The sequence below is a fragment of the Glycine soja genome, chromosome 4 (genome assembly GCF_004193775.1).
Source record: "Glycine soja cultivar W05 chromosome 4, ASM419377v2, whole genome shotgun sequence".
NCBI lineage: Eukaryota > Viridiplantae > Streptophyta > Magnoliopsida > Fabales > Fabaceae > Glycine > Glycine soja.
In genome coordinates this window covers 1,488,757-1,541,840 of record NC_041005.1, presented here as the reverse complement: position 1 = coordinate 1,541,840, position 53,084 = coordinate 1,488,757, and the positions used below count along the sequence as shown (strand labels likewise).

General features: G+C 33.0%; 9 protein-coding genes across 14 annotated transcripts; 3 read left to right on the top strand and 6 right to left on the bottom strand.

Annotated features, from left to right (window-relative positions):
- Window positions 1-356: 356 nt before the first annotated feature.
- LOC114408530 (enoyl-CoA hydratase 2, peroxisomal-like) lies at window positions 357-4,706 on the bottom strand. 3 transcript variants are annotated; one of them, XM_028371610.1, is made up of 12 exons: window positions 4,409-4,706; window positions 4,280-4,302; window positions 4,064-4,169; window positions 3,541-3,611; window positions 3,273-3,345; window positions 2,631-2,670; window positions 2,386-2,458; window positions 2,169-2,319; window positions 1,227-1,297; window positions 1,117-1,134; window positions 720-893; window positions 357-601 (listed from the first exon to the last, which is right to left on the bottom strand). In XM_028371610.1, the coding sequence occupies exons 1-12, from the start codon at window positions 4,463-4,465 to the stop codon at window positions 514-516; spliced, it is 945 nt and encodes a 314-aa protein (XP_028227411.1). In that variant the 5' UTR covers window positions 4,466-4,706; the 3' UTR covers window positions 357-513. The 3 variants fall into 3 exon arrangements, with proteins under 3 accessions (XP_028227411.1, XP_028227412.1, XP_028227413.1); XM_028371611.1 differs by having other exon boundaries at window positions 1,117-1,131; XM_028371612.1 differs by lacking the exon at window positions 1,117-1,134.
- An 803-nt stretch (window positions 4,707-5,509) lies between these two features.
- On the bottom strand, window positions 5,510-13,586 carry LOC114408529 (L-ascorbate oxidase homolog). Its single transcript, XM_028371609.1, has 8 exons — window positions 13,306-13,586; window positions 13,031-13,140; window positions 10,710-10,980; window positions 8,809-8,911; window positions 8,350-8,695; window positions 6,957-7,322; window positions 6,290-6,368; window positions 5,510-6,135 (listed from the first exon to the last, which is right to left on the bottom strand). Exons 1-8 carry the CDS (start codon window positions 13,459-13,461, stop codon window positions 5,923-5,925), a joined length of 1,644 nt encoding a protein of 547 aa, XP_028227410.1. The 5' UTR covers window positions 13,462-13,586; the 3' UTR covers window positions 5,510-5,922.
- A 3,412-nt stretch (window positions 13,587-16,998) lies between these two features.
- Window positions 16,999-19,542, bottom strand: LOC114408527. Its single transcript, XM_028371608.1, has 2 exons — window positions 19,054-19,542; window positions 16,999-17,444 (listed from the first exon to the last, which is right to left on the bottom strand). Exon 1 carries the CDS (start codon window positions 19,397-19,399, stop codon window positions 19,070-19,072), a length of 330 nt encoding a protein of 109 aa, XP_028227409.1. The 5' UTR covers window positions 19,400-19,542; the 3' UTR covers window positions 16,999-17,444; window positions 19,054-19,069.
- A 1,150-nt stretch (window positions 19,543-20,692) lies between these two features.
- LOC114408526 lies at window positions 20,693-24,036 on the top strand. Its single transcript, XM_028371607.1, has 2 exons — window positions 20,693-20,899; window positions 23,238-24,036. The coding sequence occupies exons 1-2, from the start codon at window positions 20,784-20,786 to the stop codon at window positions 23,443-23,445; spliced, it is 324 nt and encodes a 107-aa protein (XP_028227408.1). The 5' UTR covers window positions 20,693-20,783; the 3' UTR covers window positions 23,446-24,036.
- A 77-nt stretch (window positions 24,037-24,113) lies between these two features.
- Window positions 24,114-29,402, bottom strand: LOC114408525 (lysine histidine transporter-like 8). Its single transcript, XM_028371606.1, has 5 exons — window positions 29,003-29,402; window positions 28,563-28,696; window positions 25,382-25,800; window positions 24,939-25,070; window positions 24,114-24,837 (listed from the first exon to the last, which is right to left on the bottom strand). The coding sequence occupies exons 1-3, from the start codon at window positions 29,320-29,322 to the stop codon at window positions 25,391-25,393; spliced, it is 864 nt and encodes a 287-aa protein (XP_028227407.1). The 5' UTR covers window positions 29,323-29,402; the 3' UTR covers window positions 24,114-24,837; window positions 24,939-25,070; window positions 25,382-25,390.
- Window positions 24,349-25,064, bottom strand: LOC114408286 (lysine histidine transporter-like 8). The gene is made up of 2 exons (XM_028371324.1): window positions 24,939-25,064; window positions 24,349-24,837 (listed from the first exon to the last, which is right to left on the bottom strand). Exons 1-2 carry the CDS (start codon window positions 25,062-25,064, stop codon window positions 24,349-24,351), a joined length of 615 nt encoding a protein of 204 aa, XP_028227125.1.
- A 6,503-nt stretch (window positions 29,403-35,905) lies between the features above and the next one.
- On the top strand, window positions 35,906-39,400 carry LOC114408524 (ATP-dependent zinc metalloprotease FTSH, chloroplastic). Its single transcript, XM_028371605.1, has 5 exons — window positions 35,906-37,313; window positions 37,972-38,218; window positions 38,306-38,489; window positions 38,749-38,920; window positions 39,021-39,400. The coding sequence occupies exons 1-5, from the start codon at window positions 36,054-36,056 to the stop codon at window positions 39,240-39,242; spliced, it is 2,085 nt and encodes a 694-aa protein (XP_028227406.1). The 5' UTR covers window positions 35,906-36,053; the 3' UTR covers window positions 39,243-39,400.
- A 1,684-nt stretch (window positions 39,401-41,084) lies between these two features.
- Window positions 41,085-44,794, top strand: LOC114408518 (pentatricopeptide repeat-containing protein At2g06000-like). 4 transcript variants are annotated; one of them, XM_028371597.1, is made up of 5 exons: window positions 41,085-43,332; window positions 44,017-44,058; window positions 44,148-44,228; window positions 44,359-44,437; window positions 44,590-44,794. In XM_028371597.1, exon 1 carries the CDS (start codon window positions 41,591-41,593, stop codon window positions 43,121-43,123), a length of 1,533 nt encoding a protein of 510 aa, XP_028227398.1. In that variant the 5' UTR covers window positions 41,085-41,590; the 3' UTR covers window positions 43,124-43,332; window positions 44,017-44,058; window positions 44,148-44,228; window positions 44,359-44,437; window positions 44,590-44,794. The 4 variants fall into 4 exon arrangements, with proteins under 4 accessions (XP_028227398.1, XP_028227396.1, XP_028227395.1 ...); XM_028371595.1 differs by having other exon boundaries at window positions 44,359-44,493; XM_028371594.1 differs by lacking the exon at window positions 44,590-44,794 and having other exon boundaries at window positions 44,359-44,571.
- A 3,949-nt stretch (window positions 44,795-48,743) lies between these two features.
- Window positions 48,744-51,972, bottom strand: LOC114408516 (nitrate regulatory gene2 protein-like). The gene is made up of 4 exons (XM_028371591.1): window positions 50,926-51,972; window positions 50,636-50,820; window positions 50,018-50,241; window positions 48,744-49,629 (listed from the first exon to the last, which is right to left on the bottom strand). The coding sequence occupies exons 1-4, from the start codon at window positions 51,752-51,754 to the stop codon at window positions 48,879-48,881; spliced, it is 1,989 nt and encodes a 662-aa protein (XP_028227392.1). The 5' UTR covers window positions 51,755-51,972; the 3' UTR covers window positions 48,744-48,878.
- Window positions 51,973-53,084: the final 1,112 nt, after the last annotated feature.

The window sequence follows — 53,084 nt, the reverse complement described above, 5'->3', positions numbered from 1 at the left end:
CATGAATCGGAATATGTCAAAACAGAAGTATACTTTTTTCTTCTTCTGGTGATTGGTGAATAACAAAAATATATCATTTATCAAATTTAATTTTTAAGTCTAATTTGAGTGTCCTATTTCAATAAATTTATCTATAAGTACTTATTGAAAAAAAAGATAAATAAATTGTTTTTTTTATAAATTAAAATTAACTAATACACCTCAATTTTTGAATAAGTTAAATTTTTATTAAAGAAAAAATGCATAAGTTAATTTTAATTGATAAAAGAAGTTTAGTTCATTTTATCTTATTTTTTTATCCTCTGAGTATTAGAAGTTTATCTAAATAACAGCTTACTATTCTACATACATGCCCATTTTGTAAAATTTAGTCATCTATCACACACTTAATTACGTTTTAAAATTATCTCCAGATCATATAGGCATTATTGATTTATTGAAATTGAACACATAATTAATGGTAAGCCCTCTGCAAATATTATCGACCTACAGCCTACATGTAATTGAATTCTTTCACAGTGACGAAGTCAAACCACGCAGACCAACGTAGCCAGAAAGAACTGTCCGCTTTCGCTCTTTCACCTTAGTCCGATATATTACCCTGCACAACATCAACTTTCAATCACTATCATAATTCCCCAAGCTTTTGAATATGTTGGAAGTGGATAGTGCAAGATAATTAATATTTTTTTAATCAATGAGCCAAACAGTAATTCTACCTTGAGCCTTCAAGCCACATCTCAGTAACTAGAGTTTCACCGGGGTAGACATGTAGAAGAAATCTGCCCGCTACGCTTTTTATCAAGTCTGGATCTCCTCTGCATATGCATTTGATGATTGCCCTAACTGCAAATCCTAATGTGCACAGACCATGCAATATTGGCTGCGAGAATCTTTTGCAACAAGTTAAAAATCAAAATTAGTTTAGCCGAACAATCGAATACAATCCATGATAGAAAATGACCACAAAAAGAATAATACAACACAAACTGACAGCATTATATCTTAAAATGCGACATTACCACTATTTCTATAACTCTATCTATGTATTTAATTCACATGACCAATCCAAATAAAAAGCTCCATGGCTGAAAAGGAAGGAAAATTCACATTCACCTTAGCACACCCCAACTTCTACCGCGGAAGAGCGAGAGGTACAATCTAATTAGAAATTTCAAGTATTTAACAATCTGTTGGCATTCAGAAGACAGGACGAGAGTACTAACCCAGCAACCTTTGCAACCATGGGATCTGAATGCAGAGGATTGTAATCACCAGATAGCCTATAGAGCAATGCCTGCCAAAATGAACATCATTCAGAATCTGTGTAGAATTTATAAAGAGGCATATCAAAAGTTTTCAAAGATGTGTTAGGCTTCCGTGGCTTCAAGAATCTCAACAGAGTTCCAGAACAGTGAAAATGTGTAGAGAGATAAGAATGGGTTCTGTTATTAGATAAACACATGAACATGGAAAACTCTATTTGTATTTGGGTGTTGGGCTTGAGTGGTTGAGCTTGATTCTGATCATTGGTGTGCTGGTAACTACCATGCTGTGTCTTCCACATCTAAGAGATAAAAAATTGTGGCTGCTCAAGTTGTGGAAATGGGAGGCGACAATTCTGGTTCTAATCTGTGGCAGGTTGGTTTCTGCTTTGGGATATTAGGGTTGCTTTATTGTTTATTGAAAGGAATTCCCTTTTGAGGAAGAGGGTGCTCCTGTTTTATGTATGGTATTTTGAATGCAGTTCAAAGTATCTTAAAAGGACATAACTTAGATCAAGTTCCTTGTATTCTTGACATTACACGCCACATACTTAATGAAAAGTTTCTGAAGAAAACACATTTCATGAATGACTAATGTGGTCAAAGACAGTTGACAACTAAATATCTAAGGCATATGACTAGAATCTGATAAGCTGAATCCATGTAAATGTTCAGAGAGGGGAAAACATATATCATGACATTTATGCTTAAGATGTTATTATATGCAGGTAAGCTGGTTCCGAACTGAAGATATATATCCTACATTGCTTTCCAAATATGTCACAAAGAAAGTAATAGGGCACAGACAAATTAATGAGGGTAGGGCAAAAAAAAGAAAGAGATGCAGTGACGTTAACAAAAAATCCAATTTATTCCAACCAATATTGCATAGTTATAACATGCCTGAGATGGTTGGGTACGATCCTCAAACACTGAAAAAGGTTTACTTTCAGGAATTTTCACAGCTGGATTCTGATTCATAGGGTAATTTGTATAAGAAAATGGCTTAGATGATTTTGAGAAGCCACCAGCACCACGGAGAAAGACAGTTGTCCTGCAAGCAACTAGATAGTTGAGTGTGATGATAACAATGGATTAAAGGGAATGTCTTCAGCATTACCTGTTCATGCACAATAAATCACCAGATTCTTTCTCGTAGCTTTTTGTTTCAATCTCCAAAATTGCTGCTTTACCTGAAATTAAAGAAAAGACAGCCAATCTTTAAGGAGCAGAAAAAAGGAATATAAAATAAATAAATATGTATGCATAAAGATATTCATTTTCCAAAGAAGATGTGAAAGTGAAACTGTAGAGTATACACATGCATAACAGATCATCAAGTAGAAACTGTTTTTGCAATTCAACCTTTATCATGTAATCCGGCAAGGCTTACTATATTGTGTATCTGCAACAAGAATAATAAATCATGAGTCTATTTACAAAGAATTAGAGAGAAGATCATGATATAAAGTTAACCTTAGCATGCTGAAGAAAATCACAATTGTAAAGTCCTGTGGGGGATGGGGAGAAATTACAAGGATGTTCATGTTATGATTAACTCAGATAGATATTAGATTTAACTATATAGAACTCATTCTTCATCAATAACTCACAAATGAACTTTCTTTCCCCAATTAAATTCAAACCAAAATCAAAAGGCCACTCTCCTCAAGTAAATGTGTTTTGCTACAATTGTTCTCACTGTAAGTTACATTGGGATGAAAATGCACCAAGAAAACATGGCTATTACACGTGTAAAAAAGATGATGTGTAACTGCCAGATGCTTGAAGTTCATAGTATGCCTAAAGGCTAAAGATGGAACCCTCTAATAATTAATTGAGTAAAATTTAATTCATGTCTACCATAAGTTTGAAAAGTTTGATTTTCCAGCAAATATCATCTGACATGTTGGTGTATTGAGCTAAAATTGGACCAATAAATCATTAGTTTCACAATTAGATCTAAATGTCCAGTATGCCAATTTTTCATATAAAAAAAAAACTTACATGACAGCTTGAAGGAAGTGGTTTGTATAATTCTATGTACTGTTGTCCATGAAGTAGAAGGCGTGGATCATATCTAGTATACATAAAGTTTTTACTTTTGGTTAGGCATCAGAAGGGGGAAAAAAGGTAAATAACACATGACAGAAGATGAAGCAAAAAGTGAAGGAATTATACATTCACCAACAACATAAATGCTATAGAGATTATATATTAAAACAATACATGAAGTATAAGTATAAACATATCGAAAGTATTAAGCAGCACTCACTCCAAACCTGGGAGATTATAACCACTCGCCCCAGATCTAAGTACAAGTAGAGTAGCAAACGTAGGCAAGACCTATATATAAAGCAGAAAATGATGCATAAGTCAGAAATATTTTGAAATTATATGTCAAGAGAGACTGCCTAAACAGAAATGAATTATTAGCAATATCATAGCATTAGTTAATAGTTATGGTTGAAGCAAATTGTGTTACATTGAGCATTTACGAAGAGTACTCCAAAATAGCAATATTCTAATCATTTTCCAAAATAACCACGCATACGCCAATATATATATATATATAACCACTGGAATTGGGACTTTTGGCCTTCTAGTTTCTAGCGAGACTCTAAGATATCCTTACGAGCTTCGGTCCTTTCATACAGCTATAAAAGTAAGTAATCCTAAGTCTGGGAGTTAATAACACTTAAAGCTTTGCTAAAATTGAACTCAGACCAGATGTTCCTCACAAGCTCAGTATGTATTACCAATTGAGAAAAGTTAAAAAAAAAGAAGAAAAAACTTACCTTGATAGACCCCTGACCATTTTCATGGTAGACATATTTAAGCTCAACACCGTCAACAGCGTCTGACAAACACACCCCAACGCCTAGGGCATAAAGTGCTGCATCCCTGTTCATTTTTCAACACGCATGTTTGCTCATGCTACCTTTTAAATGAAATTAAACACGAGAGAATGTGCGCATTTCATAGTTGAAAGTTTGACTTACGGAATGCCTCACCTTTCGGTATAAGAGTACGTAGTCTGCAGAGCATCTCGCGCGATCAAAATGATAAGAGAAATTCAGAATTGAGTTCATTGTAAATTAGGAAACCTACTAAAAAGAAAAAAGAAATACGCAGAATATTACATCAGGGAATTTGTGAGAAAGCGCAAGCGCTGGGTCGAACTCTGATGCACTCGCCATCTAGCCTTCAATTATTGCAATTGAAACACAACGGTGAGCTTAGGGTTATTTGGATATGATTAAATTAAATGAAAGATAAATAATTTATCGGTGTTTGCGTGCTCTCGCGGATCGGGATAAGGCTCCTCCAGAGTCTCGACCGACTCGAGACAAGCGCATGAGATGAATAAATTTGTTTCCTTCGTTTGATACAATGTATTATTAAGACTCTTATTTCACAATTAGAGACACTATAACACTTGGTTTACTAAGACGTGGGTGAGTTATTTTAAAGAATTTAACATTTATAAAAATATAATTACATCAATTAAATTCTTTTGATCTTTAGATACTTTATTTAGATAAAATAATTCAATTTTTTTTGTTTGAATAGAATAATATAAATTCTATTTATTTCAAATTATTTATTTGAATAAAGAAATTCAACTTTTTTGTATTTTAATTTTTTTTCTTTTATACTACCTTAAAATACTTTTAAGATACTTTATCTAAACACACAACAATTTCATATACTAGCTAGAAGAAATAGAGGTGAGTATAAAATTCTTTAATTTCTGCTTTTATTCTTATTCATAAAAAAAATTGAATATAAAATAATTCAATAATAATGAAGTCCAATATCATATATTGCCTATATGGTTACTAATAGTGTTGTCAACGAGACACGTCAGGAAACAGATTAGGAAGAGTTTGCATTATTCTTTTCTGGTTCAAAATTTAGATAGAATGAGTCAATTCGATACAATATTAAACTTATTACGAACATTCTAAATTGTTTTTTTATCAATTAATTTTAATTATTAATTTTTATTAGAATATTAATAAAAGATTCAAACTCCCCACATCATTCTCTTCCTCTCTTCAATCCTTAAACCGTCCTTTCCAACCACAAATCAACCTTATAATTCTTAAACACCCTTAATTGCCAATGCAAATTTATTTCACTCTTCGTTAAAGCAGATTTTGTTCACACTATTGTGGATAATGCTTAAGCTTCAGAATAATAAATATTTCAGATCTTGCGTCGTTTCTGCTGTCAATATTGAAAAAAGATATAGGCATATAGCAATTGAAATTAAAAAGTTCTGCACTGCTACAACAATTAAATGAATCACAGACCCTGCTTATAGCCAGGTTCCAAACGCCAACTTTCGCAATCCGATTCACCCTTCTTCTTGATAACAATACTAGTAAAATCCGAGATAATACAAAGGGAATATAATATATATTCTCTCTCACACACACTCTCTATCTCTCTCTGGGAAATAATTAATGTGACCTCGAGCTGGGGTCATTTAGGGATACAACCTACATATTCATCATCCCACTGGAGCATAGCATAAAATAAAAAAACCAAAGCACTCAACTATAAAATTAGAAGTAGATAAGTTAACTACTTTTCGTATTCTAAAGCTAGAATGCCTCTTCAAGCGTGGAACCTTTAAACTCTTGCTAGCTCAAAGGGGTCGCGTGTGTCTCCCACTAGCCCTACCACAAAGAATTGCATTCTTTGGAACAGGGAACTCGTCTCTGATTGAGGTTGATGCTGTATAAACGCGTAAATATAACTGTTGCCCAAGGTATTGTCGTGCCCAAAACTCAGACCTCAAGTTCCACATTCCCACATTGTCAAGGGCAATATAAATAGCAGTCCATGAAAAGGGGTATACCTGAACAAAATCAAGAATCAAAGCTTCCCTTAATTAGTTCTATTCTAAACCAGCAAGCAAGTAATCAGAAATAAATCAAAGAACAAACAATATAATATTGTTACTTGTTAGGACACACAAAAGAACATGGCCAAGAATCATGGCTGATTCTCACCTGTGTGGTGCAACGTGCAACTGCATCTCGGAGATTGTACTGGTTCCTGCTAGCAGGTGTCCACTGTCCCCCGTCCATACTGCATATATAATTCACACATTTTAGACCAACAATTACATATACAATTGAAATAATTTTTACGCCAATTCAGAAAGCCAAACACAAACTATTAGTAATGCTATATGAGACTTTTATAAGAAAATAGGCTATAAAAGTCGATGTGAGACAACAATAAAATTTCTTTAGAATTTTGGTTTGGATCTAATTCAATTTTTTGGTTTGGATTAATTCAATTTCAAAAACTAGTTCATGAGGTGAAATTTATTTTCTATTTATTGACGTCGAGCACTTGACATCTCAAGCGTGATATTTACAAGACTAAACATATAGGGATGATCCAACAAACACTAATATAAGCTTAGTATCATTTTAGAAGTTGAGTTTAGACCAAATATAATATTAAAAGTTAACTCATGAGATGAGGAATGTCCATACTTATATACATTATTTTGGTCACGTGAGTATCACCGGTTAAATAGGAATCTCTAACACTTTATTTAGTAAAATATATTTTGAGAAGGCATTTGTATCATTGTGGTGCTTTCCAATCAAATCATATGTATATACTGGTAGTTGAATTTAAGTATGGAAAGTAGTAAGTGGTTACCCAACGACAAAGAAAGAGTAGCCATCAAGATGGTAGCTCTGAACGATTTTCTCGTTGTTTTGGAAGACAATCTCAACAAAAGTTCTGTAGTCAGCTTGTAACACAGAAGTGTCAAGGTAAATGCCGCCACCAGTGGGTCTGTCAGATATGCTTCCGGGGCGGAAAACACCGGAGATTTTGAAGTAATCGGCGAGCTTAAGAGGGGTGTCTGGGGCAACATAAGACACGCTGTTAATTGCGTATCTTTGCTTCCCATTTACTTGACCAGCCGAACTCGCCAATATGATCGTCTTTGTCGTGTTTATCATACCGTAATGGTACGATCCTTGCGGGTTTGGCCTCGGTCCACTTGCTGTAAGGTTTGTCCTGAAATTATGTATTAAAACGTAATTAATTATTCCATACATGTATAAAATAAGAGCAAAAATGTTATGCATTGAATCATCCAATCAAAAATCATCATATCATCATGCATCAAAAGTTTATTGATTTCTATCCTAAAAATTACAAAATAAGATAAACAAATAATTTTGCATTCTCGTTAAATCACAGAATCATTGATGAAAAAAATTATTTTACAAGTATTTGTAATTATTTTATAAAATAATAAATTAAAAAGTTGAAAGAAAAATAAATAAAACTGAAATGAATAAATGGATTGTAATCAAATCCCGTTGATCCTGCAAGTTATGCCACCAAAATTGAAACAATAATTACTCTCCGCAAATTTCAACTATGGACGTGCTGCTTATGAGTTTAAAGTGCTACGTGTTACTCATTAGCAATTGACAGTTACTCCTATTGCTTAGTGTTGGACAAGGCTTCGTGAAACACTGAATAGAATGTGCTTATTCATCATTGTTGTTTCGATATTATCCATCGTCCATTGAGAAAGGGATTTTTGAATTAAGGCCGTAAAAGATGAAGATTGCAGCTGGGCCTGAAGTAAAATGTCAAACGCTTAATAGGGTTTTATTTGGAATTAAAATTACACAAGAAAAGAAGTAAACGTGATTCGTGTGTTTAGTATGAAAATTTATTCGTACTAAACAGCATTTTCCAATCCTTAAACTCGTAAAATAATAATACTAGCAGTCTAGCAATAGCAACTTAAATATTATGATTGACAGTATAAAATTTTCTATACTAGTAGCATATAGAAATGAAACTTTTTTTTCTCTCTCTCATATACCAGAAAATATTATAACTTTAATGCAAAAATTCTTACAAAATTAATTTTGATTGATCATATCCTTTTAAAATATACTACTATCAAATAAAGATTTTGGGTAAAATTCGAATTTGAGCTTAATTAAAAGACGTTTCTACTTGGACTCTTTATGTTTGTCTTGGGGACCAGATATGAAGTAGAAAGCAGATTAAGATAAAATACCTAATGGAGCGGGCCTGGTTCAAAGACCAGTCAATTTGGATTGTAGGTCCACCAGGGGGTGGGCCTGATACCGGGCCTGCGGAGTTGCTATAGCGAAGCACTCCAGTGGTGGTGAGGACCTTGTAGGAGAATCGTGAGGAAAACACAATATAATAATCCTGAGCAGGTTGATCCGCAGTTACCAGCACTGAATAAGATTGGCCTACATGAACATCAAGAGAGGAGTACGTTGTCTGAAGGGTGTGCGTTCCTTCCACTTCTACCAGCTTCATTTTGTGGTTTTGGATTCTAAAGTTAAGGGAGTGTTGCAGCCCCACATTTGATATTCTAAGCCTATAAGTCTTTCCTGTTGTGGACATGATAGCAAAAAATATCATGTATCAAAATTATTTTTAGTTTTAAATTTTTTTATTGTTCAACGTTTAAAAGATCATGTAGCAAATTAGATGGGCTGAATACCTTGTTCAACGTTTAAAGACACTCCATTAGGTCCGCGACCATTGATAAGTATTCCATCGGGAAAAGGCAGCTTCTTGCCCCTATCAAGACGGGCTTTCAAAGTCTGCATATAATCCACACATTATTTACCTTTTCTTTTTAATAAAATTCCAGCTAAAAGTATTATTGTTCAAGTCTAAACCCCAAATAATTTTACTTAGGCAACTACTTAACCAATTCCTAGATTTCTTTGAAAGAAGATACCTATCAAGTAGTAAGGTTTTAATTGACTCGACCATATTCAAATTTAGTTTTTTTTTTTAATCCTTAATCATTTATACTACTAATTACTTATAAAAAGGTAAGTGCGTATGTCTATTTGTTTAAACAAGTACTATCACTTAGTAGCCAAAAAAGAGTATCACTTTAATTAAAGTAGGCTAATATATATAGAGGTGCATACTATTAAAATCAATATCTAATATAAGAAACATGCTAAAATGAACATTTTAGCGATATTCATTTAACACCACCACGTGTATTATAAATATTCTCGATTATTTTTTGGACTACAAATGTTTACTCACACCAAGTTGCAAATGCATTTCCAGCTTGCCAAAGACTGTAAGAGATATAAGTAGTTGAGAAATAATTGTTGGCATGCTGATATTTAGTTACTGTTTTTTTTATATAAAAAAAACTCAGCATATTTCATATTAGGAATTAAAAATTAATTTTTTAAGTACCATTCAAAATTCATTTAAAAAATTAATTTCTTCCAAAAAAAAGTATTTTCTTCATACACATAAACTTAGAGTCGAACCTCATATCATATACTGTATTTAATATAAAAAAAATATTTGTCAACCATGTCACAGCGTAATAATAATTTGTTGTTAGGTAGTCTAAACCATTTTATATATAAACCTAAAAATAACTAGAGGTACTTACGTCACTCAAAATATCAATAACAGTTTTACCTAATCTAAGCCATATTTTCTGACAATTTGTAAATAAAAAATGCTGCAACAAATACTTTAACAAACATTCAAATATACTCTCTATCATGAAATTAATTAAGCTTGTAAAATGATATGTATTCTATCAACCACCAGGCTCTCACTCGTATTTTTGTTTTTTCGGTAGAGAATGTATTAAAAAAATTATTACATAATGTGTTTTACCCCTTCTCTTTTTATATAATAATTTTTAACATTTTTATAGCCCCTTAACTTTATATATATATATATATATATATATGATCCCTTAACTTTAGTACTGTACATAGAATTAAAAAAACAGTTAAACACTTATAACTGTCTTAATTATTTTTAAAACATACTTGAACTAATTAGATAAAAAAAAAAGTTGATCACAGGAATTAGGCTATTCTATATGATAATTTGCATAGAACGTGGATGCTGTTGAGATAGTCAGATCACCAGCAGCCAATTTGCCAATAGATGATGCAGTCACCGATAGAAGAAGCTTATCTTTACATAAAAAAAAACAAGAAGCTTATCTCTTGGCACACAAAGCAAAAAATGCAATGCCGACTGCCAAGTTTGCTATTTCCTACGCATTTCTGATAAATGAGTAAGTGAATATTTATTGACACGCAATGCTTGGGAAGCCTAGGGGATTGCCACCGAACCAAGTCATTGCAGTCTTGCAGAAGAAATATGAATCTTCACAAGATTTGTCTCAGAGTAGTATATTACTACTATAATAAATACTCAAAGAAAATTTTCCTTGCCAGTTACTCAAAGAAGACACATATAATAAATGATAATGAAAATTTTCCTTGCCATTTACTCAAAGAAAGACAGAGAAAGCGGTAACGTGGGGACTTGGCACATAGAGAGAAAGAAAAAGTAGGTAGGATGATGGATTTTTTGGTTTTTTTAGGTTGGGATAATTACCGTGTGGTTGGACTTGTACCAATCTCCAATGAGGACAGTGTAATCACCAGCTGGATCAGGGAATGGGACGGGAATTCTTGGTCTGCTGAGAATCCTAATGCCTCCAAAACCGCCAGCGGCTTTGTGGAATGCAAGGGATGGGAAATAGTAAAAACTCCCAATTTGATCTTTGACTTGAAGGATGTAAGTAAAATTCTTCCCTGGTGGGATGGGGCACGTTGTTCCAAAAACACCATCTTCGAATGAGTTCCTTCTCTGCTGGATCCCATTCCTGTATCATTAAATTCATATTTTAGTTCTTGGGCTTCATATTAGTAATTCGTTTCATACTTTAAATTCATATTTATGTAATTTTATACCAAATTTGTTTACTTAGTCAGATGGATTCAGATATTCTATACTTTATCCTAATAGCCATCCATCAGACAGTAAAAATGACTATCATTTAAATTTCTGATTCATCCTAATAATATTTCCGCAGGCTAATAAATAATGCTAATTTATTAAGATTCAATCAATGTTTTTTTCCCTGGAAAGGATCTCTAATTTTATTTTAATTTTTTCCGTTTAATCACATTTGTCCCTTTATTTTCTCCTCCTTTCTCTTTTATTTTTTTATTTGTATTTTGAAGATGCTCTCCAATTCAAATTTCAACATTTTTTTTTCACCCTACTCATTTTCTTTCCTCTTAAACAAATTACAAAATTCTCTGTAAATCTAAACAAACATTAAGAAGTGTTTTTTTTTAATCTAAACACGATACTCTATCCTATCTATGCTTAGTGCTTGATTGGCAATCACATAGAACCGAGCGCTCGTGATTTTAGGAAACAAACGTGGATTAGTTGATAAGTCACCGTAAATTCCAGTCCACGACAGACAGCCCAAGAGAAAGAGAAAAGGTAAGTGGGCCATCGCATTAATACATTTTCTAAAACACTGTTTATTATTTATACAATAATTCATTAATTCATATAATACTAGTAATATTTTTTATATTTATATTTTTTTCATATTACATCCCATGCTTTTTTTCTCTTTTCCATCCTAATTACTATACAATAAGTTGTACAAATTATTGTATAAACAACATTTCTCCTATTTTAAATATACTCTTTATTATTAATTAATATTTATTAAAATTTATAAAATGTTATGAATCTCAAATATTATTTAATAAGTCTCATTTTTTTGTAATTCAAACAATAATCATAGTGCTAAAAAAAATACCAAAAAGAAGTGTTACAAAAATAATCCTAGAAACTTTCCTCTTTTTATTTTTGAAAAATGCTCCTAACATGCACGTTTTCTAACATTTTTTAAAATGTATTTAACTCATAATTTTGTATTTAACGAATTATATATATATATATCTATCTGTGTGTGTGTGTTAGTTATAGAGAGATTCTCCAACTCTTCCTTTTACTCCTTTTACTAGTTCCTTCCAGAGAAATCAGAAGTGTGCCATGACTCATGAGTCATGACTTCGAGGCTTGTGATGATAAGGGCTTATATTCCTCTTCGATTGAGTGAGAGAAATAAAGGAGAAAGAATTAGAAAACTAAAAATAGAGTGAAAATACAGTCAAGAAAGTATATTAGTTTAATGGATAAAATAATATGAGAAAATTAGTTTATAATAAATATTAAAGCTTTTACTATAATGAAAATAAAAAGCATTTTATTTATATTGTATATCATATCATATAAATATGATTAAACATTAAAAAAAGATATTAAAACTAAAAAGATAACCTACGACGTCCCCTCCTCCCACACTTTCCTCTCCCACTCAAACATTGCACCACAAGGTCACAATCACGTGTCTTTGTCCTTCTTCAGAAAGAATATAATGTTCATTTTTAACATTTCTTAAATATTTTTTATTTTTGCTCAGAACATTTTTTAAACATGAAAATACTTTCCTTTTTAGTGTACATTCAGATAATAATTATAATATATGAAAGAGCAGCAAGCTAGATCTAGAACAACGTCCACACATTCCTCGGTCCAGCACATAGCATATTTCAGTGTTTCCACTTTCCAGCCGGAGACGAATCATGTGACTTAACAAACATCCAAAGTAGAGAAGTGTCTAAAGCAATTAATAATGTGCAACCGACTCAGTGTGGATCAACAATATCAATCTAAAGAGCATTTTTTATATATTTTAAAAATACTCTAATCACACGCTTGGAACTTGGATCTCAACCTCATTATGATGCATGCTTTAAGCTTAATATTGTTAACAAAAACCACAGATCGAAAATATTTGAGCAAATGGTAAGTAGTAAGTGAATAAAGGGAGGGAGAGAGAGTACCAAGAGAGAAGAAAGGGCTCATCCAAGCTGTTGAAGACATTGATGATGAGGTTGTCGTTGGTAACAGAATGAATATCTGGACCTGGGAATTGCCCGTTGATCAATATTCCCTGTTAAATAAGACATGCTGTGAACAATTATTCACCATATGATCCAAATCCATTATAGTATTTTTTTTTATAAAAAAAAAAAAAAACACAATACATAGTAACAAAACAGAAAAGTGTAAAAAAGTAATTCCAGTGGAGAAGGTTGAGATTGAGATAGAGACATACCGTTTGGCGAACACCAAGAGGGTAAATGTCACCATAAGTAACATTCCAGTTGAAGAACCTGTAGGGATCTTCGGCCCCAGCGATGTGAAAGAGAGAAATAGCAACACATAGGAGAAGGGAACCGACAGTGGCTCCTCCCGCCAACTTGAGCGGCATTTTTCCTCTCTTTCTTAATTACCAACACAACACTCTTTGCTCTCTCCCCGATAGTGTACTTAATGCTCACTCTATTAAGGGACAAAGAGACTTTAAAGGGAACGAGGGGGAGGGGTCAGAAATGATTAGGGATGGCACACATTTAGATTTAAGTGCGGTACAGAGGAGTATGTAACATAGCCGTGAAAAATTGAAAAAGTTACAATAAAAGAGTGGGAAAAATTGAAGGGAATTTGGCAGGATACGAAAAATAATGTTTTTTCTAGAGGGTAGAAATTAAATGCAAGTGTCGGTCGTGGGGTCCTCACACTAGCTTACTTATATTTGAACTATGCAGTTTAATTTGTCTTCCGCATGGGGTCCTTTGTGTTTGTTTGTGGGCTTACTCTTGCATTACAAACATGACGCGTTCAGACGCAAAGAAGACCGAAGGGCCCTCTTCTTGGAGATGTTCCAATGGAATAGCAGTCCTACGCAATTTCCTCTTTTAAATTGCTGCCCTAGTTAGATTAATGACCCATGTGGAAGCACCGGTACTGGCTGTTTTGTTTGGATGTTCTTAAACTCTACTATCAATTTACAACTTAATTATGAGTGACAATCACATGACAAAAAATTTGATTGCTACTTTGAGTTATGTTTGGTTTAAAACACTTTTCTATTTCTTAAGTTAATAAAAATTGTCATTTGTATTTTGAAAACGATAGATGTTTTTTTTTCAAACTAAACAAGTATTCTTTACAAAAAAAAACGATTAATCTCTCCTTATTTCTTAATAATAATCAAGAGAAAATTATTTAATATTTTCTTTATCAATAAACAACCCTAAACAAGTCCTTCGGATTTTTTTTAAAGCAATCCATTAGGATTTAGTTGTCATTAGTCTTGAGATTTTGAGAGACGCAATTCTGACCAACAAACACACAAGTTTTATTTTTTATACTGGCTTATATACCTACAATATGATCAAAACACAAAGTTAAATCTCGTTATTTTACCACTTATTATTAGAATGAATAAATAGTTCAAATTTACTATCTCAATTATCTTTATATTATCCTATTAATTGGATAAAGAACATTTTTTGAAATTACCTCTGTAATATTTTTGTGTGAATTCTTTATTCAAACACGCATAGATATGCTTTCAATTGTTGAAGGATGTGATGATTTTTATATACCCTGCTTTCTTGCAGATACTTCAATCAACTGGAATTTGATCTCTCTTATTGGTTTGATAGTCTTTCTTATTTTGTATAATGTATCCCAATTAGGTGAGTTGTTTAATTCTTTCTATTTGGATTTCAACTATGAGGCATTATTTAATTATTTTATTTTGTGGAATAATATTAATTAATTATTAGAAAATATTATTTAATTATCAACATTTAATTATAGTCAATTATTATTATTAAAATACCACACTGTTGATATATACTGTATTGGACTTTGTTTAAGAGTGAGCCCATAATGGGCAGGATCATTCATTATAACCAGTAGTGAAACTCCTACCTACTATTTATTAGTGAGATAGAAATTTGTCTCCTCATCAAACAATTTTACATACACATACAACATTCTCCAAAAAAGTGGATAGTTTACTCTCACACAAGAACTCGACTTTCTCTCTTCAATTGAAACAATTGGGACCAATTCAAGTACACGCTCTTAATCTCCCTCTCACATATTGATAATAATATGTTGTCAGAATGTAAACCATCTGCACTTTTTAATAGGCTTCGAATAGGAAGCAAAGAAAAGAAAAAATAAGGAACAACAAAGTTATAATTGTGTAAATCTAATGATTCCCATCCATTTATTTTTTTGTATTAAAACATGGTTGGAGTTGCTTCGATTTGAAGGAGGACTGGGTAGGTTCCTTTATCAATGTATATTATGAGCTTGCCTGTTAAAATTTGGTCCTTGTGAACTGTGATAGTAATTATCTACGAGATCTAAAATTTTCACTATTTTTTTTTTGACGATGGAAAAGGGAGTAATATTTTATAAATTAAATATATTTTACAAAAAAAAAATACTACTACTGTTTAAATTTGGTTGGTGCTGGTACAATGATAAAAAAATGTAGCTTTATTATGTACTTTTTTGACTTTTTGCCCAGTTAATGAAACAAAGCAAACTGGTCATTTGACAAATGCAAATGTGTCATCTTTCCTGCCGCTCTTACATTTGTCAGGTCTCTCATTACACGTACAAACAATCCACCATATTTGTCACCACCCCACATGGCAGCAGAAGTCCCTCAACCAAAATGAAAGAGAGAGAGATTCATGATCTGGTAGCTGAAGTTTACTCAGATAATCGGTTAACTAATAAATTGAAGTTGGAGTTAAAGAATCTAATATCTCTTTATTCCCACCAGGCACCAAGGGTGCTTGTGATTTTTATTTTTTTTATTCTTTATCTCTGGATGTCTGTTGCTCCAAAAATACAAACAAGTCTACCCTTATTTCTAAAGCCAATAAATTTTCGAAAAATATGCTTATACACCTCTCATGTGTCTACATCTTTTGAGAGAGATAAGACAAGAAGAGAAGATAAATTAATGATATGTTTGGTTATATGATATGATGGGGGAAAATGTAACAAAAAAAATAGAAGTGTTATCATGGCGTCTTTTCGTTATATGATTTGACGGAAAAAAAATATAACAAAAAATTAAACGTATTGTTATGATGTTGTAATTTATAAGTCTAACTATCAATAACATGAATCATTATTACAATATCTCAATTAGGCGGGCATACTTTTGACTGATTAAGTTACTTAGAATTTTTTTATACTCCTTATTTAATTTTAAGACAGTGTGGTTTGGTTGGTGACCAATCTTGAACTTTGTTGGCTTTATGTTAATTTTTCTTTATAATATTTTTATCAGTACTGGTGATTATTGTCAAAGGTTTATTTCTTCTCGTTACTAATCACTAATTAGCTGCTTTCATAAAAATATCAATAATATCATTTTAAAAATTAGAAAAAAACAACATGAATTGACTTAGTTGGTTCAAAAGTTCTCCTACTTGAAAACTGAGTTACATTGATGCCACTGAGGAGTTGCTATTGATCTCTATCAAGAAATTGATCCTTTTTTATTTATTTTGAAATTGTCTTTCCTACGAAATTATGGTTCTAGTCATGCATAATAAAATCATGGTTTTGTTTTACAACAATTTTCACACTGTTATTAATATAATAGAATCGTGACACCCGCATTAACACAAAAGAATCGTGATTCTTTGAGCTAAGGGGCGTAAAAAACAACAATTGAATTGTGAGTCCATTTTACTATTTTTTTTACAAAAAAAATGGAAAAAAATTAAAAATACATACAGTGTTCTTTATTGACTGAGAACTGCAATAATTGACTGAACACGATTTTTTATGATACGCGTTAACTAAACATTACTTTCTGTTAGGCATATTATCCATATTCACCATATTACTAAAACATGAAATTGTGTCATTTACACTAGGATACATAATAAAATCACAATTGACATTCAAAACCCCAAAAAAATAATTAACGAAACCATGATTTCGTTACTGAGTTTTATTTCAAAAAAAACACCAGAATCATAATTTTACTACAGCATTATCTACAACAGAATTCTGTTTAACAAAATAATGCAAAATAAAATTAGCGTTGCAGAGGGACGTTGAAGGGGGGGAAACAAAGGAGATGGAAGGATGGGAAATTTTTAAATTAGAGATAGAAGGATAATTTCATGTGGTGTTAAGAGCCAATGACAAATTTTGTAGGAACCAACGGTAACCATGCCACTTTCAAAACATAAAATCCCTTTCAAGTTAGGTTGGGTCGACCAAGTTTGCAGGCTGACCCATATTCGTCTACATTCTTAGAATAAACTAATAAAGTCATGACTATAAGGTCCACGCTTATTGGAATCTTTTGGGCTTCATTCCACTCCATTTCTTGTTGTGGTTCCATCTCTCCAATTTAACCTGAAAAACCACAATCTCCCATAATCATTTTGGTGTAAGTTAAAGTGCCTCTCAAACTTGTCTAAATTTTGCAGTCAAAATAGAAAATTCATTCGCCTGAAAACATTATCCACAAACATTGTTTCCCCTATTTCATGATCTCCAAAGTAATCATAAAGAAAAAAAGGTGTCATATTTAAGGAAGGGTTTACTAGAACAAAAATAAAAGAACAGACATTATCTGCAGGTTGATCAACGAGAAAACTTAAAGAGAAAAAGGATGGAAACCTTTAAACCTTTCAGCTAAACTCATCTAACAAAAACAAACAAACATATATGATCATCCACTACATAGACCAATATACAAGTCCATTGTATCAACCTTACAGAAAGAGAATAAAAAAAAGGCATTTGGGATTACCAGTTACACAGAAACTGAGGCAGAAAGGCTGTAGCTGCAGACAGGGAACTTACTTAAAAGGAGGATCTGTATGAAATGACTCTTTCTGACTAAGCTTGTGAACTTTTCTGTTTCTATGACGTTCCATAGTCAAAAGTAATTGTTATATTTTTTTCCGTCAAATCATATTAGAATTGAGAATGGATTAGCCTAATAGAGAGAAGAGGGTTGCTCACCTCATTATAAAATATATTTTAACCATATACCTAATAGTCCATGAAATTGTGGTAACAAGAATCGTGATAATGAGTTCACAACCTATGAAGCAATCATCTTACTATATGAAGAACCTTAACATTGGTCTTTTAGGTCAAAATTTAAAATAAGTTGTGTAATGAGTTACAACTAACTCAGAAGCCAGTCCATACACAGCAAATGAAAGAGTGAAATCGGTGGTTAAGTATACACGGATTACCAAGGTAGTTAAATAAACCATTGTTCAAAGGGAAATCAGGCCAAATCAAAGCGTGGATATTTAATCAACCACTGTGCAAGGGAGTTGCAGAACGAAAAGCTAAGATAAAAGAAATGGAGACATAGAGAGATGGAGACATTGCAAGCATTGAAGAAATTCAAGCATATATATATATATATATATATATATATATATATATATATATATATATATATATATATATATATTATCACTCAGTAAATTGGTCGCAAATGTGGAAGAGTGTGGATTCAAACTTAAGTTATATGCTTAATAAATTATGCAACCACTAAAGTTTACCTCCAAAACCACATGGGGAACCATTGATAATTGTAAAACAGCACAACAAAGAAATTTATTGCAGTTGAGGTGTGCTGGAAGGAACAATGGTTTGGCATCAGAATTTTTAGGGAAATTACTCCAGCAAAGTGACTTCAAATACAAACACAAAATGAACAATTTCGACATTGAGGTTAGCTTCTAAGAAGATTCAAATTTCCAAATGTAATTTATGTCCTTGAAGCTGTTAGAAATATATGAAGACCCTTCTAATTGTATCCCTTCAATTCATCCTCACAGGACATTACATTTAATACGAATCTTTTAAGTGCAAACATTAGACATATCCTCAACAAGAACCAATTTTCCTAGAGAGCAACAAAACACTTTCAAAGACTATTATTATTCACGAGTCAATTTAATTGTTTCTTCGGAGAGATGGAAAAAAAAAAACTCACAGGGAGGGGAAAGGGATCAGTGTTGTTCTGCAAAGAGGTGGCGAAGGCGAGAAGCGAAGAGGCCGGTGGAATCTTGAGAAGCTTCTCGAAGGAGGTCGTTCTTGATGTTGTTGATGCGGTCGGTGAGAGAACCGTGGTCGACCCTGAGGGCGTGGATGTCTTCTTGGAGGCCATGGATTTTGTACTTCTGACTCAAAGATCGCATGCTCAATAGAAGGATACCCGTCATGGCGAAGAATTGGATGAAGCTGTCCTTCCGTTGCTTCGCGTGCGCCATAAACCCTAATATCTTCCTCGAATGTTCCGCGGCGGCGCTCGGTCGAGGAGAAGCTGAAGAAGAAGCCATGCCGATCTATCCACAACACGACCGATACTATTACTCACCCACCTACAACAGAACCTCCCTGCTTTCTTTCCTCGCTGATCACAAATTGCAATGAATGTCGACGGATTCACCTGTGTAATCCTCCGCGTTACTTTCTTGTTGCTCTTTTTTTCTTTTTATCTCGTTAAAAAAAATTAAAATATTAAATTTTGCAATTTAATAAAAAAAATTGTGATGAAATAATAGAAAAATATTCTATAACTATACATGTGATTATAATATTTTTTTAGTAAAATAATACTAACCAGAGTAAATACTTAATATCATTTTAATTTTCAAAAAATTTAACTTCTTACTTAAAATCTATTACACTAAAATATATTAATATTTTAAACATAACAAAATAATAATATAAATTAAAGATGAAAATCTTAACTTAACAAATTAATAATATTTGTATATTTAACTTAGGTGAGTTAAATGAATAGTCTATTAAATTTATATGTTTTTTTAACATGTCAGACTCAAAAACTCAATATAATTATATCAACTTTCAAAAAAAGAAGCATGTTGTCCTCTTAATTCATAGGCTTAAAGAGTTAATCCATATATCTACCCCTAATTATATGTGGCATTGGTCAAATCTAATGACAAAGACCATGATTTCCTTGCGTCAACTAGAGATATCAACCAACTCCAAAGACTAATCCATGGTCTCTTTCCCATCAACCAAGATCCATCAACTAGATCATGACAAACTTGTATAAACCAACTCTAATAATTAGACCATCAATAGTTAACTAAAAAAATTATACTTGGAAATGAAATCAATTTTCTATTTTTGCATTCAAAATTGATACAAAATGGAAACACATTTCTTTAACACACCCATAATACAAACAAACAAACATGCTTCCTTTTGTGAGGAGTATTTTTGTTATAAAAAAACTAAAGCAGGGTGTATACTTGGCAATAAAGAGGATGCCATTAACAATACCCTTGAAACAAATTACAACCCAACAAAATTTAAGGCTCATATATATATATATTCTAGAAAATATATTTCCATAACTAATTCATAGTTCTAGAAATATATTTTCATAATAGGTATATGTTAGTATGGACATCTCTGGAAAGGAAAAGGGGTTCCAAGGGGGTGTTCTCCTTTAAGGAAAAGAGGGTATGATGGGTAATTAAGAGGTAGGAAAGGGATATGAGGTGTACTTAGAGAAAATAGTGGAACCTAATGTAGATTGAGCCTAGGCCGGCCCGTTTGAAAGCAGAAAGCCTGAGACTAAAACAAATGGGATGCATGGTCAGTTCGCTCTAACTACAATCAAATTCATTTTCTGGTTTTCGTTTTAGATAGAGAAAGAATTAGAGACAGCGAGTGAGGGGGGCTACCATGATAACACGATCGAATCTGGTTGAACAGCTGCGAGAGTATCAGATTCGATCCAAGCATGACTGGGCCTCTGTCTCGTTCTTCTCCTCCACTTCTTCAAACATCACCACTTCCAGGTATGCGCTACCCCCCCCTTTATTTGCCATGTTTATTGTTTGCCTCACAATTATTGTACACATGGGATTGAAAGATCACAAATTTCGCTCGGCTAATTTTGAGTTTTTTTATTTTCTTACTTCCAATGTTTTTTTCCCCACAGGATTTGGCTTATTTCCCGTTACAATTTTTTGTTTTTGTTTTTTAAATTAAGATGGAAATTGTTGTTACTTGTTAACATGATTCGATTAGGAAAATAGTCTTATAATAAATAAATTGGTAGGCACGTACATGGTGATTCGATTGGGCGTGGTTGTCTAGATTAGTATTCAATTTGTTCCCCAGCACACACACGCACACCTTTTGTTCTTCCACATACATACCATTTGTGTTTGACTCCTTGATTTTTGGGTATCTGCCTAATCTCGTTATTCAAAATAAGGTAGGTTTTCCTAACCAGGATAAAGGATAGTTAACGAATACAAACAGAAAAACAAGGTTTTGATTCATATGATTTGCTAGTCTTAAAAGGAGGACTTATATCTTGTTGGGCATAATATTGAAATTTGGCTTGGTGAAAAGTGGCTTCAAGTAGTTATCAGATTCATTGGTTACAAAAGCAAAATAAGTGCAGAGTTATTAGTTACTTTGGGGGGTTTTGATGTGTAGGAGTAGGAGAAGATTGGTATGTTATCAAAATTGATCTTGTCACTGTATATATACTGGCGTAGTTGTCTAGGCTCTATGGTTAAGTTCCAAGTTTTAACACAATTGGTTAGGATGACAGGTATACCTTTATTAGTTAAACTAATCAGAAGTGATGACTATTCAATCTGAATCTCCTCTTCTCATACACTTTTGATCTCAGATATTTTGCTGCTTTTAAAAAAGGTTCTACTTGTTTAATATTTAGGGGCTTCTCTAAAAGATTTCCAACTTCATAGTTCATACTGATAAACCATTTTTTCTTCCAGATGGCACATGTATTTACTTATTAATTATTATATCATTGTTTTGCCAAGCCTTTGGAATCTTATATGACCAGCAATCAGTACATTTTTGTTGAACTTGAAATGGCTACACTAATCATAAGCACAAATTAATGTTTCACCTTTACAATTACTGGTATGTAGGGATTTTTAATGTAGTGGGGAGAGGATCAAAGGGGAAAATAAATTTCTCTTATTTGTTCTGGTCTAGGAAGTCCTGATACACAATACGATATGGATATGAGGTTACAGGGAATTTCTTAAAAATCAAGATACACATGGTCAAGATATGCTAACAAGAATTTATATATATTTAATGTAAATACACATTATTTGTAAAGAGACGTTTGCATCCCTAATTGCTCATTAATATATAAACATATAATAGTCAATAAATGATGATTACAGTTTACAAAAAAGATATAATTTGTAGTCATAACAAGTAAGCATAGTTACATATCTTTCCCCCACCCATATCAGAATATTTATTTCTTTATTCCTATGAACATGCCACAAAAATATGCAATTCCCTGCCCAAGTTTGAATGCCATAAAGGGTCAGTTTGTTTGAGCTTATTTTTAAAATAAAATAAGCAATTTTATAATTTTCTGATATGTTTGTCTAAACTGTTTTTATTTAAAATAGGCTGTTTTTTGTTTTTTTTTTTAAGTAGAAAAACCTATCTACTTCATAAAAAAGCACTATATGAAAAATGCTTTTTTAAAAATTGTTTTTTTTAAGTTTAAACAAATTGGCTCAAAATTATAAAAATTAAAAAGTATCATTAGTCCTATACAAAAGAAGTTTTGGCTTCATAGAATAATAAGATTTTCATTGGGAAGAGAGTTGCTCCGTATTAACAATGGACATTATCAGGTGCCTTTTAACAATAAAAAAAAACTACAGTAGTTACATGACTGTGTCCTGAGCCATATCCATGGAATATCAGAGGTGTATCAGGCATTTTAAAAAAAAAAAAAGTAATAATGAAAGTAAATGGATAATTTTGGATAGATATTGAACGTGCATCAATATTGGATATGTGTTGGACACCATACTTTTTGCATTTTTTGAGTATCGACCCTTCATAGGTTTTGATTAAAAGAGGAGAGAGGAAAAATAAAAGTAGTATACTTCAAATCTCCCTAGTGTAGGAAGTGCAACGAAAATGAGTAAATTTTGGTCTCTTTTTTGCCCTTTCCCCCAAATTTATGAACCAATTGAACACTATGAAACAAATGACTTAAGGCCATGAAATGCATATAAAATAGTTGCAGTCTATTTAGTTGGGTTAATTGTTATTTCTGTCTGTCAATTCTTTTTGAATAACATAATCTGGTGATAATGATGTCTCTTTATTGCGGTGCAGGGTGGATGTGGTGCTTTTTGTAATATGGGAACTTGTTATTTTAGCTTTCTTGGTTTTTTCTGTAGTCTCTCTGTACTTCAAGCACATCCGGCTTGCTTTTATTTTAGTCTGCATCACAATCCTATTGCTTTTATGCATGAAAATTACAAAGCAAGTAAGGCTTGCAAGGAAAAAGAGACGAAGGATGCTTCTTCCATTGTCAATGTAAAATGGTATCAAGTCTTGACCTTTGGCATATTTCCTATTCTCTTACCACCCATTTACTGGCTAGGTTCTGGGCCATTTGTAATCATTTCCATCGGTCCCGCTTCTCATTCATCACTGGATTGTGTATCATCTGATTCCACCTATAGCAAGTCGACTGAACTATATAATTGATGTTTTTACATCAAGACAAGCTTATCCAATTGGTTGATCTTGATCATTGTTGGAGGCAATGTGGCTTAGTAATGCTAGGATCTTGTCACAACCTATGTATATTTGGCAATTCTTTTTGCTGTTTATTTCTGTATACACAGTGCAACTGCTGCAAGTTACTATTGAGTTTTTGACCCCTTGACTTTGAATGTTCAAATACCATCAGATGAGTTATTGTATAATGACGACATATGTGTGAGATAGGTTTAGCACTGTGATATTGTGCACAAGGTGATTAAATGATAGGTGCGAAGTGTTGTTAGCTTTGCTGGCCTTAGAAGATAATTCCTGTGGTGTTGGCCTTGTATGGAGAATGTAACCCTTGTTTAACTTCACTTTGGACGATGATGTGAAAATATTTCCTTATCTGACTTAAGACCTATTTGATTTGTGGTTGTCAATGGAATATTTATTGGCCAGACTAACATATTAACTTAATGTTTCTTTTCTGGCACATTCTGCAAGTTAAATACATTTTATTTCCACACATTTTACATCAAAATGACCCATGTTTCATGATCGATATTAAACAATTAGAATAGAATGTCTGTTGTTGTCACAAGCGAGTCATTCTCTCATTCATTTCTGATGGGAGTTAACGTCCCCAACTTTTGTGTGCTCCGCATGCTTGTCCATGAAACATTTGCAAATCAACTTCCAGTGTTGTGATTGAGCGTAGTATAGTATCTAATTCCTACTGTGGATTAAAGAAATGGATCTCTATGCCCTGAGCAACTATGCCCCGAATGGCTCCTATGACAACCAGTACACTTAGAATCATCCCAACAACACCTAGTGTCCAGTTCAAGTACCAGTTTGTGCTACATCTCTGTGGCTTCTTAATCTGTATCCACATGAAACAGGGATATGCTAAGGTTATTGGTAGAGCAGCGCCTCCTATCAGACCTGCCAAACTCCGTAAGAATGGTAAGGCTACAGCAATAAAAAATGCTAGGCACCCGAAGAGACCCCTGAAGGCTATTCGTAGCCACCTCGGGCAAGGTCTGTTCATCTTGCTAGTGTATCTGAATTCCAGATCGTCAAATACTGGCATTGCATAGATTTGGAAGGAACTGAGGCTGTTTATAACAACTAGCAAGCTTGTCAAAGCAATGATAAATTTTGATGTATCATGTTCGTGGTATTTTTGCAAAGCACCTAACATCCCTCCATTGGTAGGTATCTGCCATCAAAGAGCAAGCGGTTAGCTTCTATATGATCAATCGTAAAGTCAATAATTCGAAACATAGTCTATTACGGATATTAATTATTAATTATACTTACTAAATTTCCATAGGCCCAATAACCTCCAATGGCAAGGGGAAACAAACACAAGGCGATGACTGTGTAAGCAAACATAACACCTTTCCACATGGCCAAGCGTGAGGGTTGCTTAGCATCCGAAGGCATGGTTCCCTACAATTTTGGGGGGTGGGGACAGTTTAACAATAATAAATATTAGTTCTTGTTAATAAGTATTTTTAGGACATTATTTAAGAAATTAAAATAAATAAAAAATATTTAATCAAAAAATTATAAAAAAAATTAAAAAATTATAAACAACATAATTTTTTTAATCCAACAAAAAATTTCACTTTAAATTCCTTTAAAAGTGGACTGATTAACATTCTCCATATAAAAATAGCTGCATGCGCAGCAACACCGATTATAGAAATCCACCTATGATGTACAAACAAAATGCTTGACCATGCATACTTTTTATGTACCTGTATTTCCTACACAAGATTGTGACCGCGGAAAGCAAAAGCAATGATGCCTAGTGCATTCCACGCGCTAAAAATCATGCTAGCCTCTGATTGTCCCCTTGGTGGTTCATAGGATACATGATCAAGTCTACCTTGGACTACAGATACTATACATATAAGAGCACAATAACTCACTGCAGTGATGGCTCCTATGAGGGAAACCCCTGCGATTGAATTCAGGTTTGGTAACTGGGCAAGCAAAATGGCTGTGCATGTAAACACCAAATACCATTCAATGGTTGTGAGTGGGCTTGCAGTTCCAAACACCATCTGAAAGAATATCTTCATTGTGTCAGCTCCGATCATGATCAGTGTCACACACGTCCCACCCGATAAATACATGATTGGGAAGAGTGCTAGTAGTTTTCCCATCTTTTCTCCTGCACGCAGTTTCGTTTGTCCTTTGTCTTGTCAATTGCCGATGATTGTTTCGGTCAACATATGATAAACATTAATTAATTGATTACACTACTAATCACTATTCGGGTATGGTGCTTATTTTTAAATACTATAAATCACTAACAGAATATAATATATATGTAATTTACTTTTGAAGTTGCTTTTACGAGAGGCAATCAACCATAATAGAACAGCCATATATAAAGTTGACCTAAGTACCTAACAGACCAACTTGTGCATGCTTAAAGTGCAACAAGCATGAGTTTTATAAAAAAAAATAAAAGTGTTTCAACGAGCGAGCGAATTTAAAATTCTGAAAAATTCTCAATTCTAAGAATTTTAAATATTTTAATTGAAATTTTTTTATTTTTAAAATTTTGTGTTTGAATAAAAAAAATTAAAATTATGAGGGTAAAAAAAAATGAATCACAAATTTCAAAAACTTTCAGGTGAAAGAAAAGATAAAAATTATAAAGAAAATATGAAAACGTTTTGAAAGATTCTTCTATCAAGAAAGAGAATTTTAATTTCTCACTTTTTATAAGAAAATTAAAATTCTACATTTTTAGTTGTTTAAAATTATGTTTTAAAATTCTAAAAAATTAAATTCGTCATAGAAAATATCAAAACAATTAATTTTAAATTAAAGAAATTTAAATTCTCTAATAAATTACTTTCCACAATTAAAATTCTCTATCCTAATACACTCTAAAGGAAAATGTTAATTTCTTCTTATTTCTTAAAATTAACGAGCAATAATTTTGTTATTTCTTTGACCCTCAAAAAATAATTTTAAAATGTGTATAAAAGAATATGATAAAACATAAGTGGGAAATAAAAAATTATATACGATGTCAATTATTTATCTTCTTTCTGGGTAATCGATTATTAATTTGATGATATAATAATTAAAACTGATGTAAAAATCAAGCAGAATCACTAGATTAGAGGGAGACATTTTTTTATGCAGAGTACATGTATCATTATAAGTGATAGCCCTATTCCAATTAAATAAGATCATTATGTAATAAGAAGGACGACATATTTTAGATACACGCACGTAAGATGATGTTTTCTGTTTCATTTATTCATTTGACATGTCATATTAGGTGGGTTGTATATACCCATATCGCATCCACTTTAAACAATACTCATTAGACAGCATTTTGTTTTCTTAATAGTTGAAATAAATCTACCTTAAGATTTGCTAAATGTTTATGATGTTAAAATGTGGATAAGTATGTACACAGTACATCAAAAGAAAGAAAGAAAAAGCAAGATCTGTATCATTATTAAACTTTAATGCTGTTACTAGGAGATGATATGATTTAAAGTTACTTAAATATGAATAAATAATATATTCATGATTATCTATCTCTCGAGTTAACTTGCTAATTCTTATGAGTTTATAAGTTCACTTATTTTTTGTGAGTTGACTCTTGAGTAAACTTTTTTTTACTAGATTCTAGATAAACTCTATAAACTTAAAGTAAACTCGGTAGACTCTTGAGTTTATCACCGAGTCAACGAGTTAGCAAGTTAAAAAAATTAGACCAAAATGCAAGTCATTTTGATTATTTTTTATTTGTTTAACATCCAACATACTTTCATTTAACGTGTTATTCTCAAATATAAAATTTCCACCTTTAATAATATCAAACCCTCGATGAGAAAGATCTACCACTACTATAATCTCTACAAGTTATTGTCTAGTTGTGATGTATTATTACTAGACTTGGTTATTTAAATATTCTCAACTCTATGATTTACTGTTTTATTTTATTATATTGTTGAAATATTTAATTAGTATGTTATTTATATATTTTTTGTTATTATTTTTATATGAAATAAATTCTTAGGAGTCTACGAGTTGAGTTTACAAATCGAGTTTATGGAACTCTCACGAATCTAGTTAAATTCTCGACTTTGATAACCTTAAATATATCTACTTCCTTTTTAACATTTGTTCCTTTTTATTTTCTTAAAGAACTAGACTATATTGGCATAAAATATATGGTCCTGCATACAACTAAATTAGGGTAAATAGTGGATAGTGTATTTTACACCATTAATTATTTAAGTGCAATCTTTGATATATAATTAGTGTGTTAATTTTACACTGACAGTATATATAAAAAACTCAATAAATTAAGAATTTAAATTTTATATATTAAAAATACTTTTTTATATATTTAACTAATAATCAAAAATGATTTTAAGTATGAATTTTATAATAATAACTAAAAATAATTGGTATAAAATTCAATAAATTTATCTTAGATGATAATATATATTAGATAATGGGATAAGAAATATTTATATAAAACGTACATTCATGTTAATTGAAAATTTTAAAAAGTATCGATTAATTTGTATGTTATTATTCAGTTAAAAATCATCATGTGTTAAAAGATTTCTAATTTTTTACCGTATTTATTTTAATATTCATAATAATGATGTTTTTAATTATTAGTTGAGAGTCAGCGATTTTTCCATATTTTTCCATCATTCCAGTTATAAGTCCGAGCAATGATATTTAGATATCTTAATTTTTCTAATTAAATACTTTATTAATATTTTTTTTTTGACATCATGTTATTTTATTTATGATACTTATATTTTTTTCCTCTTTTACTAAGTGCGAAATATGAGTTTTTAGATGTCCAAAATCATTTATGTATGAGTTGGCGATTTTGCACGTAATAATACCCCCAGAAAAAAAAAACTATAACTGTACGCTTACCGAATGCTGCCATAGCAAGTCTGAGGTACCTGCTATGGCGCACCCCTGAGTCCGATTCGTGAAGCTGAATCAGTAACCACAACGTGTAGAGCTGCCATGTAAAAGCCACACAGAGACATATGATTCCCCAAGTCCTGCATCAACACCAATATATATATATATATATATATATATATATATATATATATATATATATATATATATATATATATATATATATATATGCAACTTAATAAAAAGTATTGTTAGCCACTGATCATTCTAATCCAGTTATATATATTGGAAAACAGTATATGGAAACCAAATACCTAAAGAGGAAAAGAATAAGAAGAGTAAATACGATGAGTTATGTAAGAAAAAGTTTGAGAAATATATAGAGGTCATTAATTACTCATATATATTTTAGCGGAGTGGGGAAAAAAAAAGAGTTAAAAGCTGACCAGCCAAGACTGGTGAAGGCTAATGGAAGAACAAGAGCCTGAAATCCAATCCCTGAAGAAAGAACGTGAAACGCAGCGTAGTATGCGTTTCCCTTCCTTGACTCGGTGATGGGAAGCCAATCATCTTGTGGGTCAAGCTTGGTGAAGCGACCAACTTCTCCCAAGTAACCTTGCATGTTTTCAATGGCCTTCTTCATGGGGCTGGCTAAAGGGGTGCTCATAAAACGAGTTGCAAATGGGCTTTTGGGAGTTGAAATCCCCGGAGAGCTCTGAGTCTCTCTCGGTCTACCACTCACCTTTACTTCCACCACTTCTTCCATTATAATTGCCACAGTTCTCGATCTGTGTCTCACTCCTCACCGTCACCACTCTTCTTTAGTTTAAGTCAAGTCCATCACGACTTGTATTTTGATGTTAGCATCCTAGCCTCAGTTTGTATATATAAGAAGGATTTTACTGATAAGTGTGTTCAGGATATTGATTAATAAATTAAAAAGAATAATTATTTATTGTAAAAATCATAAAAGAGTGAAAAAAAATATAAAAGCATAATTTACATATCTCAATAATTTTTTTTATCTTTTAAGGTTCTTAATTAATGTCCTAAAAATAATTATTTTTCATATAAGAAATGGGAAGTATGGACGGGAAGTGGAGGAAAAGATGCAATTAAATGTAAAAGATACTAAGATAGAAGAATGGATTGTTATAAAATAAAAGTACCCGTGCATGTCCAATTTGCATATTTGATTTTCGGACAACTCACAGTATACTGTGAGTTGTTGTGAGTAGATTAACCAATCTTTCAATTAGAAAACAGCAGTCGCTTCGGTCCAAGTAGTGGGTTGGCCAAGGAGATATTCCAATTGTTTCGATTTTGATGGATAATATTCGAGTTGATCGGATATGGACTCGGGTTTTTCCTCATAACCAAAAGTAGGGTATGGGTATGAGATTACTACATCTGTTCCGACCCCGAATCCGGACCTGTCACGCCATTTAAAAATTTTAGAATTCTTACATAATTTAATCAAAAGATCTAGAATTTTTATTACTTGTTAATTTTATTTTAGAATTTTTACATAATTTAATATTATTTTCTTAACGATTTTTGTAGACACATGCGTTATAATTAATTTATTGATATATAAGTAGTTAAAAATAAATATTTAACAATAAATTTATTTTTTTAAATCAAATTTTTAATATTTTCTTTACAAAAAAATATTTTTCTAATTTGAATCAGGTACGGGACAAGATCTGAGATACCCGATGGATACGAGATAATAAATTTTAACCCGTCGAATATCGGATACAAGTATGGGGCCATGTTGGAGAGTCGGGGTCGAGAATTGGGGAGACAATACCCGTCCCCATCCCATTGTCATGTCTATGCACAACAACCAATAATATCATCTCCATGATTAGATTTAGACAAGAATGGAATAAGAATAAAAACATTCCTTAATTCATTTTTGGGTGAATATTAGAGCTGTCATAATCACTCAAACTTACGAAACAATTTGGTGTATCACTGACGAGGCCAAAAAAGGAAAAAAATGTAATTGATAATAAAACATAATTTCCATTTATGATCCGATTTATTCGGGTTCAATCTATGATGTGTCGGATTGATCTATTTAATTAACCTAAAAGAAAACTTATTAGTATTTTGTAATATTTTTTTAAGACTTTTAAATATTTTGTACATTTAATTAAAAATAGAGTAAAATTTATCTAAAATACGTTTTTAGTATTTTGTAATATTGTTTACCATTATTTTATTTAGTGTTTTGTTTAAGACTAATTTAAAAATTTTTGTTATTATAGTTCTAGACTTTTAGCTTGTGAAAATATGTCTAGTTGTTGTGCATGGATTGTGAAAATTTAATTTAACTATATTTTTATAATTTATTTGAATTAATTTTTTTAAAAAAAAACTGATTTTTTTTGTTGAATTTTCTGTTAGAAAAACAACTATTTTTTATTTCATTTTAGGTGGATCGATAGACAAATCCTTTTAACTAAAAATCTGTGATAGATTGAATCACTTTTTCTAAAATCAACTTTAAATAAAATAAATTAGATTGATAGGGATAAGTCAAACCCAATAAACCAAACCATTGGGCTATTTTTACAAACTTATAAGTAGGATTTATATGTTTTAATTTTGATCATTTGTAATAATATGTAATTATAAATATTAATTTTTCTCATTTTCACAAGAAAAAATAATCTCACTAGATATGCCCCCTACACGCATATAAGAAGAGAAGGGATCTTAGTATATATGATCTAGGAGTTCAATAATCTTTTGTGCATATTAAGTTTCATTAATTCAGACATTAAACTAAGAATTCATATGAAGTAGATAAAAGTTTTTTTACAAAATTTTAAAATTACTTACTTCATTAAATAAATTATATTTAACATATAATGTATTCTTAAAAAATGTAAGTAAATGTTAAATATAATATCAAATTAAATAAAGTGAGTATCCGATTATAAATTATAGAAAACCCAAAAGACCCATTTATATATGGCAATTGAAATCTAAAAAGCCAAAATAACACAATCCGAAAAACTAATAGTACTCCATTATTTTCTTCCCATCAAATAAGTAGGTGTATAACGAAAGGTATATAAAAAAAAATAGGCCTGAGAATTACATAATTTACATACTCTATGGTTAGCATTTTCTTTTTTGATCTTGTTAACTAAGTATTTTAGAGTACTTATTAAGAAAATAAAAAATATTTACTATAGAAATTATAAAAAATGTAAAAATAATCATGGTCGGTATAATTTTTTATCTTTTAATAAAATATTTTTATGTTAAATTTCTTAAGGCGCTAGTCAGTATTTTTTTTTTTACAAATTGTTAAATTTCCGAGTTTCCCAACGTAAGCTGTGTGATGAGTCGGACATTAATCACATTATGGTCGTAATTATATTTATTTATTTATTTAAATCACATATTTTGATGTGCTGATAAAATTAGATAAAGCCTTATTACCAAATTTCTTCAAAGGCTCAATAACTTTGCTCATTCCTACTTGCTTCTGTCCCCTTTATGTGTCTTGAGCTTTCCGTGCATGAAACATGTGGCTACTCTAGTTTTTCTACACATTCAATGGTTTGCCATAATGAGCAAACCTTTGAGACCAAGTAGTTGGGTCTTATAGTTGCATGCATGTTTGAAGTGGCTTCTTTTATCAAAGTTGCTTTGGAGCTTTCTTTAATTTTCTTGACAAACTTTCTCGTGCCATCACTTTTGTTTTCTTGTCTTTGCTTCGGTATAAAGATACTTCGTTTGTTTTAGAAAAAATGATTCATAGTATATCCTATTTGTCATTCTCTTTTTTAATATTTTATTATTACGAAGCGAAATTCCATCATAGCTTCACTAATAAAAGTGAATCAAATTAGTTAATGAGCTCATGAAACATTATTCAATCATAAATATTAAAAATATTTTTTTTATCAGGATATTAAAATATATAATTTACATTCTTACTTTCACAACATACAAGATATAGATGAATTAGGAAAAATATTAGTTTAATCCATTTGGATTGACCCGCATAATTTTAAAACATAAAATGGACTTTATTTCTTTATCTCCCAATCTTAGCATGTACAGTTTTAATTAATTGGCATGCAACAAAAATTAAATTTTAATATTAATTAAAATTGTCTTTATTTAAGTGGGATTTTTTTTTATTTTCTAACTTTCTTATATTTTTTATTAGTTTTTTTGTCCTTTTTTTAATTTATCTTGTGTTTTTCTTTCTTTCTTTTTTTTAATTTAATGTAAGTTTTTTTACATGAAGGATTTTACCGTAAGTTAAATGCCATTTTACACTAAAACGGATGAATTAATTATTTCAATACATTGCACAAAAGAATGGGTTGATCCGACCCATTGATCAACCCATTTTCAGCTGGTCATTGATAGGATAAGTTATCTCACTTAATCATACTCTTTGGGTTCAGTGAAAATTCTTTGATGATCTACTTTAGGTGGGTGTGTGGAGTACTGTTTTAATTGACTATAATTTTATAAATTGCAATTATTATAATACTTTCACATAAAATCCTACAATTTTTTTTTTGTTTGGTTATGGAAAGATGACAAGTTGTAATAATAATAATAATAGACAGGGGTGACATCTTTTAGTCTATAGGAACAACATTTTGTAATTATTCGTTTCTTTGTTTTGAGACATTTGTACCTCAAGTCAAGTTTATTCTATTGAATATTGATTAAGAAGTTTTTTCCTAATAAAAAAACACATTATCATACTTTATATTTAGTTATCATATATAAGTATCATAGATTTGGGTAGGGAAAAGAATGTACCTAAGAAATTATCGACGACTATTTTTTTTTTTTTGTATACTATTGTCTTTCTCTCACCTAATCACCTATTTAAATTATATTATTTATACAACTTTCAGATTCTTGATAAAATTTTGAATTTTGCTTTGAGTTCTAGATAACTTTTTTTTTGCGTTGGGTCTGGGATAAAAAAAAGTTTTCATGTGAATATTTATTGTCAATTAAGTAATAATATACGGAAGTTAAAAATTTTAAAATGAAATTTTCGATGACTTAAAAAATGGTCACTATCTATTTCAAATTTTAAATTAAAATTTTTTATGGCTAAAAACTGTCCAAATAAATTAAATATCATATGTCTTTTTGTTAGTAATTTTAATTAAAAATAAGTAAGATACTAAAAGAATTATCATCATATGTTATTTAAAAATACTAATTATAAAAATTATCTTTTCCTTTTAAAGGTTAATACATAAATAATAAGATTTAAATTTTTAAAAAAGAAAATAAAGTAAAACTAATATGATTAAGCTTAATATCTACATCTTTTTTACTAATTATAAGTGATTTTTTGTATAAAAAATCTATAAATTATTAATCATATTTATGTTTAATTGATTTTTTGGTCTTCTAAATACTAGTAAAGAACCAATGCAATATACGAAAAGCAGCCAAGAGACCCAAGTCTCCAAGATGGAAGATTTGTGTGCAGGTATTTTTTTAAGTCTTTCTTTCAGCACTCGCAAATTTCCCACGCCACCACTTTTACAAATTACATTCTGAACTAACTTTTTTTAAATGTAAAGGAGGTGGCACAAAAAATTTGGGAGATGCCGGAAGAAACTCTCTTTTTGGGATCTAGAATTACACATCAAGAAGAAACAAGACAAAAAGCCTAGAGAAAGGCCCAAAGTTGAAGTCTTGTACAAAATTTAGGTTGTTGCTTCTCTTGGCTTCCCGCACCTTCTTTTAATTTTTAAATTTTCACAATCCCCGAATTGCCCTCTTTTTTTTTTTGTAAGTATTTATCGCATCCCAACTCTCCTAAACTCTGAACCTCCTAATTCCACCTCTCATTTGCCTACGTCCCTCGCTGAAGGTGTGCCACTCATGCTTCCTAGTTCCAAGGCATTAATATGACAATATAACTTAGATAAGAAAAACCCATGAATGAATCTTGGAATTGGACTAGACCCATTGTTGTATTGAACATTAAATGTGGTAAAATCTAAAATGTCAAGATAAGGCATAAACTTGGTTATAAAAGCTGAAACACCTAACCAGAAACAATAAGCATCATCTATCGTCCAATAGATCTTTCTTTCACCTTTTGATTTGAAATTCTTGCTCATTTGGAATATTTTTTGGATCTATTGATCATGCTTTCAAAAGCCTTCCATCATGCTTTCATGCGCAGACGAATTGAAAAATGAAAATTTGATTGCACTCTAACTGGGGGATTCGGCATTAGTTGATGCATTCTAGATTGAGTACTGCTATTCAATATGAAAAGTGTGTGTGTTTTTTTTTTTTCTGAAACAACCGTTCGTGTTAACTTTCTTTTAAAAAAATTATAATTATAAAAAAAATAAAGTGTTTTCTTTCACTGATAACAATTGTTCATGTTTTTCGTACGAATTTATTTTTCCAGATTTGGTAATCCATTAAGAACACAACATCACAAGAAAAACGTGCCTCTATGGCAAAGGGAAAACAAATGATGTGGTACCACAAATGGGAAACAAACGCCTCTACGACGAGCACGATTGTTGGTGGTGGTCTGGGAACGGAAGTTGCCGTTGCAGTGAAACGGATTGCATGAAAATGAGACATTAGGGTTAATTAAGGGTATTTTTGGACTTGAATATTTTAAAATTAATATGGAGTGCAGGTAAAAATTGTGAGGTGCAGGAAGCATAGGTCCAAAATCTGTTATAAGAGTAGGCCTAGTCTAGTAAAGCCCGACACACAAAATCTATTAGTTTAGAATTAGTCCTGCAATTTTCTTCCTGCACCAAAAATAACCTTACATATAACCATAACCATCCGATGGTCAATCTATAGTTTCATATGGATCCATAAAAGAATTATAGACTTACGGATTGACAATTCATAAATATCATGTGGATTAATTATTATAAATTTTTTTATATAAACTTATATCTGTATTAAATTTACATTAAAAAATTTAATGTTATATATAATGATATTAATTATTTTTTTAATATAATTAATTTATTAATTCAGTTTGTTAAAACATTATGTTAATAATCTGATACTCACAAATATAAACTTACATGAACCATTAATTTTAAATTATTTTATAAAATATATTTTTAACAATTTGTATATAGATTGTTAATTGGTAAGTTATATTAAGAAAAGAAAAAAAAAGAAAGAACGGAAAAGAAGAAGTAAAAAAGAAAAAAAATTAATTTTTTAAAAAACATATTAAGTATAAAAGAAATTTAAATGGCTTAGGAGGAATAGCCGTATTCCTATAAAAGCAAACCAGGCTTGATATTTTGATTTAGTTTTTGGGTTTATTAACATAGAGCTGTGGATAAACCACGTACACGCGAGAGAAGACCAGGAAAAATCTATGGCATAGAATCCAGCAAGTAGGGCATATATAGACGCTTTGTATGAAACGGTGAGGGTGTGTTTCAAAATCGAAAATCTAGAGCAAAGTGATTGATTCCAGTTCCAATGGCCTTGGGCACCAGCGCCTTGATCGGAAGGAATGTTCTTGTCTCACCCCCAACCCCCAAAACAACCAAATCATCTACTCCGCTACAATTCCTTTTCAAGAGAAGCATCTTAAATGCTCACAATTCACAAGCTGCTCTAGCTGCCCTTATCTTTTCCTCCGCGAGCCTCTCTGTGACCCCACAAGCCCTTGCCGCTGATAACGTCACCCCTCCCCCTGTAATTGAAGCCCAACAGAGCCAATTAAACCCCTCCAACTCATCCTCCCCTTTCTCACAGAACCTCCTCCTCACAGCTCCAAAGCCACAAGCCTCCTCCGACCTCCCCGAAGGCACCAACTGGCGCTACAGCGAGTTCTTGAACGCCGTCAAGAAGGGTAAAGTCGAGCGAGTCAGGTTCAGCAAAGACGGTTCCGCCCTCCAGCTAACCGCCATTGACGGCCGTCGCGCCTCCGTTATTGTCCCCAATGACCCGGACCTCATCGACATCCTCGCCATGAACGGCGTCGACATTTCCGTCGCCGAGGGCGAATCCCCCAACAGCTTGTTCAACATCATAGGCAACTTGCTCTTCCCCTTACTCGCATTCGCGGGCCTGTTCTTCCTCTTCCGCAGAGCCCAAGGCGGGCCCGGCGGGCCTGGCGGGCTGGGAGGGCCCATGGACTTCGGGCGGAACAAGTCCAAGTTCCAGGAAGTCCCCGAGACCGGCGTGAGCTTCGCTGACGTGGCAGGCGCGGACCAAGCGAAGCTTGAATTACAAGAGGTTGTTGATTTCTTGAAGAATCCCGATAAGTACACCGCGCTGGGCGCGAAGATTCCGAAAGGGTGTCTTTTGGTGGGCCCACCGGGAACCGGAAAGACCCTTCTGGCGAGGGCTGTGGCGGGGGAAGCTGGGGTGCCGTTTTTCTCGTGCGCGGCTTCGGAGTTCGTTGAACTTTTTGTGGGAGTTGGTGCGTCGAGGGTGAGAGATTTGTTTGAGAAGGCGAAGGGGAAGGCGCCGTGCATTGTTTTCATTGATGAGATTGACGCCGTTGGGAGGCAGAGAGGGGCGGGGCTCGGAGGTGGGAATGACGAGAGGGAACAGACTATTAACCAGCTTCTGACGGAGATGGATGGCTTTTCTGGCAATTCTGGTGTTATTGTTTTGGCTGCCACTAACAGACCGGATGTTCTTGATTCGGCGTTGTTGAGGCCTGGCCGGTTCGACAGGCAAGTTACTGTGGATAGACCTGATGTTGCCGGCAGAGTTAAAATTCTTCAGGTGACATAACATAACCCTTTTCAAATTGTTATTTAATTACTATTAGAATTTCCCTTCCATAACATACCTAACCTAACCTTTATTAAGTAGAGAGGAGTGCTAGCTAGCATAACACTGTCTGACATATTCATTTTCAACACTGTACACAATGAGTGTGACTTAGTTAGCAACACCAAGCTGAACTCAGCTTGTGGGAGAGGGTCTGAGTTCAATTATATCACAAAATACATTGTTGGACAAAGGTGTGGCTAAGTCCCAGACTTGGATTAATTCCATATTTTGCCCAAAGGACTATTATGGTGGTTACCGAAAAAATTGTTATATAAACTATAAAATCGTGAATAGAGAGAGGATCATTGAGTAAGGAGTGAGACTTGCATAAATTTGTGATTTTTAATAAATTTCAGCTAATAATAGTGTTAGAGTGTGTTGCAACTTGCTAGCAATTTTCTAACATAGATTATTGAGATGAACTTCTAATTTTGATTGAAGAAAGTTTATCAAGAGCACCTCAGCATGTAAGTTTTAAGCGCATTTTTAATTAGATTGGTGCACTTGGGAAGTTTTTGGTAGGTCCACGCTTGAATGCAATATTTCTTGATTGATTTTGTTGCGCCCATTTCTATGTCTGGATTAATCAACTCTTCTTCTCTTTCAGGTGCATTCTAGAGGAAAAGCACTTGCAAAGGATGTTGACTTTGAAAAAATTGCAAGGAGAACCCCTGGATTCACTGGGGCTGATCTGCAGAATCTGATGAATGAAGCGGCTATTCTTGCAGCCAGGCGTGACCTCAAGGAAATAAGTAAAGATGAGATATCTGATGCGCTTGAAAGGATCATAGCTGGACCTGAGAAGAAAAATGCTGTTGTCTCAGATGAGAAGAAGAAATTAGTAGCCTATCATGGTATGCATTTTTTTTATTACCCAAGTTTGGTAAGTGTTGGTTTGTTTTTGGGTATTCAACCTTTTTTTTTTCTATGTTGATTTTCAGAGGCTGGCCATGCTCTAGTGGGTGCTTTAATGCCAGAATATGACCCTGTAGCCAAGATATCAATTATTCCTCGTGGCCAAGCTGGTGGTCTCACATTTTTTGCTCCCAGCGAAGAGAGGCTCGAGTCTGGATTGTACAGTAGAAGTTACCTTGAAAATCAGATGGCTGTTGCCCTGGGTGGAAGGTCAGTGCAACGTGCACAATTACTTTGTTTGATCTTGGATTTTGACATTTGCAAGTCATTCATTCTTTAACAAACTCCACTTGTTGTCAATTGGCTAATGGCCTACTTTTGAGTGTGATCTGTATGACTGTTTATGAACTGTTTATATTATTGTCTACTTTTGCATTATGGGACATGGTTGTTATTTTGTAGATTTGAGTTTTGTGCTTTGAAGTTTGAATATTATCCTGACAAATTCCATGTCTCTATGGCAAAACAGGGTTGCCGAAGAGGTTATTTTTGGCCAGGAAAATGTCACCACCGGAGCATCAAACGACTTCATGCAAGTTTCACGAGTGGCAAGGCAGATGGTTGAGAGATTTGGATTCAGCAAAAAAATTGGACAAGTTGCCATTGGTGGACCTGGTGGAAATCCATTCTTGGGTCAACAGGTATGCTATGACCTAAAATAGGTTGATCCCTTTTACACTGTAAACGTTGCTCTTGAACACCAAAATATATGCCTGACCATTTCAAATGATTGTAATGCAGATGTCATCGCAAAAGGATTACTCCATGGCAACTGCGGATGTAGTGGATGCGGAAGTGAGGGAACTGGTAGAGAGAGCATATTCTAGGGCAACACATATTATCTCAACTCACATTGATATCCTTCACAAGCTTGCTCAACTTCTCATAGAAAAAGAAACTGTGGATGGTGAAGAGTTCATGAGTCTATTCATTGATGGAAAAGCCGAATTATATGTTGCATAATCATACACGCAAGTCACAGAATTATGTTTGTACTATAAAATACGCTCTGACTTGTACACTGTAAGAATCAATAATTATTTTATCAAATTCAAGGAGAAAAAACAATTAGCACAGCAGCTTACGCAATAAATAAATAAAAAATATGGTTCTACGGCTGAGTTACACTTTCGAATGAAGCTCATTTCCAACTTCAAGTATGCAAAGGATTTACTAATAACAGAATGTTATGGTTATTTCCCTTCGTGAGCAGCAGCCACAATCGACATGTCTGCATCCTTATTCATATTTAATTTTGAGAGAGCGACCGCTTGCATGTAAAAAAATGTCTTGGGTCAGTATTATATCATGTTGCTTCGATAAATTTCTTTGAAATGTAATAGAATACATACTTGGCGAGTAACACTCAATTGTGGTCTAAAATCCTTGTCACAAAATGACAAGTCACCAGGCAATATCCCTCGTTGGCTCCACTCTTGGAAAGATAGCATGAATGAAGACGTATTCAATGTAACAATTGAAACTTGCACATAAAGAATTTCAATCTTTACAAGTTAGTACTTAGTACCTCGTCACTTCCTTTATTATCTTTGAGGTTAGTCATCAATAAAATCTGATGAATAACAGTAAGGCCATAAAATAATAAGCATCAAGCATCGGAGATAAAGGATGTTGTGAAGGTGCTTCCTCAAGATTGGGCACTACTAAAGTGCGGCATGTATTTTAGAAGATAAAGTATGCATATCATAATTATTCATAACAAATTCACTTTTAAAAATGTTGCAACAAATTTTATCAAATAATCCTTATCATTTATTTCATAATTGGATAGCTACCAGAATTCATTCTGACCCCGAAGACATGATGAAAAATTAAAAAGGTGGAAGCAAGTTTTATTGCTTTGGTTTTCTACGTGATTTTAGAATAGATTTTAGAACTTTGAATATAATCCAAACATGCAGTTAATATATATTTTTTAACAGTAATATTTTCTTTCTTAGTTTATATGAATTGTTGTATTATCCATTATTATTGCGTTCTCCTCTGAGTGCACCATCCATGATTAATGAGACGCTACAACAATAGTTCAATTCAATAGAGGTGTTAAATGCTAAAAATATCCATCTTATTTAGTTTGTGCTAAATTTTCAATATCAATTAACAATTTCCACCAAATTTGTTCTTAAAAAAACTTGACTTGTGATGATAACAGACATAACATGTTTGCAAGACAGTGGAAAAATATTATCAAAACTACAAAGAAGAATTTATATATCAAATCTAAATGCCAATGATTTTAATTCAATTACCATGTGTGAATTATTATAAATTTGTTATATATATATTTTTATTTTTACTGATAAAAAAATCAAATCTAAAATGCCAATGGAACAATTAAAATAATTAGATTATGACTTGAATGAAAGTGCGTCTACTTTTTTTAGCAGCAAAATGTCCTTCTACTTCTTAGTTCTCGATACTTCATATCTCCACGTCAAATTCTTTTCTTTTTACTTAAAATAAGGAGTTTTTCATAGAGGATGATACACGAATTGTGATATATTGTCTGAAACAAATTTAAATATTAATAATATGTATAAATAACTTTATTTGTAGCTTGATGGTTTTTTTTCTCTCTACATTATATCCCTTTTTTCCTGCCAAATTAGAGTAAAATAGGGCAGAATTCTTTCTTTATCATATGTTTAGTTTCTCAAAAAGTTAAATAATTTTTTATAACAAAAAATGAATAATGTACAATTTATATTTTTTTGTATTTCATTTATTTAAATAAGTTATTTTTATTTCCATACATCCAATTAATATATTATTTGTGTTCCACAATCATGTTTTTTCTGCTCTTAATGGGGGCTGGGCGGCTCAGGTGATAGATGCTAAAACCCTAAGCAGGGAGTAAGCAGTGAGAGTGGGGGATTCCTTTTCCAATCAGAAAACGCAGTCTTTTCTTTTCTTCATCGGTCCCTGGGGAAGAATCGTTATCTTCTCGGCCAGCCCCATTCCCATTCTCCACACTCAATGGACCTTCCGATAAATATATGCCTCCAGTTTAGGTCACGCATACCAGACTCTAAAATCCACGCCATCAATTCAACCAGGTAGCCAAACCGAAATCGTAGACACAATCCAACATATTAATTCATTATTCCAAACGGTCTGTGCAGCAGCGATTTCCCTTGCGCACTTTCTGAATACTAATGGAGAGGAACTTAGAAGTGTGGAGTAGATAGATGAGTTCATAGAGATCGAAGGCCCAATCGGGCCCAAGGAAGAAAAACCCGAAGCGCGTGCATTTGCGGCGAATTAGAACCGATGTTATCGCCTCGGAAACCATGGGTTCGATCAGAAGGGCCGAAGCCTGGTTTGTCAAGATCGCTTGCACTGTTTTCGTTCGCTCCAACTCGCTGGATCCGTTCGTGGGTTATTTCAGTAAGCACCTAACCCCTTCGCTCGTTTACGAGGTCGTCAATAGGCTACACATTCCCAATTTGGGCTTCAAGTTCGTTGAATTCTGTAGACACAAGTTGCACATGAGTCACTCTTATTTGACTTATAGTTTGCTCTTGAGGTCACTCTGCCGATCCAATCTTCACCATACGGCGAAAGTGGTGTACGATTGGATGAGGTGTGATGGCCAGATTCCTGATAATCGGCTGTTAGGATTTTTGGTTTGGTCGTATGCCATTGTTGGTAGGTTGGATGTTTCGAGGGAGTTGCTCGCCGATGTTCAGTGCAACAATGTTGGAGTCAATGCTGTTGTGTATAATGACTTGTTCAATGTTTTGATTAGGCAGAATAAGGTAGTTGATGCTGTTGTTTTGTTTAGGGAGCTTATCAGGTTGCGGTATAAGCCGGTGACCTACACAGTCAATATTTTAATGCGGGGGTTGTGCAGGGCCGGGGAAATTGACGAGGCTTTTAGGCTTCTCAATGATTTAAGGAGTTTTGGTTGTTTGCCAGATGTAATTACGTATAATACTCTCATTCATGGTTTGTGTCGGATTAATGAGGTGGATAGAGCTAGAAGTTTGCTGAAGGAAGTTTGTCTGAATGGGGAGTTTGCACCTGATGTTGTTAGTTACACGACTATTATATCAGGTTATTGCAAGTTTAGTAAGATGGAGGAGGGGAATTTGCTGTTTGGTGAAATGATTAGATCTGGAACTGCACCTAATACGTTCACGTTTAATGCTCTTATTGGTGGCTTTGGTAAGTTGGGTGACATGGCTTCTGCACTAGCCTTGTACGAGAAAATGCTCGTTCAAGGTTGTGTGCCTGATGTTGCTACTTTCACTTCTCTGATTAATGGGTATTTTCGACTTGGGCAGGTGCACCAAGCAATGGATATGTGGCATAAAATGAATGACAAAAATATTGGTGCAACTTTATATACATTCTCTGTTCTTGTCAGTGGTCTTTGCAATAATAACAGACTACACAAAGCTCGTGACATTTTGAGACTGTTGAATGAGAGTGACATTGTTCCACAACCATTTATCTATAATCCTGTCATTGATGGCTATTGCAAATCTGGCAATGTTGACGAGGCTAATAAAATTGTAGCAGAAATGGAGGTCAATAGGTGCAAGCCTGATAAGTTGACGTTTACCATTCTTATTATTGGGCATTGTATGAAAGGGAGAATGCCTGAAGCAATTGGTATCTTTCATAAGATGTTGGCTGTTGGTTGTGCCCCAGATGAAATCACTGTAAATAATTTAAGATCCTGTCTTTTGAAGGCTGGAATGCCTGGTGAAGCTGCCCGCGTTAAGAAAGTTCTTGCTCAGAACCTGACATTGGGTATTACATCATCAAAGAAATCTTATCATGAAACCACAAATGAAAGTATACCTGTTGCTGTTTAGTGAAGTTCTATGGCAAAGTGCAAACCAGTGGATTGACACAGCCTTCCACCATTATGCCTTGAGTACTTGGTGCAGGTGTCTCCAGCTTGTGGATCAAAGGCATGCTATCATTGGGCAGGGTGTCTCTTGTTTCTGGAGATTATCAGTATTTACATTTGCATTGTCATTCCCTCCAAGTTTCTGCTGAATATTTTTGGACCTGACATTAGGTATACTCTAGTTAATTTTGTTGAGTTGATTTTTCGCTTTTCATGGTCTCATTTTTCACTTTTCATGGTCTCATGGCTGGTCTCAAGTCCGGGTAAAGGAGGAGGGTTGTGTTAGGCTCTTACAGCCAATGTGAAACTTGTCAAAATCCCAGACATGGATTTTTCGTTTTTCCTCTAGATTTGGAAATTAGTTTCTTACATGAAATAGGTTTTATTTAGTCTCTTTTATGTAAAATGTAGTGCTAGTAAATTGTTTTTCTTGTTCATATGAGAGTGCATTTACTTCAGAGTATACGGAATTCTCTTTGAAAGAAATTGAATAAAATGAAATGTGAAGCTCGCTTTTTTTTTGGTAAATTATGTTGTACAAAGATTGGAGAGTTATTATTGAGGATTTGCCTAGACAAAAACATTTTAAAATTGGTCTTAAGAAAATTCTTGTGTTCTTAGGCTCCATAGTTGGTAACATACATGATAGAAAATATACATGATAGAAATGTGGTTGTGTCATAAAATTGTTCAACATTATTGTCATTCATGATTGTGTAGAAAGATTTAAAGATTTAGGTCAAAATGCAAAGAACCCTCTATAAGTACAGTTCAATTGCAGAAAATCTCTTGTGGTTCAAAATACAACAGCACAACTCCTTGATCTTAAGTAAACCGTGTATTGACTCCATACAGGTGGTTTCCTGCACTTGCAGTGGTTAAATTCTGTAAGACTTGGTAAGCCCTGGCACTTGAGTTGCTGAGTTTTTTTAACCATATGGAAGTTTTTGGTAACATATAGTTGGTATCCTTTTACATTTGACAAGGTATTTAATCGTGGGGCTTCTCAACAAGATGCTTTTACTGAGATATCACAGTTGGTACAAAGTGCGCTTGATGGGTACAAGGTGATTTTTAATTTGCCTCTTTTTGGTTCATTATGTGTAGGAAGAACCTAATACATAGAAAATAGGTAAAAATAAAGGATGACAACTTTATAACATCAAAGTTCTCCCTGAATTATGAATTTTGATGCAGGCTTATGCTCTAGGATACCCATCAACCGATGTGAAGTGGTTTACTCACAAAATTAGACTTCAATTTGATGAACTCTGAGGTAATTTATCTTTCGTCTCGGTCATACGTGAATCCATCACTTCCATGTTGCTCATGGTACATTAACTGTAAATCTGTACTCTTTCTATTAATTAGATAGATGAGGAGAGTTATCTTTACTAAACCACTTTTTAATTTTCTATCTTTCTCAAGGAAACTAAATTAGATCGTGTTGTGCGAAGAAGAGGACGCGTACTAAGATAAAAGTCAAGTTGCATTTATTTGATCATCTCGAGATACTTAATCTGTAAAGATACTAATTAAACTAATACGTTGAAGTAATTTGTTATTTTTTATTTTTTTATTCATAAAAAGATATTTTTTTTATAAATGTAAGTGATGATTTTTCTTTTGTTAACTATGTGGTAACTAAAATACTCATTATTTACACTAGCAGACACACAGGCCCTGTTGTGTCCGCATTTTTATTGTGCTATTGTATAAAAAATTAATATAATACAATAATTTCTATTTACAATTTCTGAATCATAATAATTTTGGTTTTGAAAAAATATTCTTCCTTTTCCTTTTTTCATAAATTATCTCCTTGACAATAATAGTTTTCAACTGCGTATCTGGATAATAGTTTCCAAGTGCATATCTCATGAAAGATATGTTAAATTAATAAATTAATTAAAATAGTAATTAGTAACAAATAAATGAAATAAAATATAAAAAAAAATATGTAAAAATAAGTTGGAATTAAAAAAAAAATTGGGGGATAAAAGCTAATTCCTTGGGACTTTGTATCGGACTCACACCATCTACAATGATAGAAAAAGTCAACTCTACACCTAACTGTTCCCCTCACTTGGCAATCCTTCATTAATTTCCATTCTCAATTTCTCGTCTTAGTGTAAGTAGATCATTGTACCGTATAAATAGTTGGACAAATCAAAATGAAATAAAAGATATAAATGAAACAGTGAAGAGTGATTAGTGGGTGATTACCTGGTGGTTAGTGGGTTATTGTTGCCATACGAATTAACTTTACACGTTGTATTTGTTTTATATGGTAGTATAGATTCATTAGCGGTGTTTAGAAGACAAACTGGCTCCATGGTATTGGAATCTAGGTGTGGCCCTCTATCAAAGCCCAGCAAGTTTAACTGAGGAGGCATTGGGGTGGTTTCTTTGATGCTCTACTTTTAGTAGTTAATCCTATTGGATCATGGGTCAGAGTAGTTTCAAGAAGGGTATTGTTATTGGCAGTTTGACACCCTCCTTTTCTCTATTTTCACACCCCACCCCACCCCACCCCATCTGTTTTTATTTTATTTTTTATATATAAGAAAATTCCCATTCTGCCCCTTTCCCTCACATATCCCTTCCCATTGCTGCTTCTCCGATAACTTTTCATTTTATTTCATTTTTTTGTGTCACCAATGGAAACTATTTGATGCACTCCCTGTAAGAACAAGATGTTCTAGATGCACTCTTTTCAGAAGTTATTTAAAGAATATCCTATTCTTCAAGACCAATCTTTCTGAGTTATTGCAGTTAGGGATAAAAAAAAACTAAATATTTTATTGATATTTGATTATTCTTTAAACTCATTTCTTTTTCTCCTATCTTTCATCTTACTCGATTTTTCCGTGAACTATTGGATGCTTTTTCACATAATTATAATTATTTCATCATGAACATTGACTTATGACAAAGGAATACAAGAAGCTCTAGGTGTTAGAATTGTGAATACAGTAACGGGATTATCTAAAAAATCAATAATACTGACTGTTGGTGCCCAAAGCAGTTAAATCAATAATAGTGGTAACGCCATTAGAGAGACAATGTTATTATAGTTATAAGGACGGTTGAGGATTGGAAATTCTTGGTAAGGTGAGATTGGAAGTAGTCTTATATAATACCTGGATGGATGGGAGTGAGTCTGAGGCCAAAACCGCCAACTACTAGCCAGCGACAGCATACATAAAATCTTGCGAAGAGATGCAGGATGGACCAACACGTAGAAGAAAATAACGCAAATGGACCTGGCCACACACATGTGTTTGTGATGTATTAATGGATAATACATCAAAAGAGATTAACCATTGTATATGTATTGGTGGATATTAGTTTGATGTGGAAAAATATCATCTGTTAATATCTCTAATCTCTAACTTGGTAGTTTTGTACGCCGATGATAATCATCGATGAAATGTAAAGCACTCCCATTTGGTGTATGCTATGGCCTAACAGTATAAGTTAATATTGTAAAAAAAATAAACAACTATACATAAAAAAAATTAATTGACTTAAATTATAGGTTAAAATATATGTTTGGTTCCTCATTTTATATTTTGGTTTTAGCATGGTCTTCTAAGTTTAAAAATTTTACATTTAGTAGGAGAGAAGTTTTTTCTTACCTTGAAAGCATGATTCTTGGAAAAATGGATTCTTGAGAATCATGATTCCCGTAAAATATGTAAGTAAAACTTTCCTTTCACTGGAGAAAGTTGTATTCTTGGCCCCAAGAATATTTTTGCAGAAAAATGAATTAAAATTGATTTCCAAAAATCATAATTTCCTAACAATCTTTTTTATTAATTGCATACCAAATATGAGAATCATAATTTTTTATTTTAAGATTCCTACAAAAATAAAAAATAAAATCATGTACCAAATGCCTCCTTAAAGTGTTTTTGGTAGAAGTTGATTTTTTATCAGTTTACCATACATAATTAAATAGTAGTTTATTGTTCAAAAAATCAAAATATTAATTAAATACATAAATTTGTATTCCAAAAGCACAAAATAAAAAAAAGAACAAATAGATTACTTTTGAATTAAGAATATCATGGTTCTTGAAAAAAAATAGATTGCTTTTCCTTTTTATTATACGCCTTATTCAGTATTTGTTTTTCTTTAAAAAATATTTTAAAAAAAAATCAATTTCCGAAATTCATTTTTTTGTTGTGGATAGAATTTCTAGAATTTAGTTAAAAAAATATAGTTAATACATTTTAGAAATGATTTGTTTTATAACATTTTGAAAACTAACAGTTCTAGAACTTACAGTGGTTTTAGAAGTATTCAGGAAAAAAAAAGTAGTATTTAGAATAGGAGACACACAAATGGACAAAACTCAAGAAGTAGGCCCGACAAAGAAGGAACAAATATTGAAGGTGTGTTTGGTAAAGATAAAAATAAAAAAGATAGAAATAAAAGATAAAGTGTAAAAAATGTGGGTTTTACTAAAAAAAAAAATATAAAATTTCTTTTTAATATTATTTTTATCATTTGTTTCAAACGCACTCTAAAGGAAGGAGGCGATTTTGTATTTTATTACATGTGAAAAATAATCCGTGTACACTTGCACTACGTATGTTTTGACTGAAATATGAGGGAGGGAAATAGATGGAATTGAAATGGCAGGGATAAGAAATATTTCAGTTGCCTTTTTGCAGGGAAATAAGAGTGAGAATAAAATTGAGTCTCATGAAAATCTTTCCTCCGATCCCATGCGTGAAAGGGAGCAGATTTTATCACAATATTAATCTACTAAGCATGCACTTACAATTTTGTCCATGTATTATAATTTTTGTTCATTATTATAAGACTTTTTTAATGATAAAATGGTGCTTTTATGTTACCTCTTGTTTCATTCCATAATTTCATTAATCCAAATAACAGGTCTTTTATTTTTCTATTTCTTTTCTTCTCACTTGATACTATATCCAAAGAAAGAGCATTAGTGCTAATTTACATTTAGATTGAGAAAGAAAAAAAATATAAGTATGTTACGATGTTGAGAAATAAAAAGAAATTATAGAATATATGAAGGTGCCTGGCATGTGTATCCTCGGTCATTACATGTTGAAGGCAAAAGTGTGAATGTATGCTTCATTCTACGATTGTTTTTTTGGATTTATTTAGTTTATGGTAGGCACATGAAGCTAACAGAGCTTGGATATAAAAGGACTACAGAGCGAGTTTGAAGAAGGGAGTAGACATTTCAACTTACGGCAAGAATAATTATCTGTTCCTTTGCGAGCTTGAACAACTTCATCATTAGGCAGTGGAAAAAACAAAGGAACGGTTTCCAAGTGTTAGAATTTTAAGACTTTTAGAATGTATTGAATACATCTGGGAAGTGGGAAACTTATGTTTGGTGCTTTCATAGCTTTCTAGAACACATTTCCAAATTTAGTTTCTGAATTGTAATAAATTTATTCGAGACACCGAATTTTAGATCCTGCACCAACATCTAAAAATATGTTTTAAAATTAGATTCTGAGAATGAATCTTTTTGGAAAAAAAATATAAAAATGTCGGGGGGTGTCCAAGTTAAAAAAAAAAAAGGAATGTGAAAAACAAGTCCCCGAAAATTTAACAAATGTTTCCCGGAAGAAACTTTGAGATGCTGTATACATAAAAATTAGGTTCAGAAAATTCTGATAACTTCAATCCTACAAAATTCATCCAATCTAAAAAGTGTAAAGCTAGCTAATTTTGTTGGTTTCTCCCAAAACATGATCCTCTTGCTTAATTTGTTGACAAAGTTCTTCATATAAGCGAACAGTGGAGTCTGTGAACTTTTCCATGGCACCAAAGATCTGCTTCAAACTTGATTGTAGGTTAGTAGAATCAACGATATCAGCGTGATGCACAGCATCTCCACGTAAAAGTGCATCAGATTCTTCTCTGCCAACTGTAACCATCTTCCTCTCATGAGCCCGCATCACTTTGTGCATCTTTTGCTCCTCCCTCTCCAACATTTTCACCTTTCTCTCAAATTCTTTGTCCAATGTTAGTTTTTGTTGAAGGTCTAAAATATGCTTTTCCAAGAGCTCGTTCACTCGTAGCATGAACCCATTTACGGCTTCAATTACATTCTTCTCTGAGAGATTATCCACTGCCCTTGACCATTTGTGACAGATCACAAACACAGGTGGTGCCCCAATCTTGCTAGGTGAGAAGGGAGTTGAATCATCGGGTACTTCTTCGGGTTCGTATAATAGACATCTTACCAGCCAACCATTCAAGGCTTTCACATGGGACCTCTGGGCGTGAATCCAATCTAAGAAGCTCAAATTCCATTTCTGTACCTCAGATTTGAGTTTTATTGTTGCATCAATATGAGCATTGCCAGGCTTTGTGTTTAACGATAAGGCATCTAAAGTTTTGGCTTCAACAATTTGCTGATATTGGCATTTGTAACATTCTTGCATATCTTTCCACATTCCGAGAAACCTTTTCCATACAAGGATAATCATCAGCAAGTGAAGGATGGAAAAGAAATAAAATGGAAGGAAAAGAACAATCAGTTCAGTTGATACAGAAGATGGTATGCTTCTGTTCTAATGCAATAATAATATGGTGTTATTGTCTTCACGCTCATACTAATCATTCCAATAATAGTATAAGATTATACACTGTATGCTGCAGACTAAAAAACAAGATAACGGCCTTCAAGAGTAAAATTACTACCGTAATTCTTAGCTATCCAATTTTCAAACCTTTCCATAAAAGGTGAATAATAGAAACGCACTTATTATGGCTCAAGATCATGGCTGTATGATGTATCTGCCGACTACAGAGGCTCAAACAACAATTTGGCAAGAAATTAGTTACGACTTACGTGAGAATAAACCTGTAGATCAGCGGCCACAGCTCCTCTTCTCTCAACTTACTAATTGTAATAGATATCTTGTCAACTACTTGGATAGAAATTTTCATTTTTGTAGATAAAATCCCAATGAAAGTTTGAACAGAATCAATTTTCTGTGCATCGGCATCCTTTTGTTTCATACGTCTCAACTGCTTACACTTCTTCTGATGAAGCATACGCAATTTCTCCTCAGCCTTAAAAAAAAAAAAAAGTCAATTAGGGATAGTCAACAGGTAAAAGACACATTTCATTTTCTTTAATTTTGAGCCTTACTCTTCCTCACAAAACTGACTTATAAAATTTATAAGCTCTCATTATGCACTATTTTTAGTCAATGTAAAACATGAATTTTTCCCAATATATCATTTTTAGGTGTAGTGCCTGAACAATACATTTCCATAATAGATCTAACTCATCTCCATAAAACCGGCCTGTAATGTGAGGTATGCCTAAGTTATTCTGGTCAAAATGAGAGTTGGGTTTTTCCAATATACTTAGTTATTTAGTTTGCTATATTTCAAAAGACTAAGTAACCCTTTGTACATACTCAGGAGGAAGCAAACTAAAAAGAAAAATAGAAGTTTATACCTTGACTTCATGATACAGCTTCTTCTCCCACATACATAGTTTTTTCAGAGTAGAGCAGAGATTGGCGTAAGTGAGATCCTTGTCTCCTTCATACCCAGATCCCATTCTCCGCCCAACCGAGGATTTCATGCATCTAACCCCAAGAGGACTTGAGGGAGTAAACACATGCATCATCTTGCACGAAACTGATCCCGAATATCTCACACTTTTCCGTTAGTTTCACCAACCACAAACACTTGAAAAATTAACGATAAATTAACAGAAAAAAACACATGCACCACCATACTTACCCGGGTTGAGGTCAAATTTTCGATGGTAACGGAGTTTCCCAGCGTCCAGCATCTCCAAAACGGGGTTCCCCGACTCCGACGCTTTCTCAAACAGAATCTGAATCTCTTTCACTGCCTCAGAGAAACCTTTCGCAGAGTCACTACATTGCTCTGAAACTAATACAACTTCCGCTTTCTCAGAAACCACCTTCTTCTCCTTCGAATCACCCTTCTTTTTCTTCGCTTCTCCATTTTCCTCCTTAGATTTAGACCCGTCACGTTTCTCAACCTTCCCCTTTTCATTCTCGGCCACGTCAGCGTCACCGCCGCCAGGAAAATAAGGCACGTGGTACTTCTCGTACGGCTCGAAGAAGTTAAGGAAATCCCAGGCGGAGCCGGAAGGAGGCGGCGGAGACGGCGGCTTCGAGCCGGAATAGCCACGCGGCGGAGAAAACGGGGGGTAACGAGCCGAGTGAGCGTAGTCATAACGCGCGTGAGTGAACAATTGGAACTCTTCTTTTTCTGCGTCTTCGGTTTCTGATTCGGAATGCAAAAGCACGTGTGCGTCGTCTGAGTCCGAACTAAAGGAAGAAGGGGAGTGAGGGGGTGGAGATTTCGTGGCGACAGGAACTTTGGTTTCCTTATTTGGGACATTAGTTTCGTCGGAATCCTCGAAACCGTCGAAGAAACAGAGGAGAGCGTGGCCAAGTGTTTTGAGGGCCTCCATGTGTGCCACGTGTGCGTCGGCGAGGGCGTAGCTTTGGCGAAGCGCGTCGTCCAAGAACTTGCAACGGTCACGGCACAGTGCCACCGCCGGTAGCCGGTCAAGTCTCGAGGTGTTGCAGCCCATGATGGTTCCGACGAGTCACCACCGGCTAGGAACCCCAAACCGAAAAACAAAATAAAATTAGATTATAGTATACGCTAACGCTTGGTGGAAAAGAGTGTGATTTCCAGGTTCTTAAATATTTGTGACGTTTGGAATGGTGGAACGAATCGGTTATAGTGAAGTTGATTTGGAAAAGCGTTTTGTGTTAATTGGTCAGTTCGATAATTAAGCTAGGAGTGGACCGCTAAGTGCAATGTGATAATAAAGTGGCGGGTAGCGCATCTAACGTCTCTTTGCTGTGGTTTTTTTAGTTTTTTTGCACGGATGGTCCTCAATTCCACTGTTATTGCATGTGCATTCTAACAAGGTAAGTTAAGTTAACTCGACTCACAGCACAGTCATCGCCGTTAGATGCATTCAAATTCACTGGAATATTTGCTGGAAAAAGGAAACGACAATAACTCTTTTTAAGTAAATCACCATAAGGAAAAACTTGATCTACATGCTGTTTTTCTCTCTTTTTTTTTTTTTTCTTTTAATCTTTTGTACAACTCACCTTCGTGTCTTTTGTTCATCAAATTAAAATCATTATCACATTTTGTAAAAAACGTGATTATCAGTTAGTGAAAATTATAAATTCGATGAAAAAGTGTACCTAAATTGGTTCCACAAAAATATCTACAAATGGAATGAATAATTGTCCGTAATATTGAGAGACCGGGTAGAGACGGGTATAAATCCATAAATTTATGCATATATACTACTATAATACCCACTCCAAATATATATATATATATATATATATATATATATATATATATATATGTTATTTATACAAAATTTTCTGTGAAAAATAATTATATTTTTATGACTAATACTCAAAGTTTTTAATCTCCGCTAATATCATTATCAAAGAGTTGAAAACCCAAGATTATTATGTTGCATGATTATTCCAGAGTAAAAAACTTTAAACCTTTAATTATATCTTTTGTTAAACGATTAGAATATTAACTTAACAATCGTTATGTTAGATGATTATCTTTGTAATTTCATTTATTTATGAATTGAATTTGAATGAACTAATGTTATGTTTATTTATTTTTAATATTATGTGTGTATGCTTTTAATGTTATATTTAAATTATTTAAAAGTGAATTATTATTATTATTATAGTAGATGTTTTATGCAATTTTTTTATTAATATATAATTATTAACCTTATACATAAATAAACTGCGGATCCAAATATAAATATATAAATACTCGATCTATATGAAAATAAGATTAAAATTACTACTTGTGAAAATATGGGATCGGATACTATACAACCCTATCCAAATCCTACATATTTT

Excerpts from the sequence above, each read along its gene's own strand:
- LOC114408529 (XM_028371609.1), bottom strand. The coding sequence starts at position 13,461 with ATGCCGCTCAAGTTGGCGGGAGGAGCCACTGTCGGTTCCCTTCTCCTA. Across the intron at positions 10,981-13,030 it reads GAGCCCTTTCTTCTCTCTTG|GAATGGGATCCAGCAGAGAA; the intron begins GTACTCTCTCTC and ends TTAATGATACAG. Across the intron at positions 6,369-6,956 it reads TACTCTTTCTTTGTCGTTGG|TATGGACGGGGGACAGTGGA; the intron begins GTAACCACTTAC and ends TTATATATGCAG.
- LOC114408525 (XM_028371606.1), bottom strand. The coding sequence starts at position 29,322 with ATGGAAGAAGTGGTGGAAGTAAAGGTGAGTGGTAGACCGAGAGAGACT. Across the intron at positions 28,697-29,002 it reads GCCTTCACCAGTCTTGGCTG|GACTTGGGGAATCATATGTC; the intron begins GTCAGCTTTTAA and ends GTGTTGATGCAG. Across the intron at positions 25,801-28,562 it reads ACTTGCTATGGCAGCATTCG|GAGAAAAGATGGGAAAACTA; the intron begins GTAAGCGTACAG and ends AACTGCGTGCAG.
- LOC114408286 (XM_028371324.1), bottom strand. The coding sequence starts at position 25,064 with ATGCCTTCGGATGCTAAGCAACCCTCACGCTTGGCCATGTGGAAAGGT. Across the intron at positions 24,838-24,938 it reads ATTGGGCCTATGGAAATTTA|ATACCTACCAATGGAGGGAT; the intron begins GTAAGTATAATT and ends CTTTGATGGCAG.
- LOC114408527 (XM_028371608.1), bottom strand. The coding sequence starts at position 19,399 with ATGGCTTCTTCTTCAGCTTCTCCTCGACCGAGCGCCGCCGCGGAACAT.
- LOC114408516 (XM_028371591.1), bottom strand. The coding sequence starts at position 51,754 with ATGGGCTGCAACACCTCGAGACTTGACCGGCTACCGGCGGTGGCACTG. Across the intron at positions 50,821-50,925 it reads AAAATTTGACCTCAACCCGG|TTTCGTGCAAGATGATGCAT; the intron begins GTAAGTATGGTG and ends ATTCGGGATCAG. Across the intron at positions 49,630-50,017 it reads ATCTACAGGTTTATTCTCAC|GTTTCTCGGAATGTGGAAAG; the intron begins GTAAGTCGTAAC and ends TGTATGGAAAAG.
- LOC114408526 (XM_028371607.1), top strand. The coding sequence starts at position 20,784 with ATGATAACACGATCGAATCTGGTTGAACAGCTGCGAGAGTATCAGATT. Across the intron at positions 20,900-23,237 it reads TCAAACATCACCACTTCCAG|GGTGGATGTGGTGCTTTTTG; the intron begins GTATGCGCTACC and ends ATTGCGGTGCAG.
- LOC114408530 (XM_028371610.1), bottom strand. The coding sequence starts at position 4,465 with ATGGCGAGTGCATCAGAGTTCGACCCAGCGCTTGCGCTTTCTCACAAA. Across the intron at positions 3,346-3,540 it reads TATAATCTCCCAGGTTTGGA|ATATGATCCACGCCTTCTAC; the intron begins GTGAGTGCTGCT and ends TATGTATACTAG. Across the intron at positions 1,298-2,168 it reads ATCGTACCCAACCATCTCAG|GCATTGCTCTATAGGCTATC; the intron begins GCATGTTATAAC and ends TCATTTTGGCAG.
- LOC114408524 (XM_028371605.1), top strand. The coding sequence starts at position 36,054 with ATGGCCTTGGGCACCAGCGCCTTGATCGGAAGGAATGTTCTTGTCTCA. Across the intron at positions 38,219-38,305 it reads GAAATTAGTAGCCTATCATG|AGGCTGGCCATGCTCTAGTG; the intron begins GTATGCATTTTT and ends GTTGATTTTCAG. Across the intron at positions 38,490-38,748 it reads GCTGTTGCCCTGGGTGGAAG|GGTTGCCGAAGAGGTTATTT; the intron begins GTCAGTGCAACG and ends ATGGCAAAACAG.
- LOC114408518 (XM_028371597.1), top strand. The coding sequence starts at position 41,591 with ATGGGTTCGATCAGAAGGGCCGAAGCCTGGTTTGTCAAGATCGCTTGC.